General features: G+C 40.8%; 1 protein-coding gene across 1 annotated transcript; it reads left to right on the top strand.

The window, feature by feature from the left end:
* The first annotated feature begins 26,137 nt into the window (after nucleotides 1–26,137).
* Nucleotides 26,138–26,779, top strand: LOC133806890 (uncharacterized). Its single transcript, XM_062244988.1, has one exon. The coding sequence runs from the start codon at nucleotides 26,138–26,140 to the stop codon at nucleotides 26,777–26,779; it is 642 nt and encodes a 213-aa protein (XP_062100972.1).
* Nucleotides 26,780–72,089: the final 45,310 nt, after the last annotated feature.

The following is a 72,089-nucleotide window of genomic DNA, read 5'->3' as shown; positions in this document are numbered from 1 at the left end:
GGAATGGTTTGGGCAAGTTTTCGCTTAGGAAAAAATGGTGGAAAAACCCAATTTTCTAGGTTCGCGTAGGAGCACTGCGGAGCTGTTCTTCCGAGCCATGGCGTTGGGATGATCCAAGGCAGAAGGCCTTGGCTGGGTGTCGCGATGCCTGTATGGCTGTGCCATGGAACTAGGCTATTTTCAGGGCCCTTAAAGTTGTATTTTTAGGCCATAGGCCCAAGGGGCTCGGGGGACGATTTCACCACCCCGTGTGGGGAAATTGGAGGTCCCGAGAGCACGGGATCAATTCCGGGGTTCATTTATAAAATCTAATAGTAATGAGAACGTTATTTATGGGTTGTGACTAGGTTACCGCTAGGGCTCCGGAGAGGATCGTTCTCGAAAGTCGTGGTTGCTTGCCTAACTGCTAGCACTTGGGACACAAGAAACCAAATTGTTGTACCCATAGAGTAGGGAACGACCGTATTGTTTGTATTTTAGGGCACAGCCCTATCTTTTATGCTTAATATGTATTGTGGATATCTGTGATTTACTATGTTGTGTTATGCATGTTTGTGAGTGAACGGCGAAGGCCGAGAACGGCAAGAAGTTAGGTACGGCAAGGGGCTGGGATCGGTGTTAAGCACACTGAATGCAGGCCATTAGGGAAAGACCTTCTGAGGATGTTGTATCCACCTGCTCGGTGAAGACTGCGAACCTAGGACTTGGTAAAGCGCCTGGGATGGCGTGGGCCGCTATGTGTTTAGCCCGTTGGCTGTTTTGTTGTATATTGTGAATTGTTATGTTATACGTATTGTGTTCGGTTTTCTTGTTGGGCTTCGACTCACGGGTGCTCTATGGTGCAGGTAATGGCAAAGGAAAGGTCGACCAACCATGAGTACAGAGATCGTGGAGCGATAGGTACATGTTCGGCCTGCCTGGCTTCCGCGACCATGGTTATTTTTGGGAAAATGTACTGTAATGGTTATTTTGTCACCTATGTCAACCGTGTGTATATTTTGAGTTGTAATACATTTTTCTAAAATATATTTTTGGGATCCCAACTGTATAACTTTCTAGAATTTCAATGAGTGTCCAAACTTTATAATTTTTGTCATTAAACGAGTTTAACTTCAGTTTAGTGAAACTTTTAACCTAAAACCTCAATTAGCAAGCTAATGTCATATTTTTAATTCACATAGAAACGACTCTAAGGAAGTAGGGCATTACAGTGCTAAACCGCAACTGGGTACCCATAGCCTTCTGCAGGCTCTCCCAAAACTTAGAGGTGTAGGTGGGGTCCCTGTCGGATACTATCGACCTTGGAGCCTCATCTCGAGTTAGGACCCTCAAAGGATATTGCACTATGCCTAGTGGCTCATGAATGGATTTAGGTGAAATTTTGTTGTTTAAATCCACTCATAAACCAAGGTTACACAGAAAATGAAAACAAGATTTAGTTACTCTACAGCTCAGCAAAACAGATTTATAACATAATCTACAACGACTCCAACTTCCAACCTTTAACATCTACATTGAATCAACTTATATTTATAAAAGCACTGACAAAAACAGACCCAATGGACTTACAACAAGCTGAGAAGTGAAATCGCTCCAAGAAAAGAAAGTTCTGATCTTCTGAGAGAGTGAACTTGTGCTTGAGAGATTTGTGAGATTCATGTAAAGAAAGAAAAGAGATGAGTGAGAACAGAGAGATCTAGAGTGAGAAAGAAAGAAACAGATAGTGATTTCAGGAGATTACCAGTCGTTCCTGTGGCTTGGGATCTTGGCATCCGTGATAAAATCAATTGATTTAGTGCAAGAGCAAGTCTTCCTCTGGGGCGAGCTCAACGAGGACGTAGCCCAATTTATTGGGTGATCCTTGATATAATCATTTGTATATTTTGTGGATCTAATTGCTATTCGTGTATGTGGGTGTGTATTTTGGTGTTGTTTGAATGCTCTAGGCTGTTCTAGAAACAAAGCTAAAGTCTTGGTTTTTATCTACAAAAAGTAAAGGAATCTGGTTAAGTATATTTGCATATATATATATAATAAAATAATACATGCATATTTTTGTCAGCTTGTGTGTGTATGTAAGGTCAGTTTTGACCTTGGTGACTAATCTTTGTGAGATGAGTGTGTCGGCAGGTGTTATACAGTAAATATAACACATGTGGCTAGGGTTATGCTAGAAATGCTTATTGTTGTTAAGTTGTGTAAAAATGCATGATACCAAAATTTCGTGGTCTGGCTTCCAACGGGTTAGATTGCACTTTATTGCCTCTGTTTGTAAAAAAATATTTTTGTAGTTGCATAGTTCTTTGTGAGCACTTTATGATAACCTTTGGAAAATCATAAAAATTTATTTTTAAACCCAAGTTATGGACGTTTTAGCATTTTTGATGTAAGTCTGGAAAAATTTTGGGTAGCATGCACTGCCCAGATTGTTTTGATTTTTGAATGGATTTTCCTAATCTAAAAGCTAAAAAATTTGGTAGGGTATTAGTTTAAACATTTATAAGGTTCACTGTAAAATTGTAGAAGAAAATGTGTTATGGTATAAGAGATATGATTTTTCTAAGTTTTCCCTAAAACTGAAAAGTAGCAATTTCGAACCTTAACGAAAATTGATTTTTGGGAGGTTAGTTCTCTTAACCTAAAACAAGTTTTGATGCAAGGCTTTTGCCGAGTTCCTGTCCTTACAACACAGAATACATGAACGATAGTTTAAGGGTTTTGGTTAAAAAACTCAATTTAGGGCAAAAGCTTAAAAACGAGACTTTATCAGTTTAAAACATATAATGACATTAAAGTTTTGGAAATGAAAAGAAATAATTATTTGCAAAGATAACTAAGGATTTGGAGATTTAACCAATCCCAAATCAGCTTAAGTTAATTTAGAATTTTATTTTTACCATTTTATAAGTTAAGGGTCCAATTACCCTTCTTTTCAAAAATAACATAAAAAGAGATCCAAGGTTATGGATAAAAATGGTAAAAATGGGAGTTTGAATTTTGTAGAACCTTTAAGAGAACGGGGTATCATTGTTAGATATTATTTGTAAAGAGTAAAAAAGGTGGTGTTATCCCCAAAATTTCAGCTCGATGACGTGGAAATCAGAAGTGACAAGTGGCAGTGCATGATCGTCAAGCGGATCATTAAGCGGCACATTAATGGTCAATAAATGTGTTAACCAAGGGAAGGGCAAGGGTTGGAAGTTGACCTACGGAATTGTGATATTACTGGTTAGGAAATAAATTTACCTGGTCAGGAAGTGATTTGGCCGACCAGGTAAGGCTTTTGACCGACCAATGAGGAATTCTACCTAACCAGGAAGTTGTTTTGTCCAACTAGTCACTTCAATAAGATGTTGTGCTTGACCAGTCACATCAGAGAATAGTGCTATCTGTGCCGACCAATTACTTCAGGAGGTGTTTTGTCCGACCAGTTACGTGGTATAGCCGACTACCTACATCAGAGAATATTTTAGTCTTGACAGGGAGAAGTCTCACCCGACCAGACGCACGGATTGGCTGACCGGTAATCTCGGAGAGGGACTCACCCAGACACGTAGTTCAGCCGAACAGTCATCTCATAGATTTGTTTCAGCCGACCAATTATCTCACAAATGGGTTTCATCCGACCAGTCATCTCAAAAATGGGTTTCATCCGACCAACTATGTCAGATTGAGGAGTGTAGCCGACCAGATGTGTCAGAATCTCAAGAGTTAACTGCCTAGTGATTTCTTTATAGAATCTCAGTAACAACTTCAATCCGAATCGCTCATAACTACTGCGCGAATCTCTCAAATATCTCGAAGTAATAGCTATATTGTTGTAATTTAAATTTGCTTATCACTTTATTAATTAAAGTTGGTTGAAAAAACCAAAGACCCCGTCAAAATGGGATATTTTTCATGTACGATCCATAAGCCTATAAATAAAGGGCTCATGGCATCATTTTAGGGGATTTGATCTTTCGGAGACTTTTAGTCTTTCTAATTTTGAGACTTTGGGACTGTTACAAAGTTACTTGGGGCATTTTCTGAGAGAGCTTAGAGAGAGAAAGCTTGTATTCTCTAGAGAGAGAAACTTTCTTTTTTTCTACTTACACTTGAGAAACTCAGTTGGCTCAGGTCCATCTGATCTTAAGTGTAGGCTTCATATATCACAACTACAATTGGATTAGGATATTACCAACAAATTAAGGGTGAACCACTATAAAATTATTTGTGTCGTTATTTTCTATTCAAGGCTTACTGTCATTTTGACGTTTACTCGTCGTTGGCAAAAATCATTTTCACCATTTTTGGTGCTTTCATTGAGAGTCTAAATAGAAGAAACACACTCATATCCTACCAATATGGCGCCCAGGAAGCTTGGTACATCAACTGCAAAAGAAATTGTTAGACCAGAAGGTCCTGCACCTGAGAATTCTTGAGGAGACAACTCCATAGGTCGAACAACTCCAGGAGACCATGGGGGCTTTCTAGGAAGAGATGATGCAATTCAATGCTAGGCATGAGTCTTTTGCTGAGGAAATGGCTAGGCAGAACGCTGCATTTGAGCAGCAAAGACAAGAAATGGATGCTAGAAGCGAAGAGATCAGGCGACGGCAGAAGGAGGCCGACCGGCGACATCATGAGGCAGCACTTGCTCTAGAAGCAGCTACTCAATTGGCCCAGGCCAATGCCCAAACCACGACATAAGCAGCCGCCTAGGGAGCAAGAAATAATAACGTTGGTCAGAAGTCTCCTACTGGGAGAGCCGATTCTCGGGGGCCAGACAGAAGTAGAAGCAATCACACTTGTCGGGCAGATGATGGGGTCTACTCTGGGACTGCATCGACTCAAAGGGAGAATTCTAGAGCCCCTTCCAAAAGCCACCAGTCAGAAACTTCTAGATCAGGAAGTCACCAGTCGGGTAGTAAGAAGATTCCACCCGGGCATAACTAGACCAAAACTCCTCGAGACAAGAAAAATTCATAGTATATATGTGGGTATGGTTGGGATGAGGCTGATAGCCATCAAACCGACACGTAAAAAGAAAAAGAAGGCAACGACCAACAAGAAGGAGGAAAGGACTGCCCGGACCGTGCCGAGAAGCCGCCACTGCATCCTGGCCAGCAGCGTAGTGGGAGAGAGCAGGTCCTGCGTAGTAAGCCCTCTGAAAAATCGAAGAGTACGGTGTTCGATTGGCTATGAGAACATGCTTCCCGAAAGGATCTAAGGGATGTTATCACCAACAAGAGGAAGACTGTCTTGGTCGAAGAGCAAGATCTGACCTGCCCCATCGATGAAGTAGAAATACTTGATGACATTGCACCAGATGGAAATGCCTGACTGGGAGGTCAACCTTTTGGAACCTCGTCAGTTGCACCAGCCATCCAAGCCCAACTTATTGTGCTAGCAGTTGTAGTGCAGGGTTTATCTAAACGGCCTTCCGGGATAGATGCAGTAGACCACATGAGTGGCACTCCATTTTGTGCCTGAATCAGAGCAGCCCATCCACCGTCAAAATATAAAGTACCGGTGCTACCGGTGTATACAGAAAAAAGCAGATCCCATTAGACATGTTGGAAATTTGAGGACCAGATGGAACTACTCGAGGTAAGTGATGATTATCGGTGTAGAATCTTTCTAACTACATTGTCAGATACTGCCCAGGAATGGTATTGGATGTTTAATCCGAATTCCATTACCTCATGGGAAGCATTCAGGAAGGAGTTTTGTAGATAATTCAATGCTGCCCGAACGCCACAAGTTTATGCCAACCACTTGGCAGATATCAAACAAGGAAAGGGTGAATCTCTAAAGAATTATATATACATAGATGAATGAGAGAGGCCAACAGAGCAACTGTTGTAGGAGATGAGGGGAAGATGGTTGTCATATCCTCTAGAATCACTTACCAGAGCCCTTTGTGGGATAGTATACATAGAAATCTGATTTCAACACTTCAATAATTTCTTGACCGAGCGGACAAGTATATGAAATTGGATGATGCAATCGAGAAAGAGGAGAAGGGCATAAACAATCCAGGCGGATCGGCTGACCCTCCTAAAAATGGTGGAAACTTTCAGAATGGTGGAAAGAAATGTGGGAATAACGTGTCTGACTGCCATGAAGAAAAGAAGGCCAAATCGGGTCCAAGTGACAAGACAACCAAGTATGAGCCTCGGTTCACTAATTACACCACTCTCTTGGCCAGCCGGGCAGAAATATATCTTGCTAGTCATGAAGAGGTTCCCTACAAAAAACCTCCACCCATCAGGAAAGAGATGAGTAAGAGAGACATGAATAAGTTTTGTCGTTTCCATGGAGATTATGGTCACGACATGAATGAATGCAATCACCTCAAGGACGTGATAGAATTTCTTCTCCGGTCGAGCAAGTTGAAAAAGTACCGGACAGAGAAACCCCAAGGAGAAGGAGGCAACAACAATCTTGGGTTCAAACGACAGCGATCTCCACCCTTGCAACCCGGGCTTGTGGACTTTACCTTCGAAACTATATGTGGAGGTCCACACTTGGCTGGGGATAGTAAAAAAGCAAGGGAGAGGTATACCCAGACAATTCGACATGAGCTGAAGTGCTAGGATAAGATTGGGCGAACGGAGCTTGATTAGGAACCACTGGAATGGCGAGCATCTATGGATATATTATCACTAAATATCGCTTTCAGAGTGGTAGCTTAATTTCAAGTTGTTTAACTTGTTATTTAAGTTTGGTTTATGTGCTAGTTATTTGTTGACCAGTCATTTATTTTTGAACAATTTTTCTTATTTAAGACTCGTTATTATACACATTTTGTCCTTTTATAATTTATGAATAATACAAGAGACTATGCGCAGCATGGTCGATTCTTGCTACAAATATGCATGTGTGTTAATTATTCAAACAGTGTTCAACTGGTCGGTAAAATCAGACAGTGTTCAACTGGTCGATATGTTCAAGCAGTGTTCAACTACTCGAATATTTCCCATATATCCTATGTGTTTCACGAGTAATTAACTGCTCGAACAGATTCGATCAAGTAGCAAGTAACCAAGGATATTTCAACCCTCGATCACTTGAGAGGCACATGGGATGTACTGGTATATAATTTAACACAAGCAATAAGAGCAAGAGTTAAGATATTTGTTTTTAGGCTGACTTGTAAATTTTCGAAGTCAAAAAAGGCCATTAAGCTAGCTTGTTTGACAAAGCTTAAGTAACTTGGAATTTTTCAAAATTTCATGTTAGAAGCAATTTTTGTGTGAAAATAAACATTATGCTCATAAAATGTTAGAGCAATAAGAGTATGAGAAAGTATACTTAGTAGGGACTTATGAAATGTCTAGAATTTCTAAGTTAGAAAACTAAGTACTCATGCAAAAATATAAGGCATACATCAGAGTGACTTTAATATTCATAAAAAACTTATAATGTTTTAAGTCTAAAAAGACTTAGAATGTTTCAAGTTAGCAAAGAAAAGTAAAGTATAAATGCCAATAGCTCGGTCGTATGAGAAAAATATCAAGGCTTCTAAGCAGCAATTGTCTTCACAAAAGTATAAGAAAAAAAGAGTAAACTACTAGCCAAGTACAACATTTTGCTGGTCAGGTGCAAAGTTTCCCTGGTCGAGAGAACATATACAACTTTCCTGGTCGGTTGAGCATGAATCACTGGTCGAGTAGGAAACTCTGTGGTTGGATAGGATGCTCTCTGGTCGGCTAAGAGTGTCTACTGGTGGGTACACTAGTCTTTGGCTGGTCAACACCGTCGTCAACATCCAGAACCTCCTCTAGTCGGAATGATAGAGCAGGAGAGGCAGGCACAGTGCCAATTGGAAGAGCTGCCTCCTCAGCAGCCTTGGCTTTGCATTCGGCAAGCTCTTCGGCCTTTTCTTCTTCAGAGAAAATTTTTAGGTTGAGAGGTTTGTTTAACCTCCAAATCTGATAGAAGCAGTTCAAGCAGATTTCTTCATAATGAGCTAGATCAACTTCCTTTTCCTGTTTCAGCTCTTCATTCTCTTGACTCTTCTTCTTCAGCTGGTCGGTCAATGTCTTATTGGCCTGGACTTGCTTGCTGTTCTCATCAACCAACTCCTTCAACAATCTATTTTGGTCAGCAATTATTTTCTCTGCCTGCTCAGTCTTTTCTTGGAGATCTTTCTCAGACTTTCATTCTTTGCCTGGGCTTCCACCAATTGATCATTCAAGACTTTAATCAGCTCCTTATAGTCTACTGCTTGGTGTTGAGCATGACTGATAGTGATAAGTCCTTGAAATAGATAACAGAAAACTATTTAGAATAAGAACAATTAATAAGAAAGTGTGAGCTCTTGATGATAAGATGCTTACACTCATTATTTGAGCGAAGCCTCTTTGCAGGACAACTTCAACACTGCGCCGGTGTAAAATATCAAAGGTTTGAGTTGTTGTTGCATGATGAAGAGTGTGGTCTAATAACGCCTTTCCATATTCATCAGCAATGCGAAGGGGCTCACTTAAGTCAGCTGATCGAGTAGTTGTTAAGCTAACAAAAGGAGGAATAGGTGGAGGAGTCAATCATGGGATAGCAATAGGCTGGTCAGATGATCTCTTCTGGTTGGTCGGTACAGTCTTCGCAACCTTGCTCAGGGGGTTTGAGCTACTACCTTCACCAGGTTTCCTCTTTTGGGCAGAGGAAGTGTTGAATTGCTTAAACATGTCTGGATCTGCAAAAAAGTGAAGCGCAAAACTAGTCAGTGGAAATGAGAGTTAAATATAAGTAAATGAACATTTTACTATGACCACATGACTTCATAGATTTCACACAATCATTCTCAAAAAAGTTATCTATAACCAGAAAAAATATGGTTACTATTAGTACAAAAACCTGAGTTCAGAATTTCATCGAGAATGTCATCTTCATCTTCAGATGATGAGTTGTCTTCTCTAAGGAGTTCAATGTTTTTTCCTTTCCCAGGCCTGGTAGGAAAGGCATGTCTACGAGGATATAGAGGAACTCGTTCCCTAATAATAAGATCACCTGGTCAGCGTGACTGGGGAGATGGTTCAGGAGAGAACTGGTAAGTCACTACTTCAGTATCAGCATTTGATTGGTCGATTGTGTTTGCTTCTTCAGTAGTACTGCCTTCTATGATGTTTTGATTGTTTGGTAACAACCCCACCAATTGAAGATTCTCCAAGGTGACCAACTGCTTAAGATCCTTCTCTTCAACGGGCATGTTAGCGAGATCCTCTGCCAAGAATGCATTTCTCTGGTTGGGAGAGGTTGATCAAAAGGGCCTGCATGCGTAAAATCCAGGTAATTGGCTTTGATGTCTAGAGTAAGAAAGTATTCCGTATAATACTTTCCAAGATTCGATTTATGGGCAATGCCATGAAGGTACGTAACCCATTTTTTCCTATGAAAGAGGTGGAAAAAACTTGTATTCTTTTGGCTGGGGTTAGTCCTAAGATCGAACAAATAGTGTACCTCATGAAGGGTAGGTGTATTCCAACCCTAGAAGTGGTAGAGAATGTATAAGCCGGATAGGACTTGTATCCCATTTGGAGCAATCTAGAAGGGGAAAACATTAAAGTAATCCGCTATCGACCCAAAGAAAGGATGCAAAGGGATGGTAGCTCCTGCATAAACATGGTATCTAGAGCAGGCGCAATAGGCACCACCAGGATTATTGGCTCTCTGGTATGGGTGCGGACATATCACATTCACTCCTTCAAGACCCAAAGTTTGAATATGCTTATCAAACATTTTGGATTTTAGCTTAGAAGGCTTAGCTGCAAACCAGGAAGGCACGCGATCTTCTTCTTTCCTTGGTTTAAGTGTAGTAGTTTGTTGGACTTCTATGGCAAAAGTCTCGGTAACCTTTCTCTTGGGTTTACTAGTTTTTCAAGTTTGGCGAGGAGTCTTTGAAGAGGCTTCAGTCTCAACTTCTTCTAATAAATTTTCTCCCACAAAGGGCATTCGTTCTACCACCTTTTGCATTGCTCTACGAGCTACTTGGGGATCTTGTTCCTGAGGGAGTCGATTGGACTTTTTCACCCTCATTGGTAGATGCTGACGTTGCTGCTTAAGGAACTCATCTTCGTGAAGGAAGTATAAAGCTGATCGCGGAAGGATTTTCTTGAGATGACGAAGACGGTCTTCCAGAGTTGGTTTACGTGGAGATTTGGAAGAGGAATTGCTGCTCGGAAGAGTGTCACTTGAAGCGGGAGCTGAGGAATCAGAGTCTGTTTGGTTGTCACCTCCCCTTATTTTTTTTAGATGAATCGCTTCGACTATAGGGGAGGTGACAGCCAAATAGACTCTGATTCCTCAGCTCCCGCTTCAAGTGACACTCTTCCGAGTAGCAATTCCTCTTCATGGACTGAAAGGTTTAGTTGTGGGTTTACTTGAAAAGGTGGGAGAATATAGAAAGTCATTTTTTGGAATTTTGGGACACATAAAATATTAAAATTACTAGTGAGTCGCCACGAGGAGGCAACTGCTAGGATATTCTCTTAATTTCTGATTGGCTATTCAATTTTTGGAGGTTTACTGGTCAGACTTTTAGTTACTGACCAGGTGGAAGCTTTTGGATGACCTCAATAACATTTAGCTAGAGAAAAAGTTTATCATACGAGTAAATCATATGATAAACTTGGGGGGCAAATGTTATCCCCGAAATTCCAGTTTGATGATGTGGCAATCAGAAGTGACAAGTGGCAGTGCATGATCGTCAAGCAGATCATCAAGCGACACATTAATGGTCAATAAATGTGTTGATCAAGGGAAGGGCAAAGGTTGGAAGTTGACCTATGGAGTTGTGATATTACTGGTCAGGAAATAAATTTACCTAGTCAGGAAGTGATTTGCCCGACCAGGTAAGGCTTTTGACCGACCAGTGAGGAATTCTACCCGACCAGGAAGTTGTTTTGTCCAACCAGTCACTTCAATAAGATGTTGTGTCCGACCAGTCACATAAGAGAATAGTGCTATCCGACCAGTAATGTGTTTTGGCCGACCATATACTTTAGGAGGTGTTTTGTCCGACTAGTTACGTGGTATAGCCGACCAGCTACATGGGAGAATATTTTAGTCTGGTCAGGGAGAAGTCTCACCCGACCAGATGCACGGATTGGCCGATCGGTCATCTTGGAGAGCAACTCACTTGACCGGACACATAGTTCAGCTGACCAGTCATCTCATAGATTGGTTTCAACCGACCAGTCATCTCACAGATGGGTTTCATCCGACTAGTCGTCTCAAAATTGGGTTTCATCCGATCAACTATGTCAGATTGAGGAGTGTAGCTGAACGAATGTGTCAGAATCTCAGGAGTTAACTACCTAGTGACTTCTTTACAGAATCTCAGTAACAACTTCAACCTGAATCGCTTGTAACTACCGCACGAATCTCTCAAATATCCCAAAGTAACAGTTATATTGTTGTAATTTGAATTTGTTTATTACTTTATTAATTGAAGTTGATTGAAACAACCAAGGACCCCGTCAAAACGGGATATTTTTCATGTATGATCCATGAGCCTATAAATAAAGGGCTCATGGCATCATTTTAGGGGATTTGATCTTTTGGAGACTTTTAGACATTTAGTCTTTCTAATTTTGAGACTATAGGACTGTTACAAAGTTACTTAGGGCATTCTTGGGGCATTTTCTAGAGAGCTTAGAGAGAGAAAGCTTGTATTCTCTAGAGAGAGAAAGTTTGTATTTTTCTACTTACACTTGAGAAACTCAGTTTGCTCATGCCCATCTGATCTTAAGTGTAGGCTTCATATATCACAACTCCAAGTGGATTAGACTATTACCAACAAATTGGGGCTGAACCACTATAAAATTATTTGTGTCGTTACTTTCTATGTTGACGCGGTTTTTCGCCAACTGTGTATTAAGAAATAATAGGGCAGATTAGTGCTTAATAGTAAACCCAAAATAAAATGAATTCACTCAAGAATACATAATTTTTACGTGGTTCAGTGGTTAAAATACACCTAGTCCACGAGTTAATATTATTGTTGCTTCTCTCTTTATTTTGGCAGAGTTTTGGTATTAAAAAATAATCGTCCCCTTTCTTGTCCAATATTCCCAGTATTTATAAGGGAATTCCATGGACAGATTTGACGTGATTCAATCACGCATTTACATAATGATTACATTTAATACAAATAATTCTCATTTATATTGGGATATGATTTGATAATAGAATAAACAGGTTCCCGCTATCTTGGATAATAAATATGACAACCCGGTCATAAATAAACGTATAAAGGGATCCCGAGCAATATACTAGAATTACCACGAGCTAGATATCTCCTCCAAGCTCATGCTTCGACAACTATTTAAAATTATGAGCTCGTGCTTCACAACCATTGCATCCTTAGTTTGGGATAAACTCAGGACACCTTACCCCATGTATGACCACTATGAATCTCGAGTTGTCCACGTGGATAATAAGCATATATAATTCTCCTTGGCTATTTCTCAGTATATTTATCTGCCAGGTGTACCCAAGCTGAGTGCATGGACTTGTGCTAAAATCAGGGTACAATATTTGCCCCCCAAGCTCCTGCTCGTGTATGACGTCGTCACTTTTTAGACTTTTGTTACATAAAACCACACCTGCCTACTACTCGAGTACTGGACACGTGGTGTACCGTAATTGGCGTCTGTTCAGGTTTCGAGTACTGCAATAATTGTCTTGTCAACTTTTTTCCATCGTTTGGTCTATTTAATCCTGGCCCTTGGATCTTGAACTAACCCAATTGGATGGCCCAGATTAATTTCCACAATTTACGTATAAATAGGATGGCCAAATTTCAAACTTCACCACCTTTGTTTAAAAATTTCCCTTTTCTGAACTTCCAAACTTCCATTCTTTCCCAGAATCTCCAAAACCGTTCATCATGCCCAAACATTCAGAAGCTTTCCCGGAGCTTCCCATTGGGGAGTCTGCTCCCTCTAATCTGCGAATGTACTTTCCTGAAAGTATCTCATTCTTTGGTTTGAAGAGTTTTTTTCCTTTTTTTTTTAAATGGTATTTCTGTTCTTAACCATGTTCATCTGCAACACTTATTGTAGTTACTGGTAGGCTATTTCTAAATCTTCTTAGGGAATAGGTAGTTACTGGTAATTTTCTAGGTCAATCTAGGGTAGTTCTAATATCAAATAGGTTTAGGAAATACTTGTTTGGGGCATTTAAAAAAACATAAGGTTTCTAGGTTTAAAACCAGGTAGTTTAAGGGATATGATTCCTTAAGCGATTTTGCACAAAACTGCTTTTCGAAGGAAAGTAGTGGCCTTCCGTTTCTGACACACGGATCCCTAAATATCAGGGGACTGTTAAGAAACCGAGGCGCGTAGCCTAGGACATCACATGGTATCACGCGATGGGGCTGAGGCTAACTTTAGCCCGTATAACCAAAATAACTGTTTCGTTCTTCGTAATCTCGCGTCATAGTTTTAGATCATCTTAGGTCGCCTACTAACTAGGTCGTTTTGTCGTTAGGTGATCTGATGGCTCCTCAAAAGAAGAATGTTCCAAAAAAGAATGCCTCGAGCTCGTCCTCTCAATAGAAGAACAAGGGGAAGCAGGTCGCCCCTGAATCTCCCATCCCCCACTTTAATCCGATGGTGGCAACGGAGCTCGTGGTCGATCCCAACGCGTATTTCGAGGCTGAGTGTATCATCTCCAAGATCACAACTTAGGGGAGAGTGAATAAGATTATGTTGAGCCACAACATAGAGGTTGGAGCTGGAACTCTCCTCATCTGGTTAGCATTCGAAGGGGAAAGTAGATATTCCCCTCTCCAAGATGACTACGTGGCTTGGACTGATGAGCACCTGAAGGTTGGGGCCTTCCTTCCCCTGGACTAGTACTTCGCAAATTTCTTGAATTACGTGAAACTGGCTCCATTCCAGTTCCCCCCAAATTCGTATATACTTTTGGCGGGGCTGAAGTACTTGTTCCTGAAACACGAGTGAGAGATCCCCACCCCGGCAGACATATTGTACTTCTTCTGCCTCAAGGCAAGCCCCAACCAGAGGGGACGCGGTGATGAATTCTACTACCTCATGCGATTTCCTAACTCTGCATTCGTCATTGAGCTCCCCAGCCATCCAAACGATTATAAATATTTATTCTTTATGTCGAATGGCTTCAGAAACTGCGAACACCATTACTTCAACCGACCTCGTAAGTCTTCCATCCTTGTAAATTCAGCTCGTGAACTTTTGTTCCTTTAAGATATTTTTTTTTGTGCATGTCTTGATTGAATTTGTTTCTTGTACAGCCATATTTTTTAGGACAGAAAACTCTGTGACCCTCGGGGGTTAGTATGAAAAATTATCTAGACTTCCCCCTATCGAAAATGACTATCACCAGGTCGTGAACGATGCCACCATGTTGGCATGCAAGCTAATTGGAGAGGGGAAGATATTAGCTCTGAGGACCCGGGCTCCACTCCCAACCATCCCTGAGCTTCCCGCTCCTCAAGAGGCCTTACCGGTCTATGAGACAGCGAGGAGGAAGAGGCCGAGGTGCCTCTTGTACGAAAAAGATGGGCTCCAGAGGCTGTTCGGGAACCCGATCCAGATCAAGTTGCGTCAGGGGCAACAGTTGGCCCCTCCGGCCAAGGTAACCCATACCCCTTTAGGGAATTAGATAGGGTTGTTGCCGATTTTAGGTTAGTTTGGTATAATCTGAATCATCTCGTCCACCGTCATCCTTCCAACCCGAATCTAAATGTAACCTTGCTCTAATGCGTAGACCACTTAGTGGTAAGCCATGATAATAGTTATCCTAGGGGCATAATCGTAGTTAACAACACCCTAAATTTTAGATCCGCCATTTTTTAAGAATACGGGACAAATCGTAGATCTTGGCCTTCTCTACTCCAGGGTGCATTTGCCCCTAGATTCAGACAATATGTAGATTACTCCAGCCCCAAGGAAGAACCTGAACCCCTTAGGATCCAAGAAGTATTAACTGTAGACTCCCTTTCTCCTCCATTAGTTCCAAGGCCGGAGGTCTTGCCTATCCCGGTCAAAACACCCGAGCTGGTGATAATAGACTCCTCCCCCAGTCAGGAGGGTAGGATCTTTGTTTTCTTTCTTTCTTTATAAATGCTTTTTGAAACATTATTTTTGTGAAATAACTCCTTTTATTCTTTTTAGGTGAAGAGATGGAACAACCTGGAGCTCCCGACCTCCGAACTACTTTCCAGGCTAAGAAAGACAGCGCGGGCCCCATCGTGAAGAGGCTCAGGGTGGCGAAGAAGACCAGCCCTACAACGGGGAACACTTCAAAGTCCCCTACCAAAAATAAGGAGACGAGCTCGACTTGGGAGACAACTTTGGTGGAAAATTTCTTTGTTGGGCAGCTTCCTCCTCCCCCACCTTAATTCATGCCTCCTCCTCCCCAAATCATTCAAGCTGAGGCCTCCACCGTCCGAATACTAGTAGATCCTCAGGACTTGGAGAAGATCCCTGAAGCCTTTCGGGGTATCATCTATGAGACTGCGAGCCATATGGTGGGACATGCCTACAAAGCTAGCGTGAGGGACCTGAGGACCATCGAGGAATGCAGCCCGGAGAATGTTATGGAATCCACCATGGGGATGAACCGCACTGTGAGTTCTCTTTCCTTACTTGGTGATTTTTTTACTGTGACTAGGTGTATATCTCTGACTTGTTTTGTTATTTTGTAGTCTGCCCTAGTTCAGTATCACAACTTAGCTCATGCTAGGGCCAGAAATGAGGAGCTCCAGGCCAAGCTGAACGCTGCCAAAATCGTCCTGACTGCTGTTCAAGAAGGAAAGCAAACCGCCAAAGCTGCCTTGACAGCTACTTAGAAGAATGAGCACAATGCCAAAGCTGCTCTCGCCTCGTCCCAAGAAAAAGAGCAGGCTGCAAAGACTGCATTGTCTGCCTCCCAGGCTCAAACTGCACAACTTCAGGCCAAGATTGATGAGGTCAAAGAAAAACTGCTCGAGGCTGAAGTCACAGCCAAAGAAGAAAAGGCGGCGCCATCATCGGCCATGGAGGAGATGTTGTACCACTGCTAGGCCTTCAACCCGGATGGGAACTTCTCTTTGATGGAACCCGGGCTGTGGGATCTGTACCTTGCAAAATTCAAGGCTCGGCTCTTGCAAGAACTGTCAGAGACTGGTGATGCATCCGGAATGGCAGAGGGAGATGGCGAGGAGGTAACATCTTCGGGGCGTGCTGATGGAGCCCAATGATATCTCCTTTATATTTGTTTTTCTTTGTAATTGTTTATCAATTTCTTGGATATTAAACAATTGGCTTCGGGCTCAATTTGAGATTCGTCCTATTTTAATATATATATATATCTAACTTTTGATCCATTTATCTTTCCTTTATTATCTCTCATGCTTATGAATCCTTAGACTTGTACATTCGAGATTTTAGGAATCAATTTTTAGATCGAGATAGATTTTATTGAGCTTGGTTATATCCAAGTTTTTATTTGATTATTTGCATCATACCTGTTAAGAATCAGGCCTCGAACCTGGTTATATCCAGGGTTTTTTGATGATTTAAACTTAGTTCGGTTTAGGTTCATTGAAAACTCGAGCTTTAAAAAACCCTTGAATAATCAATTTTCCCAAATTTCCAAGTTTTTTTACCTAGTTATGTCCAGGGTTTTAAATGATTTAAACTTAGTTCACGCTAGGTTTATTGAACACTCGAGCTTTAAAAAGCCATTGAATACTAAATTTTTCCAAGCTTCTAAGTTTCAGACCTGGTTACGTCCAGGGTTTTAAATGACTTAAACTTAGTTCGTGCTAGGTTTATTGAAAACTCGAGCTTTAAAAAGCCTTTGAATAATCAATTTTTCCAAGCTTCTAAGTTTCTTAATCTTATCAAGCAGGCTTAAGTTTTCCAACCTCGGGTTACGTGCCCCCCCAGCCCCCCCCCCCCCCCCCCCAAGTAACTAGAAAGTGGAAACTTTCTTGGTTGCTTTTACAAATATTAGAACACGAACCAATACAACCTTAAAAAATATATTTAATAATCCATCTATTATTTAATCAAATGGCTTTTATAAATAAGCCTTACATTGATGGTGGTACTACTGATAATACTTTTTCAAATATAGGGCATTCCAGGTCTGTGGGACTACTTCCCCATTCAGCCGAGCTATCTTGAAAGTTCCTTCACATAACACTTCAACGACCTGATATGGTCCCTCCAGTTTGGGCCTAATACACCATCCTTGGGATCTTTATTTGCCAAAAAGACCCTTCAGAGAACTAGGTTGCCTAACCCCAGTCTACGACTTTTGAATTTTGAATTGAAATAGCGAGTGATCTTTTGTTGATAATGGCCGAGCTGTAGTTGCGATTCCTCTCATTTTTCTTTGATCAGATTGAGGGATGTGTTGAATAATCCATTATTCTGTTCTTGATCAAACGTTCTTTGCCGATGAGTAGTTACCATTGCTTCTATTGGAAGCATGGCCTCGCTTCCGAAAGTCGGGGAAAAAGGAGTATGCGCCGTGGAGGTCCTGTGAGAAGTTTGGTAGGCCCAAAGTACTTGTGGGAGCTGCTCGGGCCATAATCCTTTGGCTTCATCTAACCTTTTCTTCAGGCTTGCCTTAAGGGTTTTGTTTATAGCCTTGACCTGCCCGTTGGCCTACGGATATGCTACTGAGGAGAAGCTTTTAGTGATACCATATACTTCATAGAAGTCAGTGAAGAGATCAATTTCGAACTATGTCCCGTTGTCTAACACGATCTTTTTAGGAAGCCCAAACCGACATATAATACTCTTTACCATGAAGTCTGGGACTCTTTTTGAAGTGATGGTTGCCAGAGGCTCGGCTTCTACCCACTTTGTGAAATAGTCAATCGCCACCACCGCGTAACGAACTCCCCTCTTTCCCATAAGTAGGGAGCCTATTAGGTCGATTCCTCATACCGCAAATGGCCATGGGGATGAAATCATCGTTAGATTGATCGGAGCAGCTCGAGAAACTATGGCGAAACGCTGGCATTTGTCGCACTTTTGAACATACGAGATTGAGTCTTTCATTAAAGTGGGCCAAAAATAGCCCTGCCTTAGTATTTTCAGTGCTAGGTTTTTCCTCCCAGCATGATCTCCACAAAAGCCTTCGTGTATTTCTCGTAAAATGGTTTTGGCTTCCTCGGGTAGAACACATCGTACGTAGGAGAGGCAATGAATAACCACGTCGGTATAAGGTCCCATCCACTATTACGTACCGCAGAGCTTGATAAAGTATTTTTCTTGCGTCCTTTCTGTCGTCGGGTATCCTTCATGTTGTGAGGTATTCCATTATGGGAGTCATCTAGGTCGGTCTTGTGTCAATCATTTCAACCTCTATCATTTCTTCTGTTACACTCGGACTCTCCAAGAACTCTACTGGCACTACATTCAATGTCTCAGCTTCTTTTCTGGTGGCAAGTCATGCCAAGGCGTCAGCATTAGGATTTTGCTCACGGGGTATCTGTTCAACAGAACTGTACATGAATTCAGATAGTTCTCCCTTCGCCTTAGCTAGGTAGGCCGTCATCTTGGTACCTCGAGCTTGATATTCTCCCAATACCTGATTGACCACGAGCTGAGAATCACTATAGCATTGGACGACTTTCGCCTTGACCTCCCTTCCCACTCTCAGCCCAGCTAGGAAGGCCTCATATTCAGCTTCGTTGTTGGATGCTTCGAATCTGAATCTCAGAGTTGTATGAAATTGATGCCCTTCTGGTGAGATTAAGATGATCCCAGCTCCTGATCCGTTCTAGTTTGATGATCCATCCACGAAGATTTTCCATAACTCCTGCACCAGCTCCTTCAAGAGCTCTTGAAATATGGTGCATTCAGCCATAAAATCAGCAAGGGCCTGACTTTTGATTAAGGTCCGTGGCACGTACAATATCTCAAACTGGCTAAGCTCGATAACCCATTTTAAAAGACGCCCCAACGTTTTAGGTTTTTGCAAAACCTGCCTTAAAGGTTGGTCGGTCATGACATTGATTGAATGGGACTAGAAATATGGCTGGAGCTTCCTGGAAGTCAATATCAGACAAAATGCCAGTTTCTCTATTAGTGTGTATTGTGACTCAACTCCGAGAAGTCTCTTGCTTATATAATATACTGGTTTTTGAGCACGGTCTTCTTCTCGAACTAACACGACACTGACTGCATTTCTGTCACAGCCAGATAAAGGAATAAAGGTTCTCCAGATATAGACTTAGATAACACTAGGGGCTCGGCCAGGTGCGTTTTTAGGTCGAGGAATGCCTGTTCACACTCCTCAGTCCACTCAAATTTTTTGTTTCCTCTGAGCAAGTTGTAGAATGGCAGGCACTTGTCAGTAGATTTCGAAATGAAACGATTCAAAGCTGCTACCCTTCCAGTCAGGCTTTGAAATTCTTTACGCGACCTGGGCGAGGGCATTTCTAACAATGATCTGAATTTCTAAGGATTTGCCTCTATCCCCCTCATGTTGACTATGAACCCCATAAGTTTTCTAGATGCCACCCCGAAAGTGCACTTCTGAGGATTCAGCTTCATGTCATACCTCCTCAATATTCCAAAACATTCTTTGAGATTGGATACATGGTTATCGTCAGTCTTTGATTTGGCAAGAATGTCATCGACATACACTTCCATACTTCTCCCGATCTGATTAGCGAACATCTTATTGACCAAGCGCTGATATGTTGCTCCAACATTCTTCAGCCCGAAGGGCATAACTTTATAACAATATATGTTATTTGGGGTCATGAAGCTAGTATGTTCCTGGTCTGTAAGATTCATCGCGATCTGGTTATATCCAGAATATGCTTCCATGAAGGACATAAACTCATGACCTGCCGTGGCATCTACCAACTGATCAATCCTTGGTAGTGGGAAACAATCCTTGGGACAAGCTTTATTCAAATCGGAGAAGTCGATACAGGTCCTCCATTTCCCATTTGGCTTTGGGACCAGCACGGGATTGGCGACCCAGATTGGGTATTTTGCCTCGCGGCTAAACCCGCACTTTAATAGGCGAGCTACCTCTTCCTCAAGAGCTTCAACTCGGACCGTTCCTAAGCGTCTCCATTTTTGGGATTTTGCAGGCACGTTCTTGTCCAAATTTAAGGTGTGCATGATTACACTCAGACTTATTCCCACCATATCTTCATGTGACCAGGCGAAAACATCCAGATTCTCCTGTTAGAAATTGATCAGCTCCTTCTTCCTTTTATCGTCAAGATTCTTCCCAACCTTTATGACTCTTGAAGTTTCTTTAGGGTCAATGTTTACTTCCTTGAGCTCCTCTATGGCTTGGAGTTCTGACCTGTCTTCACCCATTCGTGCGTCAATGTCATCGCGTTGGGCAACATCACTATCCTCTTTTTGTTGAGGTTCTTTCGTCTCACAAGTAACTTCTACTTCCTGGGACTCCTCACCTCCATCATTTATGACCATAGCTTGCTGCCCATTGTGACTTTCCCTTCATAGAAATGTTATAGTATTCTCTGGCAGCGAACTGATCACCTCTAACGGTGCATATTCCCGCAGCTGAGGGGAACTTTATTGCTAGGTAGTGGATAGAGGTTATGGCTTCAAACGCCATCAGCGCAGGTCGGCCCAAAATTGCATTGTACGCAGCTGGACAGTCGATTACCAGGAACTCAAGTAACTTAGAAACAGTTCGTGAGTCTTCTCCCAATGTCACTACCAATCCAATCGTCCCGATGGCTACCAACCCTTCACTAGAACACCCATACAGAGTCATTGAGGTCGCCTTCAAATCTGTTACAGACAACACCATTTTTTTCAAGGTGGACCTGAAAAGTAGATTCACAGAACTTTCGTTATCTACCAGTGTCCTCTGGACCCTCCGATTGGCGAGTTGAACAATTATGACCAAGGGATCATTATGTGGAATTGGACGTGGCTAGCATCCTCTTCTGTGAAAATGATTGGTTGCTTTTCCAATCACTGTTGTTTCAATAACCGCTGTTCCGAGACGAACTCCACTCTGTTATGGGACTTCAATTCGTTAATGTACCTCTTCTGGGCCCTGCTGCTTGTGCCTGCCAAATGTGGTCCTCTCGAAATGGTAGTTATATCTCCCCCTATTATCGAAGGAGGGTCGACCTGATTTTCTTGAGTTCTAGTTTGACTTACTAGAGCTTCGAGGACTGATGGAGGTTTTGGTCCAGCGAGATGATTAGGGACCACCCGATTTCGGGCGTACTGGGCCAAAGGTCCTGCTCTAATGAGAGTTTCAATCTCATCCTTCAGCTGTCGACAATCATTAGTGTTATGCCTGATGTCATTATGGAATCGACAGAACTTTGAAGAATCTCTCTTTGCCCTTTGGTTCTTCAATGACTCTGGCTTCTTCCATGGAAGGCAAGTAGAATTTGCCAGGAAGATGCGCTCCCTAGTGTCCGTTAGGTCGGTATAAGCAGTGTAAACATGTTTGAATTTCTCCCCAAACTTAATTTTCTTTGTCTCGCTCTGGTCTCCCTCGCCATTTACCTTCCTCTTGTTATTTCCCCCTTGGTTATTTAGGGTAACGGTTGGAGCCATAGCTGCAACATCCGATACTGCTCCAACGGGCTGGACAGGGGTCTAGCTGGTTCCCGCGACGGAAGCTCACGCCTCCTCTAGGTTAATCCACTCTTGAGCTCAGGCTAAGAATTCGTCCACACTCTTAAGTCCTTTTCTCTGTAATTCTTGCCACAAGTCGCCCCCAACAAGGATTCCCGTCCTCATTGCCATGAGCATGGAGCTGTCATCAATATCCCTAGATCGTGCGGCGACATTGGCAAACCTACATAGATATGCCTTCAACGTCTCACCAGGTTGCTACTTTACGTTGGCCAGTAAATCGGTATCAATCCGAGCTACATGTGAAGCTCGGAATGCTTTTTTGAACTCAGAAGAAAACTTCTTCCACGAGCTTATGGAATGCCTCTTATATTGCTTAAACCACTGTCTGGTTGGCCCGACCAGAGTTGCAAGGAATAAAATACACCTTAGATCGAGTCTGACATTGTGGGCCATCAACATGGTGTTAAACATTCCGAGGTGGTTTGACGGATCTCCATTTCCATCAAATTTTGACAAGTGTGGCATTCTAAAGCCTACCAGATATGTGGACACCACAATATTTGGAGCGAAAGGCTCAAGCTCGTCTTCTGAGTTGCAGTCGTCTTTTTCTTTTCCAGATAAAAGCCTCTTCATCTGCTCTTCCATCAAAGCTAGTCTTTCAAGAGTTTGGTCCCTAGTCCCTAGGTTACCTGGGGGCTGTTCAACAGCTCCCATCCTATCGTATGCGTTTGATGGGTTATTGTCCCTCCAAGCTCGAGCTTGGTTTTGTAGGGCATTATTCCCATTCACGCGTACTATGGACGAACCTCCCTCTTGTCGAGTATAACTAACATCTTCATTTTGAGCTGGATTCCTCCTCTGCGAATTCACTCCTCTGCGAATTCAGGTAATGCGCAAATCGAACTGTGGATCGTACCGAGGGCTCTGTGCTGAACTCAACTGATTTCTTAGGTCACCCTCAGACCTACCACTACGATGATTTTCGGTCCATTAACTCCCATTTGCGAAGCTTATAGCTCGTGGTTGGGGCTGAGGATTTGGATTTTCAACACGTGTCCGTGGGATGTAAGTATTGGCAGATGGGGGAGGATTTCTCCTACTGTCTCCATAGGCTGGAATGTCCCGTGTAGGACGAGGTGGCGTCGGATGTCTTATAGGTGACGGGGGATGCATTATTGGTGAGGCAATCCTTGTTCCATTATGGCAGACTAAATTAGCCCACCTATGTTCTACTCCATTATCTCTAGCTCTCTATGCTTGGCGATCCGATTGTGACGTAGGAGGGTTTGTTGGAAAATTTTGTCTTTGTGAGCCTTTCCCAGCCCCTCCTCGTGGATTGCCATGGGAATTTCTAGGGACTTGTGAAGGAGGCACCAAACATGGGGTTGCGGTTCTAACCAATCGACTGACATGCTGATGACCCCTATGAGGGCCACTGGGTTGAACATTCTTTTTATGTTTCTGACAAGTTACTTCGAGCTTAAGTAACCTCAAGCAAATCCTAATGCTCGAGGTCCCAAAAACGCCCATCGGGGTAAAATAGTCAAAATTCCCAGAATTACCTCCTGATCTCACTAACTCCCAATATATCATCAAATAATCATTCCCATTACCCAATATTCTCGTAATGTGCTAAATACCCAATATAGCCCTTGGCTCACTCCGAGTAAAGTATGGGTCCCATTGTGACTTTCCCATTAACTTACTCCCTTGGATCGTCCCATGCCAAGTAACCCAAACATATCCACATAGTAATGTAGTACCACGCACATACCACATATATGCCAAATATACCCATAACGGGCCAAATTACAAAAAATGCCCTTTTAAACATAAATGGGTCAACATGCATATTTAATACACCTAAACATACATATCAAGTCATATTATAATATAACTCACATAATCACATAATGATGCACATAAATATCATATAATCACATAATTTTCATAATTTGTCATCCTGGCCCCTAACTAAGGCCCTAAGCCTTATTAGGAAATTTGGGACGTTACAAGGCTCGTATCCCTTGCTGTTAATCTATTGATTAGTTATGATGTGTGTGTATATATCTTGAATGTTCCGAGAATTTTTTGAGTGCAAGTTATTGTGATATGTGTGAACTTGGTTGTTAGAAACAACTAGAGTATTTATTTCAGATATGGTTATATATCTTGAATGTTCTGGGAATTTTCTGAGTGCAAGTTATTGTGATATGTGTGAACTTGGTTGTTAGAAACAACTGGAGTATTTATTTTGGATTATATATCTTGAATGCTTGGAATTTCCTGAATGCAGGTGGTTTTGATATGTATGAACATTGGTTGTTGGGCGCAACCAATGCACTTGATTTTTTGTTAGGGCTATTATTGAGAATTGTATGATAGATTTGGAACTTATCCAATACCCTAATGACCGGTAGCGATATCTACCTTAGGTCGACCCGTTACTGAGTTTTAGTATACTTGTGTGTAAGGCTATTCTTACGAAGTGTTTTCGCTTACCTAGTTGTTTCATGTTGTAGGTAAGTGCAAAAGCAAAATGGAGCAGTGAGTACCAGAGTCTGCTTGCGAATATGTACATGTGGCCTGACCTGTGGAGGATTTTAATAGAGCACCATTTTGAAATGAAAAAGTTAGGAGCTTGTTATTTCTCTTATGATATTTGTTTTACTATAACTCCGTGGAAGAGTAGTTGTAATTCCATTTGCTAGACTAAAAGTGTGTGCACACGATTTTTTTAAAAAGTTTTTTTTATATGGATTTTCGGTACAATGATTTAAAGTAAAAATTTAGATTTCTGCATATTTTTGGCCTTGTATGTTTTGAAGGTCGTTATACTACCCAAAACAAAGCATTGTCCACTAAAATCTCTACCCTCAAGATCCGGTTGCTATATGCACCACCCATCGCATTGGATGGCTTGTTAAAGTTTGCAAGTTTCATGACTTTCTAATAATTTTTTTTTGATAGTTTCAATTTTTTCTTTGCACTCAAAGATGGTATAAACACAACATACTTGTTAAGATGGTTCTTTTGATTTACAAACCGTCCTCAAGTTTTGTCGTCACCGCTGAAACACCACTAGAGCTGCCAAGTGCCACAAATTAACGGCATGGAAAACGTTTATAACATTTTTTAATTTGTGGAACAAAAAGGAAAGGTTAAGCTACATGATTACCCTAATGGGCGTTTGGTATGAGGAGTTCACTAATTTCATATTACTGGGAAAGTTGAAGAGGGTAATCTGATAGTTTGGAAACTTACATCATTGCGTTTGGTTGTGTACTGTAATCTTATTTATGATTCCTGGGAATATCACTTTCTGTGTTTGTTTGTGCATAGGAATCTGTTAAGTTTTCATATTTTCATAAAATTAATATAATAATATATTTCATCAAAATAATTTATCAACAATTTTGCTCATGAAATGTATTTTAACAAAATTTAAAAAATACATCTATTGAATAATAGAATCAAATATAATTTTTAAAATTACAAAAATACCCTTATTTTATTTTTAATAATATTTCATTTGTTATTTTAAACTAAAGTAATGATATAAAGGCTTTACAAATCAATTTCTTTAAATAAACAAATATTATTTATCATTTTATAGTTTGATATATGTATATTTGTTTTTATATTATAAGCTTCAAAAATAAAATAAGTCATTAACTAAATAATTATTGGTTTAATATATTTTTTAAAATAATAATAATAATTTTGAAGTGTTTCACATTTTTGGGTATCTGAAAACCACTTGTCAGATGAGTTTCACTTGAACATAGAATTAGGAAAAGTTAAAATCTCTAGAGTATATATTTCCAGGTTAGAAAAACTCAAACCTAATAACAAATATCGAAAAATATTCAGATTCTCATTTCCGTATCCAGATTCCTGCATACCAAACGACCTTAATAGAATCTTTATGTTACTTAAGAAAAAGATCACATAAGAAGGAGAAAGAAGAATAAAATAATATATAATAGTGTGTTAAAACTAAAATAATTGTCACAATAATTAAAACTAAAATAATTGTCACAATACATGTAATAATGTGAAATTAGTGGGAATGATTTATTTTATTTAAAATAATTTGATATTCTATTTTAGTTTTAATAATATTTTATAAAACGGTATTTTTAAAAATTGGATTATGCGACATTATTTGTTATAGTGCAAAATTACTTAAAAAAAAAAAAAACCACAGGCCACTTTGTTATTCTCCTAAATGACGTTCATGCCAATCTCTTCTCTTTTTCCGAAAAAGTTATGGATCGAGTCAAAGCCGTCAGACGAGAAGAAGGCCGACACTACCTTCCCTTGCAGTCCTATATACCAAACCTAGAAGACCTCCTACTTTCTTAGGTATGGCGTCTTCGTGTTCGCTGCTTTTAGAATACCCTCCTCCCTCTCATCTCTGAAACTTTCCTTCATAAAAAACCTTCCTAAATCCATAACCCACTTCAACTTTTCTGATTCCTCCCACCCCACCATCTCACTTCTCAAGATCACACCTCCCATTTCACTGCTTTTGAATTCAATTCATAGAATCGAAGAACAGAACCATGTCGATGGTGACTGATCTTCTCCTCCAAGCGGGGCTTATCCTGGTATCCCTATTCATGTTCCTCGCTCTGCATAACATTCCCCAAAAGTTGTACGCCAAATTCCGGTACCGGGACCGAGCCCAAGTCCAATCCAAGCGCCACTTTGTTCTAGGCGCACAACTTCTCGCCCGAGCCCGATCTGCCAAATCTCGCTCCGACTCTTCATCATTGGCCAAGGATGCGTTAGCCGAAGCTGAAAAGGCTATCGCGCTCGACCCCAAGGACGCCGCAGCTCACATCCTCAAGGCCCTAGTTTTCGATCTTCAGGGTTTCAAGACCTCTGCCCTTGATTCTCTCGACGCCGCGCTCTCTCCGCTGGCCGTTAGGTCACTAAGTCAGAAGGAGCGAGGGGACGCCTTGTTCAAGAGGGCTGAGTTGAAGATGGCCGTGGCTCGGCGTGGAAAGGTTGACTCGGTTACGACCGACTTAGTTGAGGCTGTGGGGCTCAGCCCTGATAACGCGAAGGCTTTTTGTCTGCTTGGAGAGTGCTATGAGGTGAAGAAAATGGAGGACGAGGCAAGGAAAGCTTACGAGGACGCCCTTAAGGTCGAACCCGAATTGGCCGTGGCTCTGGAGGCTTTGGATCGTTTGACTTCTTGAACCATCTGGCTTGGATTTCGACATAATACAAGTACGATTTTCGCTTTTATTTGACTTCTGTATGTATGATCACCTTCTTGTTTGTGCTGATTCTACTTTTGTAATATTGAATGGGATGGAATTCATTACTGATAATCTAATCAAATGAGATTCTTCTGTTCATGTCAATACACTATGAGATAAAATATAAATGGGTTATCTTGGTTGTACAGTAGGTGATCTTAGATTGGGAAAACGCACAAAGTTGCATCTATTAATACTAATAATGTCAACATTGAAGATGAATGAACTTGGGTTGTAAGTTTCGTAATGCAAGTGGGTGCTCTCCTAAGATGTTGTATCATTATGGATCAATATGTTTTACAGTACCGCAGCATCCCAATTCAGAAACTTTCATATTGTACGCTTTGTTGGGCAGCCCTGATTTATATATGGCTTGGTCAACTTCACTATCTCAATGCTAAGAGCTTGCAGTTGCTTGGTAACACATTCTTCTTAGAAGGCTAAATATTTAAGAAAAGTTTTATGCTTTTTTTTTCTTCCATTTTTTAAGGAATATTGATGAAGATCGGGTAATCACCCTTCCAAGAATGTTGCCCATTTTTTGATTCTATAATGCTTCTAAGTGAGACTGTGCAGCCGAACCATTTGCAATCAGCCTTTACAAGGCTGATTTCACGTGCCTTTGTTACGATCATCCCTATTTCACATGCCTTTGTTTGGTTGCTATCTTTAGGGCGTCTCAATGTTCTGAAATTTTACAAAGAAGAATACCTTTTCAAGCCATTTCTCTTTATGCAAGTAAGATGTGTCTTACCATCATTTAGTTCGGCATTGCAAGTTCTCTTTTTGAATATATGGTTCAATTTATTAAGAGAACTCAGATCGCAATGGTGTGTGCCACTGCTGTATATATTTTTTTTACTTTTAGGAGTTGATTAGTTGACCATTAAAAAACTTTAATTCTAAAAAAGGTAGGTGGATATGAAATAAGACTCTGAATTCAGCTACCGAAATCAAGAGATATAACTATGATTAAGTTTAAAGATCGACGTGAATAGTTGACATTTGAAAATATAAGCAAATAAAAAAAGTCGCTTGAGGGTTGCGACGTGCTCCGTAGTTAGAGGCTCCCAGCCCTAAATCCCTAGCGACACGCACCGCGACTTGACCCTTAGGGCTGCAGAGCGCCTACAAACAGAGAGCTCCCCAGGGCTTCTAGGTTCACACGGGCTGCGACGCCCAAGAACAGGGTCGTGGCGCGACCCAACAAACCCAAAATTCCCAGTTCCTTCCTGCGTTTTCCACCAAACCAAAGCCACTAGACTTCAACCTAAACATATACTAAAGCCAGAATTGAGTCTAGAACTCTTAATAATACATTACAAACAACCCATATGACCTATGATAATTGCTCAATCCACCCTAAATTCCAAAATCAGAAACTAAAGCATCCCTAAGCATGCTAAAACTGCACCATGAATTCAACAGATCATGGTTTATAATCTTACCTCAGCTATGAATCACGACCTTGAGCTGTTCCCTGCTCCAATTCCATCTTGAATTCACAACTTCCAATCTCAATTTTCTTTGTTTTCTCTTCAAAACCCCCAAAGTCCCCCAAAACCTTAGAGAGAGATGAACATGAGAGTGACACGACTGAGGGATTTTGGTTGTTTCTAGCTAACTCTTGAGGTTTCCTAAGTATATCCCATAATACAAAGATCAAAATACCCCTAGTGCTATCTCAGCCGTTTATTGCCCTTAAGGGCAAACTCGTCATTTTACCACATTTCCCGCTAATCCTCAAGCGGTCCTATAAGTTCCCAATTAATCTTGATGTGCCCAACCAATCACCAAATAATTGTCTGTTAACAAATAAATCCCAAATACTCACTAAGTCCCCAAAATACCTTAGACTTACCCCGAGCCGGGTATTAGACCCCGTTGTGACTATTCCGCTAATCCGCTCACCAGAATTGCCTCGAGCCAAATATTGCAAATATATCCATATAATAATGTGATCTCAATCATTTAATACATAATCATATTTATGCCATCAACGGGCCAAAATTACACCGAGGGACTAGCCTCAGCCTCTGCTTGAGTCAAGGCGAACACTCAAGCTGGAGTCAAGCTATTTGCCTTCCCTAGTTCTTTTTTCTTCAAAGTCGTGCAATCCTTCTTAAGGTGCCCTATCACCCCACACAAGTAACAAGCTTTTCCCCAGCATTCGCCCAGATGACGCTTCTTGCATCTAGCACATTCTGGGTAGCTTCTCCATGTCTCACCGCCACCCTGGACACCCCGGCCCCTCCTATCAGGACCAGCAGTGGTCGAGGTGTCAGGGGTCTTCCTCTTCTGATTGCTGGGCCTCCGCCCCTATCATCTCCTATAAGTGGAGGCACTGCCCTCTGAACATCCTGTTTTGCAACGCTCTCCCTCCAAATCTTGTTCTATGCCTCCTCAGCTATTAAGGCCTTCTCAACCACCTGGGCATAAGTCGTCTCCCCAGGTACTGATGTGATCCGTACATCTTGGGCTATCATAACATTCAGCCCTCGAACAAACTTGTCTTGTCTGGCTGCATTTGTAGGCACTAGATCAGGTGCAAGCTTCGCTAATCTGTCGAATTTCAGGCCATACTCAGTAATTGTCATGCTGCCCTGTACCAAACCGATGAACTCATTCACCTTTGCGGCCCTGAAGGCAATGTTGTAGTATTTCTGGTTAAACAGATCTCTAAACTCGTCCCAACTCATGGTAGAAACATCTCGAGTTTGTGTTGCCACCGCCCACCAAATATGGGCATCATCTCGAAACATGTAAGTGGCACAGACCACCCTATAATTACCTACCACCCACATGAAGTCCAAGATGGAGGTGATCAGACTCATCCACTGTTCAACCTTAAGTGGATTTGGTCCTCCCTTGAAGATTGGAGGATGCTGCTTCCTAAACCTTTCATGCAACAACTCCCACCTGTTCCCAATCTCAGGTGGCTGTACCACTGGTGCCACAACAAGTGGCAAGTCAGGTGCAACGTTCCTTGGCAGAGCCTGCTTGTAACACCCCAAGTTGCTAATAAGGTTTAAGACCTTGTTTAGCGTGCCTGGAGGGCAATAAATGAATTTACATAATAATATATGAATTTGAATGAATATGTGATTAGTAATGCATGTTTAGGTGGTATATAGATGCATGTGGGCCCCGTTTGTATGTTGGGGGTAAACTGGTAATTATAGCCCGTTGAGGGCATAAATGTGATAATTGTATTATGTGATTTATACCACGTGAGTGTGGAGCTTTTATTGTGATGCACGCGTCGAGACGGTCCTAGTGAGCTAGTTAGTCTAAAAGTCACAACGGGATTTTGTACCCGGCTCGGAAGGAGCCTAGGGGTACTTTAGGAATTTCGTAAGTTGAATTGAGAACTAATGGTTATAGTTATTGGCGATTGAGTAACCTGTGTAACTGTTTGTAACTGCTTTGAGTAACAAGTTTTAGATGGAAAATGGTAGAATTTTATAGAAGTGAAAGGACTTGAGTGCCCTTGAAGGTTTAGTTAGGAAGGATTATTAGGAAGGGGTAAAGTGGTCATTTGGCAAGGGATTTAGACAATTTTCAGCTGGGATATTGGGGTACACGGTTTGGGCATTGGGTCATTTGATGGTTTTGATAAAAATTGAAGAGAAGAAAAACTAGAAGAAAGAAAAAGCTAAGGCAAGAAGAAGAAAAAGAAGAAGAAGAGTAGAAGGGGCTGAAGTGGGAGTTTAAGAGGAGATCAATGAAGCTTTTGGGTGAATTCTCCACTTGAGGTAAGGATTTTATGCACATTTAAGATTTGTTTATGTTTTGATTTGAGAAATCTAAAGCATGAGTTAAGTTTTTAAAGTTTTGGGTTGAGTTGCTGAAATTAGACATCAAAGGGTGGATCTTTGGGTGGGATGGTGTTTTGATCTTGATACTAGTGTTTATGGGTTGTTAGATGGTTCATATGAAGTTTTAAATTGATCTTGGGGTTTAGGTATTTGTTTGGGATGATTTAGGGAGGTTGTAGCTCGGGAAAAACGCAAGAGAAAACCCAGAAATCTAGGTTCACGAAGGAGCGCCGCGGCCCTGTTCTTGGGCGCCGCAGCGCGAGGATGCTTCAGGAAATGGCCTAGCCGCTGGGCGCCGCGGCCCTTGAGGGGAGTGCCGCGGCCCTAGGCCATTTTGGCAGCCAAAAATTTGGGTTTTTAGGGCTTTTGCCTGGGGACGCGGGGGATGGTTCCAATGTATTGTTTTAAGGAATTAGAGGTCCCGAGGGTATGGGATTGGTCCCGGGAAGTGGTTTTGGGTTTGGTTAGTATTAAAAGTGTTTTATGTGTGTTGTGACTAGGATTTCGGAAAGGCTCGTGCTAGAGGACCGTGCTTGTGACCTTGGTGCATCGGAAAGCTCGGGATACAGGTAAGAAAACTGTAGCACCCGAGAACAGGGCATGGGCCCATAGTGATATTACAGGGCATGGCCCTAGATTGTATTACGTGCTAATGTATAACCTTAAATGAATTATTATATGATTGAATGATTATTTCGAGATGTACTATATGTGTGATTATAATGAGATGAACGGCTAAGGCCGAGAGCGGCGAAGGCTGAGAACGGCCGTGGGGCCGGAAGTAACATTTAGCACATGGAGTGCCTATAGTCAGGGTGGGACCCAATGGATACATGAGTTATCCTTACGGTAAGGACCGAGACCCCAGGCTTTGGTTAGGCCTCTGGGGCGGCATGGCCGTGTTTGTTCAGTCTGATGGTTTTCCTGTTTATCAGTGGATTATATGTTATTTACTGCATGAGTTTTCTTCCTGGGCTTCGGCTCACGGGTGCTCTGTGTTGCAGGTAAGAGCAAGGGGTCAGTCAACCAGCCATGAGTATGGAGAGCATGGGGGCGGCGCGTACATGTTCGGCCTGCCCGACTGCTTTGGTTGGGGGCATTTTGAATATGGCTGTATTAACTTATTCTTTTGATAGTCAATCAAGTGTAAATCTATTTTTGAGTTGTAGTATTTTGTAAACCTTATTTTTGGGATCCCAGATGTTGATACTTAAAGTTTTTAATGAAACTAAATATTTTTAAAGATTACAGCCTTAACTTCCGGTTAGTCACACTTTGGTCTTTGAAAACCTCGTAGAGTCAGTTAGTTGCACAGTTGTGTTTTAAACTCACTTAGTAACGGCTCTAAGGTAGTAGGGCGTTACACTGCTGCCTCAAAAGAGGAATATTTTCCTTTTAACTTTGAAGTCTAGCTTGCATGTCAGCAAGCAACTACTGCCAGTTCTCAGGGACTGGCGGATGGTTCTGGCCCTGGTCATCATCTCTAGCCTCGATCCCGATGTCGGCTAGTCGAATTGATCGCCTTGGAAGCTCTCTAAGTTTATCTTCAATCAACGACTCGACTGATCAAGCAATGATAACAGGTTTAAAATATCCACGCGGTCTAATGCCGAAACTCAAGCAATAATATACAATTACAATGCAAACATGCATTTGAACAATTATTCACATACAGTAGCAATGCTAATAAGCATGCCTTATCATATACACATAGCAGCCAAGGGTCAGACCCTATCAGCATATCTCATGCTTCCTAATAAACATGCAGATAGGACATTTATATTTCATTTAAACAATCAAACATGTAATCACATATATGATTACCAAACGCTGAGTCGAGCTTGTCTTTAGCGGCGAATGTACATGCCCAGCCAGTTTTCAGGAGCCCTTAAACTTAGACCCGCTCTTATACCAAGTTGTAATGCCCTGGATAGCCAAGACCATTACACTGTGTTTTTTAAATAGTGCAAGACTTGCGACTCAAGTCGTTTGGACATAAACGTGTCACTAAGGTCAATTAACGGATTAGGGTTAAAAAGTTTTGATCATAAAACAGTTGACTTTCATTAAAAATAAGAGAGAGTTGTTACATGGGATCCCAAAAATGGTGTTCACAAGGCAATTACAACCCTCAAAATGTTTACAACAGAAGCCAACTTAAGTTGCAAAATACAATTTGGTACTAGTACATGTGTAACCCTCGGCCGTGGTGGTCAGCTGATGCTGATGTACACACCACCCCTAAAGCTCTCCAACTCACGGCTGGTCCAGCTTTCCCTTTCCCTTACCTGCACCACATAGTACCCGTGAGCTAAGACTCAACAAGAAAACTTAATTCAACAAGCACAAATAAGCAACAATAAATGCATAGTAAAACTTAGGTCAATAAGCTCAATCAACAGCAAGATATGAGTAATAAGCTTAACAAACACATAAACCAATCACTTCATTCAATACAATTAGCTACGTGCAAACAACACTTCTGTTTATTGTATAACAAATCTTTAGTATTCTCTTATTTATTACCTGTATCTACTATTTAGGCAGAATACCGTCAAGCCCAACGCCCTTAGATCAAGTCCTCTAGTCTTATAGCCGACCCCGACACCCTTAGGTCGGGCTGTGTTCTGCACGCTTGCTATCGGCCCCTGGTACCCTGAGGTCGGCCTTTAAACATATATAATCACAAATAAAAATTGCACAACAAGCAATCGAATGCAGCATATACAAGCATGCCTATCGAAATATTCTCAGATATAGTAAGTTCGTTAACAGGGGTTTAAGCCCCATCCATAACCCGGGTGCAGTTTTCTTACCTAGAGTCTAGAGCTGAGAGTGTAGAGCGGTTCCGAGCACGATCATAAATCTCGAGCCTTAGCGGTAACCCTAGTCACAATGCAACAATGGATAACCATGAAAATCTAAATCAGTTAAAAGCTTCAGAATAATATACTAGCTTTCGGGACCTTGAATTCTACTAAACTGGGTAATAGAATTCATCCCGAGCACTTAGGTTTAAGTTCCTGAAAAAAACTATTTTGGCTAAGTCTGCCTATGCGGACCGCGACCTGGCCCTGAGGATCGCGACGCGCCCCCTAGTCAGAGACTCCCAGCCCTAAATCCCTAGCGACATGCGCCGTGACTTGGCCCTTAGGCCGCAACGTGCCTACAAAACAGAGAGATCCCCAGGGCTTCCGGGTTCATGCGGACTGCGACGCCTAAGAACAGGGTCGCGGTGCGACTCTGCGAACCTAGAATTCCTAGCTCCTTCCTACGTTTTCCCCTAAACCAAAGCCGCCAAATTCAACCTAAACATGTACTAAAGCAAGAATTGAGTTTAGAACTCTCAATAATACATCACAAAATGACACATATGACCTATGATAATTGCTCAATCCACCCTAAATCCCAAAATCAGAAACTAACTTAAGCGTCCCTAAGCATTTCCAAAACTACACCATGAATTCAACAGATCAAGGTTTATAATCTTACCTCAGCTGTAATGCCCTGAATTCTCCGATATGGTTTAATGGCGGGATTAGTAGGCCGGGAAGACCATACTTGTTTAATGATGCCATTAAATGATATTATGCATGTATATGAGAATTATATTATAATATGATGTTAAATGCATGCATGTGGGTCCACATCTGTTTACAGGGGTACTTTGGTAATTTGGCCCGTTGAGGGCATAATTATATATTTGTTTGCATGTCAATGATATATTGTGAGGCCACATTATAATGTGGATTGGTTCGAGTTATTGGCATGAGACGATCTTTAAATATAAATTATCGGTTTGGTCATAACAGGCTTAAGCTTGGGGCTCGGAGTGAGTCCCGGGGTGATTTTAATGATTAGAGCGTTACCGGGAATTATAGGGTAACGAGATGTGAATTATTAGTGTTTGAGATTGTCGAGATTAGCGGGGGTTGGAGAGCGTTAATTATAATTAACGGTATAGGTTGGAAATGACAATTTTGCCTTTGGGAAGGCTTTAGAAACCTTAAGTGACCTAGGGGCATTTAGGTCATTTGGTTTGGATGTATACGAAACTTTAGTGGCTGTAGAAAAACAAAACAAAAACAGAGCAAAGAATTTTCCTTCCCGTACATCCTTTTCTCTCATTTCTCCTTTGAAGTTTTTGAGCCCAAATTGAGGAATCAAGCTAGGAAATCAAGGGGTTGAGTTCATAGAGTTGGTTCAGCCATTGAAGGGGATTTAATCTCAAGTTTAAGGTGAGTTTCAGCCATAAGTTTTCTGGTTTTACTCTGTTTTCTTTTAGTTTTCAGCCTATGATTTTGTTGGGGATAGTTTGGATTAATGAAAGTTTTGATTGATGTTTGACTTGGGTTTTGATGAGGGTTTGATATAGATGATGTGTAGGGGTTGGATTGAGTGTTGGGATGAGGTTTGGAACTGGTTTGAAGGTTTGGTTTTAAGGAAAAACGCAGGGGAAGAAAGTTGGTGTTTGCTGGTTTGCGTAAAGGGCCGCGGCATGGCTATGGTGAGCCGCGGTGTAACGCCTTACTTCCTTAGAGCCGTTACTAGGTGGGTTTTAAAACGAAAAATGTGCAATGAACTCGCTAACCGAGGTTTTTAAAACAAAAGTGTGACTAAGCAAAAGTTAAGGCTGTAATCTTTAAAAATGCGTTGTTTCATTGAAAGCTTCTAGTATTTAACATCTGGGATCCCAAATATAAGGTTTGAAAACTATTTACAACTTAAAATAAGTTTACAGTCGATTAATTATTAAAATCACAGATTATTACAGCCATTTCTCAAATAAACCCCCAACCAAAGCAGTTGGGCAGGCCAAACATGTACGCGTCGCTTCACGCTCTCCGTACTCATGGCTGGTTGACTCAATCTTTGCCCTTACCTGCAACACAGAGCACCCGCGAGCCGAAGCCCAGCAAGAAAACTCATACAGTACATAACATATGCGATTTATATAGTTAACATATCAAATAATCCACAGATAAACAAGTATTCCATCAGACTAAACAAACACGGCCATGCCGTCCCAGAGGCATTACCAAAGCCTGGGGTCTCGGTCCTCACCGTAAGGATATCCACTGTATCCATTGGGGTCCCACCCTGTCTACAAGCACTTCGCGTGCTAAGTGTTACTTCCGGCCCAGCTGCCGTTCTCGACCCTTCACCGTTCTCAGCTCCTTGCCGTTTCGGCTCTTTTGCCGTCCCCGGCTCCGTTGCCGTTCCCGGCTCTGTTGCCATACATTCTTACTATAATCACAAATAGTATAACTCAAATAACATTCAAACATATATCATGTCTGCACCCTAACATGTAATGTGATATAGGGCCGTGCCCTGATATCAATTCAATCAAGTCTGCACCCTAACATGTAATGTGATATAGGGCCGTGCCCTGATATCAATTCAATCAAGTCTGCACCCTAACATATAATACAATATAGGGCCGTGCCCTGATATCAATTCAATCAAGTCTGCACCCTAACATGTAATGCAATATAGGGCCGTGCCCTGCAATCACACTATGGGCCCATGCCCTGTCCTACGGGTGCTATAGTTTTCTTACCTGTCAATTTGATAGCTTTCATCACTTGACTCCTTGAGCACGATCCCACTCGAGCCCTAGCGCACACCTAAACACAGCCATAGGTCAGAGTCATCACTGAACCTCAAGTCCGAAAACCTAGCCTCGGGACCAATCCCTAGCCCCTCGGGAAGTCCTAGATCCACAAAACAAGATGGTGGAATCGAACCCCGAACCCTAGGTCAAAATCCCTTAAAAATAACCCAAAAACCCCTTTCTGGGAATAGGGTAGCGCTACAGCGCTCTCAGGAGGGCGCTATAGCGCTACAAGAAGAACCAGAATCCCCCCAGAAACAGGGCCTAGCGCTACAGCGCCCAAAGACTAGCGCTGTAGCACTAGTTGCAGGCAGGCAACACCAGTTTTCTTTTTCTGCGATTTCTTTGAGCCAATCTCAACCCAAACTTCCCCAAATCTTTACCAAACTCAAAATCAAGCTTATAAACACTCTCCACTCATCCCAAGCATCCCAAAACCTCAAAACCCAAGTACATTCATCCCAAATCTCAAAATTTACCATGATTAACCCTAAACCCAGAAATTCAGTCAAACATCAAAGTTAAAGGCTTAGAATTCATACCGTTGATGCAATTTCGACCTTGATTCAATTCCTAGACCTCCTTAGCTTGCTCTTCCTCAAAGCTTGCCCAGAAATTCCCCTAAAGTTCCCATCATTCAGCTTAATTACACAACTTAAACTAGCCAAACCCAAAAACTGAAAACCCTAAAAACTTACCTCAAAAGTTGATGTGTTCTTGCTAATCCCTTGCCAAATCTTCAAGTCCAACTTAGGATCCTTGATGCTCAGCCTATCTTAGCTCTCCACTGAGCTTTGCTCCAAGAAATTTGAAGAGAAATGGTGGGAGAACCACAAACCGCCCCTTTTGGAAAAACCCCTCTGTTTTTCTCTCTTTTCTTTTTCTTCCTTTTTCTTTCTTTTCCACAACCTTCTCACTCTCTCTAACAATCCCACTAAGTATATAAAGCCTCATTAAACTTATCTCTAAGAAGCCAATTGACCAAAATGCTCTCCCTATTAATTCTAAACCCTTTTGTCCATGTAGGGCCATTTTAGTCATTTTACCCAATTCCTGCTAATTCCTCAAGTGTCTCTAATATTTTCCCGTTGCTTCCCAATACCTGATAAATCACCAAATATGTATTCCTCATCATCAAAATTAATCTCAATATATTCTCTAAATTCCTGTTTATACCCCCAAGCCCGCTCCGAGCTGGGTATAAATTCCCGCCTGGACTTTTCCGCTAATCTGCTCTCTCTGGGATCGTCTCGAGTCACAAATCATAGATACATCCACATCACAATGTGGTCTCGACAATCAACACATATCAGTTATGCCCAAAATGGCCAAAATTACAATTATGCCCTTCTAACACAATCAGGGCCTACATGCATACTAATATACATAGTCATGCATCTCAAATAGTCAAATAACATGCTTTAAATCATAACCATGCATTTTACTCATTAAAGTCACACATAAATCCCAATATGCCCTCCAGGCACACTAATCAAGGCCCTTAAGCCTTATTAGTGAATTTGGGTCGTTACACGCGGCCTACGTTGGCATTTTTGGGGCAGAAATGCCTTTGTCAGAGAGGTGAGCTGCGGCATGGCTGTGGTGAGCCGTGGCCCATAGGGGCATTTTTGGCCAGAAATGTGTTTTTAGCTTGGGGATTTAAGCCTTAGGCCTCGAGATCGATCCTACTACCCGGTTTAGTAGGATTCGATGTCTCAGAGGCTAGGTTTTGGTTTGGGAACCCTTTGTTATCATTTTCATTGATGAATCCTATATTTTGGTTATGACCAGGTAACCGTGAGGGAGTTAAAAGATTGATCGTTCTCAGGGGTCATTCTTATATTAATTTTCACTCGAACCAGAGGTAAGAAAACTTCACCCTGTGTATATATGACATGCGTGATTATTATTAAGGCATGTTGATTGATAAATGTGGACATGGATTGCCTATTGAATGCTAGCGAATGTTAAATACTTGTATATGTACTGATTAGTCAGGGACCCTGACCTAAAGAGTCAGAAATGGTATAGTGTCATAAACGTCGAGCCAAATGAAGATTAGATCTAATCGATATCAGCAAGGAATGACTCATATGGGGTATTAACGCTGGACCGACCCTAAGGTCGATGAACTTATAAGCGCTTGTCTGGTCTAAGACCAGTTATTCAGAGCCAGGGTATATGGCCCCAGTGACTGTTTGTCACATGGCTAGGGAACACTGTTCCAAGGTTATGACTCTATGGTCATGAGGAAGGTTATGTTGGTGACTATTCACCATACACCTATCCTGTTCAAACTTATAAAAGGTTCTCTTATCAGTTAAGCCCGAGTGACCCTAACGTCACATGGCTAGAGGGGGCTGTACCCACTTTTGTGACCGTTGCGACGATCACCTATATGTTTGGACTGATGGTCCTGGATGATTATTACGATCATTGTTGATATTATATAATGCTTTATTGTGTTTTCTTGCTGGGCCTTGGCTCATGGGTGCTATGTGGTGCAGGTAAAGGGAAAAAAAAGCTCACCCAGCCTTGAGTGGAGAGCTTAGGTGGTGATGTGTACATATGCGGCCGCTTGACCACCACGACCAAGGCGTTCTCAGAGGAACTAGGGGGTTTACCCTATTTTTGCTGCTTAGGTTGGCGGGATTGTAAATTTAAAACTGTAATGACCATTTTGTACTGAAAACAACTTGTAAATGTTTTGATTAGCTCTGCAGAGCAGTTTGTAATGAAAATATTCATTTCCTTTTTATTAGTTTTTCACCTTAACCTGTTAATTACATTTAGAGCACGTTTTTGACCAAAGGACTCGGGTAGCGGGTCAAATTTCCGGTCCACCGTTCACTGTAACTGTTCTGGGGTAACCAGGGTGTTACAACTTGGTATCAGAGCAATGCCAAGGTTAGGGTTCCAATAGACTGGTTGGGCATGTACACACATCACTGAAGTCAAGCTCGACTCATGGTTTGGTAATTATTTATGTAGTTATACGCGTGACTGCTTAAATACAACATATATGCTTTATCTGTATGCATGAAGCACTATGTTAAACCCGTGCCCTGAAATATTATATCCTCAGCAACTGTGTGCTTATTAGTACTGGGAATTGCTGGAACATACTTATAAGTATGATTGGTTATGAACCATTATGTGATACATGCTGAGTGCTAAATGCTATAAACATGTATCTGCTTGTATATCTATGTGACTATGGAATGTGATAATTGTCTGCTTGTTCTTGGACCGTAAGGCGGCAAGAGGTTTAGTTATTACTACCTGATTGGCCGTATTGATCATTATTTCAGCAAGGTATCAGTGACAGAATTATGAATCCGGGACAGACAGACACATCAGCTGGCCAGAGTGATCAGGGCCAGAATAATAATAATAGCCAGGGTCAGGAAAATGACCAGTCTCAGATTCCACAGCCAGCTCTTGTTAACTAGCAGCAGATAGTCAGTGATCTGCAGGCTACTATATTAAAACAGAGGGAAGAGCTTCGTCTCTTGAAGCAACAACAAGGGCCTTCAGTGGCCAGTGTATCAGATGCACCTCCTGTGTCGGTGCCAGCAGCTGGGCAGCTGCTTGAGGTTGGAAATAAATGGGAGCCTCTTTATGAAAGGTTCAGGAAGCAACAACCTCTAGTATTTGAGGGCAGTGCAGATCCTGCCAAGGTTGAACAATGGATGAGCATGATTACCACTATCCTTGACTTTATGAGGGTATCTGGTAATGAGAGAGTGGCCTGTGCTACCTATATGTTTCGGGAGGATACCCGGATTTGGTGGGAAGTGATTACCCAGACCAAGAATGTAAATGCCCTGAGTTGGGAGGAGTTTCAGACTCTGTTCAATGAGAAATACTATAATGATGCAATTAGGGCGGCGAAAGCCGAGGAGTTTATTAGGCTGCTATAGGGGAACTTATCAATCACTGAGTACGCCTTGAAGTTCGATTGTTTGGCAAAGTTTGCCATGGAGCTGGTGCCCACTGATGGGACCAGGAGAGAGAGATTCTTACAGGGGCTACAGCCCAGGTTAGCCTGTAACGACCCAAATTCAGTGTTAAGGCTTAAGGGCCTGGAGTAGTGTGCCTGGAGGGCATGATGGGATTTTGTGTGTGACTTTATTAAGTTTAATGCATCATTATGATTTATTGCACGTTATACGACTATTTGATTATTTGAGATGCATGACTATGTGGATCAGTATGCATGTAGAACTGATTGTCTTAAAATGAGCATGATTATAACTTGGCCACGTTAGGGCATAACTGTGATAATTGTATTATGTGAATTGTGCCATGTGAATGTGATGTTTTATCAGGATGCACGCATCGAGACGGTCCTAGAGAGCCAGTTAGTCTTAAAGTCACAACGGGATGTTGTACCCGGCTCGGGAGGAGCCCAGGGGTACTTCGGGAATCTTATAAGTTGAGTTTAGAAAGAGTGATTAGTTATTGGTGTTTTGGTAACCACTTGTAACTGCTGTGAGTAACAAGTTTTAAGATAGGAAGTGGTAGAATTGAAATGAAAGTGTTAAGACTTAAGTACCCTTGAAGGTTTAGCTTAGAAGGATTAGTAAGGAGGGGTAAATTGGTCTTTTGGCAAGGGTAATAGACAAAAGGCAGCTGGGATATAGGGGGCACGGTTTGGAGTATTGGGCTTTTAGTGTCTTGATAAAATTTGAAGAGAAGGAGAAGAAGAGAAGAGAAAGGCTAGGGCAAGCAAGAAGAAGAAGAAGAAGAGAAGGAAAAGGGGGAGTCTAGGAGGGGATCAAGGACTTGTGTGGATTCTTCATTTGAGGTAAAGGTTTTATACATATCTAAGTATGGATTTTTGTTTTGATTTAAGGAATTAAAATGCCTAAGCTAAACATTGTTGGGTTTTGGGGTTAGTTGCTGAAATTTGAAATCATAGGAGTGGATCTTGGGTGTGTTGATGTTTTGAGTGGATTCTAGTGTTTATAGGATGTTAGATTGTTCATATGAGGTTTGGATTTGGGTTTTGGGGTTTAGGTATTGGTTTGGGGTGATTTGGAGAGGTTAAAGTTCGGGAAAAATGCAGGAAAAACCCAGATTTTCTGGGTTCGCGATGGAGCGCCGCGGCCCTGTTCTTGGGCGCCGCGGCGCGAGGAGGCTTCAGGATGGGGCTTGGGCTCTGGGCGCCGCGGCCCTTGATGGGTGTGCCGCGGCCCTAGGCCATTTTGGCAGCCCAAATGTTGAATTTTTAGGGGTTTTGCCCGGGGACACGGGGGATGATTCCGATACTTTGTTTTGTGGATTTAGAGGTCCCGGGAGTGCGGGATTGGTCCCGGGAAGTGGTTCTAGGCTTGATTAGTATTGAAAGTGTTTTATGTGTGTTTTGACTAGGATTTCGGAGGGGCTCGTGCTTGTGGACCGTGCTCGTGATCGTGGTGCATCGGAAAACACGGAATACAGGTAAGAAAACCGTAACACCCGAGTTTAGGGCATGGCCCCACTGTGTGATTGTAGGGCGTGGCCCCGGATTGTATTACGTGCAAATGCTTAACCTTAAATGAACCATGATGTGTGTGAATGTTTATTTTGAATGTACTATATGTGTTATTATGATGAAACGAGCGGCAGAGGCCGGGGCGGCCGTGGGCCGAAAGTAACACAGCACATGGGATGCTTATATTCAGGGTGGGACCCAAGGGATACATGAGTTATCCTCGCGGTGAGAACCGAAACTCCAGGCTTTGGTAAGGCCTTGGGAGCGGCATGGCCGTACTTGTTTATTATGGTGGTTTTCCTATGTATCAGTGAATTATTGCCAGCTATTTACTTTGCATATGTTATGTGTTATTTGGGTTTTCTTGCTGGGCTTCGGCTCACGGGTGCTCCGTGTGGCAGGTAAAAGCAAGGAGTCAGTCAACCGGCCATGAGTATGGAGAGCGTGGGGGCGGCGCGTACATGTTCGGCCTGCCCGACTGCTTTGGTTGGGGGCATTTTGTATATGGCTGTATTTAACCATTCTTTTGATAACTGATCAAGTGTAGATCTATTTTTGAGTTGTAAATATTTTGTAAACCTTATTTTGGGATCCCAGATGTTTTATATTTAACGTTTTCAATGAAGTTGACCATTTTAAAAGATTACAGCCTTAAACTCTGGTTTAATCACACTTTTGGTTTTAGGAACCACTTTGAGTCAATTAAATGCACAATTTATGTTTTAAACTCACTTAGTAACGGCTCTAAGGTAGTAGGGCGTTACATAGCCCGAGATGTACGTATCACCATTGTGGCAGGAGTTACTACTTGTGCACAGGTGGTGGAGAAGGCACTCACAACTGAGAGTGCAGAGAACAGAATCTGGCGTGACAGTGCAGCCAGGAAGGAATTCAGGAGGCCAGATCCTCCATTTGTGGGTTCTGGTAGGGGTGTTGGTTCCAGTGATCAGAAGAGGAAGGTTCCTGACACCTTCCCAGTTCCAGGTCCTGACAGGAGGCCCCGTGGTATTACAATGGGTCGTCCGGGTGGTGGTGAAGCCTGGAGGTCTTATCCTGAGTGCCCCAGATGCAAGAGGCATCACTTGGGAGAATGTAGGGCAAATGCCTGCTTCTCTTGTGGAGTAGTGAGTCATCTTAAAAAGGATTGCCCTAAGGCAAGAAAGGAAGAACCCAGAAAGGCGGACAGCTTGGCCCCAGCTCGAGTGTTCGCGTTGACTCAAGCAGAAGCTCTGAGGCTTCCCCCTCAGTTGTTACAGGTCAGCTTCTTAGTGCTGGAGCCCCTTATAGTGTGTTGATTGATTCTGGTGCTACACACTCTTTTGTTGCTAGTAGTGTTATTGATAGAATGTGTAGGTCTTGTGATTTCTATGCTATGGGGTTTGGTACCTTGTTACCCACTGGAGAGTTAGTGGTATCTAGGAGGTGGGTCAGATCTTTGCCAGTGACAGTAGAGGGCAGAGAGTTGTCAGTAGATTTAATAGAGTTGGTTATGACTGACTTTGATATGATACTGGGTATGGATTGGTTGGCAAAGTATGGGGCAACCATTGATTGCAGAAGGAAGATGGTCACCTTTGAGCCTGAAGGTGAGGATCCTTTTGTGTTTGTTGGTGCTGTGCATGGACCTCGTATTCTTATGATTTCTGCATTGAGGGCTAGGGATTTGTTGTAGGGAGGTTGCATTGGATTCTTAGCCAGTGTGGTTGATACCACTCAGGTCGTGCCAGTGAGACCAGAGGATACCAGGTTAGTTTGTGAGTTTCTGGATGTGTTTCTAGAAGATTTGCCAGGGTTGCCACCGCATAGAGAAATTGAGTTCGTTATAGAACTGGCACCAGGAACGGAGTCAGTGTCTAGAGCGCCTTACAGAATGGCCCCAGCTGAGTTGAAAGAATTAAAAGTGCAGTTGCAAGAACTGTTGGATTTTGGTTTCATCAGACCTAGCTTCTCACCTTGGGGTCCGCCAGTTCTGTTTGTAAAGAAAAAGGATGGTTCTTTGAGAATGTGTATTGCTTATAGGGAACTGAATAAGCTGACAATTAAGAATAAGTATCCTTTGCCAATGATAGATGATCTGTTTGATCAGTTGCAAGGCAAGAAGGTATTTTCAAAGATCGACCTTCGTTCTGGTTATCATCAGTTGAGGGTCAAGGAGGGAGATATACCCAAGACTGCTTTTCGTATGAGGTATGGGCATTATGAGTTTCTAGTTATGTCATTTGGATTGACTAATGCCCCTGCTGCTTTTATGGATCTGATGAACAAAGTGTTCAAGGACTATCTAGACCAGTTTGTGATTGTCTTTATTGATGACATTTTGGTATATTCTCAGTCAGAGTCAGAACATGAGTATCACTTGAGATTGGTTCTACAGAGACTAAGGGAACACAGACTTTTTGCTAAGTTCAAGAAATGTGAGTTTTGGTTGTCTCAGGTGTCTTTTCTTGGACACATTGTCAGTAAGGAGGGGATTAAAGTGGATCCAGCAAAGATCGAAGCGGTCAGAGATTGGCCAAGGCCAAAGAATGCTTCTGAGGTTAGAAGTTTCATTGGATTGGCAGGGTATTACAAGCGTTTCGTGGAAGGGTTATCAAAGATTGCTAGTGCTTTGACTGAACTGACACGCAAGAATCAGAAATTTGTGTGGTCAGATAAGTGTGAGAACAGCTTCCAGGAACTGAAGCAGAGATTGATTACAGCTCCAATCCTGAGTCTTCCGACACGTCAGGAGAAGTTTGTGATTTATTGTGATGCTTCTCATCAGGGTTTGGGATGTGTTTTGATGCAATCAGAGAGGGTTATTGCCTATGCTTCTCATTAGTTGAAGGAGTATGAAAAGAGGTATTCTACTCATGATTTAGAGTTAGCAGCTGTGGTTTTTGCTTTGAAGATATGGAGGCACTATCTCTATGGAGAGAAGTGTGAGATCTATACAGACCACAAGAGCCTGAAGTACTTCTTCACCCAGAAAGACTTGAGCATGAGGCAAAGGCGTTGGCTGGAATTAGTAAAAGATTATGATTGTGAGATCCTGTATCATCCAGGAAAGGCCAACGTGGTAGCTGATGCTTTAAGCCGGAAGGGTTCGGGACAGATTCATGGTATGAGGCTGATAGCTAGGGAATTAGCTGATGATATGACCAGAGCTGGTATAGAGTTGCTGGTGGGCCAGTTGGCTAACATTACGCTACAGTCTACACTGTTAGAGAGGATTAAGGAGGGTCAACTGAGTGATCCACAGCTGATCAAGATCAGAGAGGATGTTCTGGCTGGAGCATCCGGAGATTATACAGTGTCTGAGTTAGGCTTGTTGAGATACAAGGGGCGGATATGTGTTCCGTTAGACACTGCAATGAGGCGAGAGATTCTGGATGAATCTCATACTACACCTTACTCTTTGCATCCAGGCACCATGAAGATGTATCAGGATGCGAGATCGTTATATTGGTGGCCAGGGATGAAGAGAGATGTAGTAGAGTATGTGGCTAAGTGCTTGACATGTCAACAAGTCAAGGCTAAGCATCAGAGGCCGGCAGGGCTACTGCAGCCTCTGGATATCCTAGAGTGGAAGTGGGAAGACATCACAATGGATTTTGTGGTGAGCTTACCCAGGACTGTTGGTCAGCATGATTCTATTTGGGTGATAGTGGATCGCTACACCAAGTCATCTCACTTTCTGCCAGTGAGGACTACCTATACAGTTGACCAGTATGCAGATCTCTATGTGAGAGAGATCGTGCGACTCCATGGTGCGCCTAGGTCGATCGTGTCAGATCGGGACCCTACTTTTACTTCCAAGTTTTGGGGGAGTTTGTAGAAGGCCATGGGGACGCAGTTGAAGTTCAGTATTGCTTATCATCGTCAGACAGATAGGCAATCTGAGAGGACGATCCAGATTTTGGAGGACATGCTGAGGACATGTGTGCTGGACTTTGGTGGATCTTGGAGTAAGTATCTACCTTTGATAGAATTCTCCTACAACAACAGTTATCAGTCTACCATTGGGGTTGTACCTTATGAGATGTTGTATGGTAGGAAATGTAAGTCTCCCATTCATTGGGATGAGACAGGTGAAAGGAGATACTTAGGTCCTGAGGCAGTTCAGAGGACCAATGAGGCCATAGAGAGGATTAGAGCTAGAATGCTTAATTCTCAGAGTAGACAGAAGAGCTATGCGGATCCCAAACGCAGGAACGTGGAGTTCCAGGTAGGAGACTATGTCTTCCTTAGAGTCTCGCCATGGAAGGGGGTGAGAAGGTTGGGAAGAAAGGCAAGCTGAGCCCCAGATATGTAGGTCCATTTGAGATCCTGGAGAGGGTTGGTCAGGTGGCTTACAGGTTAGCTTTGCCTCCGGCGTTGTCTGCCGTGCATAATGTATTTCATGTTTCAGCTCTTCGAAGGTATGTGCTTGATGCTAATCATATTTTGAAATATGAAGATCTGGAGCTTGAGGCAGATCTCTCCTATGAGGAACAGCCTGTCCAGATACTTGACAGAAAAGATAAGGTCCTCAGAAACAAGACGATACCTTTGGTTAAGGTATTGTGGAGGAACAACAAGGTCAAGGAAGCGACCTGGGAGCTGGAGTCAGACATGCAGAATCAATATCCTGAGCTATTCAGGTAAATTTCGAGGACGAAATTTCTGTAAGGAGGGGATAGTTGTAATGCCCTGAATTCTCCGATATGGTTTAATGGCGGGATTAGTAGGCTGGGAGGGCCATACTTATTTGTTGATGCCATTAAATGATATTATGCATGTATATGAGAATTATATTATAATATGATGTTAAATGCATGCATGTGGGTCCACATCTGTTTACATGGGTACTTTGGTAATTTGGCCCATTGAGGGCATAATTGTATATTTGTTTGCATGTCAATGATATATTGTGAGGCCACATTATAATGTGGATTGGTTCGAGTTATTCGGCATGAGACGATCTTTAAATATAAATTATCGGTTTGGTCATAACATGCTTAAGCTTGGGGGCTTGGAGTGAGTCCCGGGGTGATTTTAATGATTAGAGCGTTACTGGGAATTATAGGGTAACGGGATGTGAATTATTGGTGTTTGAGATTGTCGAGATTAGCGGGGGTTGGAGAGCGTTCATTATAATTAACGGTATAGGTTGGAAAGGACTATTTTGCCCTTGGGAAGGCTTTAGAAACCTTAAGTGACCTAGGGGCATTTACGTCATTTGGTTTGGATGTATATGAAACTTTAGTGGCTGTAGAAAAACAGAGCAAAGAATTTTCCTTCTCGTACATCCTTTTCTCTCATTTCTCCTTTGAAGTTTTTGAGCCCAAATTGAGGAATCAAGCTAGGAAATCAAGGAGTTGAGTTCATAGAGTTGGTTCAGCCATTGAAGGGGATTTAATCTCAAGTTTAAGGTGAGTTTCAACCATAAGTTTTTTGGTTTTACTCTGTTTTCTTTTAGTTTTCAGCCTATGATTTTGTTGGGGATAGTTTGGATTAATGGAGGTTTTGATTGATGTTTGACTTGGGTTTTAATGAGGGTTTGATATAGATGATGTTTATGGGTTGGATTGAGTGTTGGGATGAGGTTTGGAACTGGTTTGAAGGTTTGGTTTCAAGGAAAAACGCAGGGGAAGAAAGTTGGTGTTTGCTGGTTTGCGTAAAGGGCCGCAGCATGGCTATGGTGAGCCGCGGCCTATGTTTGCATTTTTGGGGCAGAAATGCCTCTGTCAGAGAGGTGAGCCGCGGCCCATAGGGGCATTTTTGGCCAGAAATGTGTTTTTAGCTTGGAGATTTAAGCCTTAGGCCTCGGGATCGATCCTACTATCCGGTTTAGTAGGATTCGATGTCTCAGAGGCTAGGTTTTGGTTTGGGAACCTTTTGTTATCATTTTCATTGATGAATCCTATATTTTGGTTAAGACCAGGTAACCGTGAGGGAGTTAAAAGATTGATCGTTCTCAGGGATCGTTCTTATATTAATTTTCACTCGAACCAGAGGTAAGAAAACTGCACCCTGTGTATATATGACATGCGTGATTATTATTAAGGCATGTTGATTGATAAATGTGGACATGGATTGCCTATTGAATGCTAGCGAATGTTAAATACTTGTATATGTACTGATTAGTCAGGGACACTGACCTAAAGAGTCAGAAATGGCATAGCGTCATAAACGTCGAGCCAAATGAAGATTAGATCTAATCGATATCAGCAAATAATGACTCATATGGGGTATTAACGCTGGACCGACCCTAAGGTCGATGAACTTATAAGCGCTTGTCTGGTCTAAGACCAGTTATTCAGAGCCAGGGTATATGGCCCCAGTGACTGTTTGTCACATGGCTAGCGAACACTGTTCCAAGGTTATGACTCTATGGTCATGAGGAAGGTTATGTTGGTGACTATTCACCATACACCTATCCTGTTCAAACTTATAAAAGGTTCTCTTATCAGTTAAGCCCGAGTGACCCTAACGTCACATGGCTAGAGGGGGCTGTACCCACTTTTGTGACCGTTGCGACGATCACCTATTTGTTTGGACTGATGGTCCTGGAAGATTATTACGATCATTGTTGATATTATATAATGCTTTATTGTGTTTTCTTGTTGGGCCTTGGCTCATGGGTGTTATGTGGTGCAGGTTAAGGGAAAGAAAAGCTCACCCAGCCTTGAGTGGAGAGCTTAGGTGGTGATGTGTACATATGCGGCCGCTTGACCACCACGACCAAGGCGTTCTCAGAGGAACTAGGGGGTTTACCCTATTTTTGCTGCTTAGGTCGGCAGGATTGTAAATTTAAAACTGTAATGACCATTTTGTACTGAGAACAACTTGTAAATGTTTCGATTAGCTCTGCAGAGCAGTTTGTAATGAAAATATCAATTTCCTTTTTATTAGTTTTTCACCTTAACCTGTTAATTACATTTAGAGCATGTTTTTGACCAAAGGACTCGGGTAGCGGGTCAAATTTTCGGTTCACCGTTCACCATAACTGTTCTGGGGTAACCAGGGCGTTACATCTACTATGAATCACGACCTTGAACTGTTCGATGCTCCAATTCCTGCTTGAATTCTCAACTTTCAGCCTCAATTTTCTAAGTTTTCTCTTCAAAACCCCCAAAGTTCCCCAAAACCCTAGGTCAGGCCACATGACATGTTTGCATGTATGCTCCAACATCTCACTAGTTCAATTTTTCCTTGCCCTTTCCTACAACATGAGCAACTAGGTAAGCTAAAACACTTAGTAAGTCAATATAACAACATATAGAAAGAAGTTATAATGCCCCTAACTGTCTATCTTCATTAAAAATACTAATTTTAATAATAGCTCAAAAGGTTTCATAACTTTGTCTAAAAACACAGTGGGACCTTATTGGAAATACATGCAGAGTTTGGATCCAATGTTCTAAACAAAAGAGAATTTGATGCAGTCTTAAAGATAAATAAGTACATCCCACTGATAAATTAACATAATGAAAGACTCCAAGATACTATGTCGTTCCAGATCGTTTTCTCGTTCAATGGCTCCCCGCAACATACATACATACTTATGGAAAACTGGCTTAGCTCACGAGGCGTGCTAAACAAGTCTATCTAGTTTCTACCTGCAAAGTGGGAAGTAAAAAGGGGGGTGGGGGGGGGGGGGGGGGGTGGGCTAAAAGCCCAGTAAAGAAGTATAAACAAGACATACAAGTATAAGCGACATATTTCATACATTCTTAACATACTTTTCTTATAGCTGTCGCTATCAATACAAGTCATAATCACAAACATGATACACACGCATAATCGTACATCATAAGATCGTAAACATAACCATGAGATCCTTTGCAACATAAGCATAAACATTCAACGTAAGATCATAAGCATACAACATAAGATCATGGTTCCCTTATTGTCCAATGTTCACTTTTGACTCCCTTTTGGTCACTTCCATGTCACCCTTTTGGCCATAATTCACCTGACACCCTTTTGACCATGAATTTCTCTAGCACCCTTTTGGCCAGAATCTTTGGCACGTCTGCTTTTAATAATGTTGCAGCACTCGGTTAAACAAACACAAACAAATCCATACATATCGCATAACTAGAGCCCATTCAAAACAAAGTAGAAATATAGCTATCTTCCTTATCTTAGGTCCAAGAAAAATAAGACCGAGAATACTTCACAACGAGCCTAGAATAATAGTCAAAACACTTGCCTTAATATCATGTAAAACACACATGAACGCGTCTAAACATATCCCACGTGTGCATGAGCCATGCACAAGTGACATCTATCTCATAACAAGTTGCACCACTTTCTAGATTCTAGCATAAGTCATACACAAAATCATATTTATCACACATAAAATCATGAAAAACAATGTCGATACACATATCGACTTTAAAGGTCTTCAACCAAGGACCTTAGACTTACTTAATTAACGTATAATTACGCGTAAAAATGCATTTGCATGTAACATGCATATGTGAGACCATTCTTGAAAACTATGCCAAAGTTTATGATGTCATACACTTATTTCTTACCAATTTTACAAAAATTCAGTATGCCTTATTAACACTTAACTAATTACCCATTAATATTCATAATTAATTTTAGAAATAATATTATCAAAATAATTAATCAATTTTTAACATGCTTTCAAATCCAACCACAAAATAAGAAATAACACTTTTCGAAAAATAAAAAATGTAATTATTTTTAATTCTTCTTATAGAACACCTAATCACATAAAATCACAATTATTCAAAATTTGTTTAAAATTCATAGTTATAAATACAATATCATCATGGCACAAAAACCACCCTTAGATATAAATGCTTGCTAATCTCATAAACATAAAAGTAAAATTCAGCATGTCATTCATTTATTTGCTTTTATCTTTTAAGCATATAAATTCACATAAAATCATACGTTTTCTTATAGAAAGGAAAGAACAAAATATGTGAAACTAATCATTTTCATCTTTAGCATATATCATGAAATCATGGCATCAAACTTACTCTAAGTTTACTCATGCTTGCTAAATAAATATATTAACAATAGAAATTAGCAAGTAACATAGATTTATAAAATGACCAATAAAACTTTAATAATATACCATAAATACATGGATATGTATAACATGCTTTCTCTCATCTTATGCAAGTCCCTAGTAATTCTTAATCTCATTTACACATTTAAAACAATATCACACCATGCAATATAACTTAGGCTGAAATACATATAGGACTTAACAACGAAGTTTACCAGAAAATCACATCATGCTTCTTTATCCAAGTATCAAGAGAGAATCAATAAAAATAAAATATACAATTAGAACCCATTTCATACACCTTGGCCGAACACCATATGAATCCAAAAGAAAAATATTTCATTAATCCACATAAAATTGTAACGTCCCAAATTTTTAATACTCGATTATGCAGAAATATAAACGTTTTCATTTAACGAAATGTCTCAAAACCCGTATATAATAAAAACATTTTTTAAAATCGTATGACCATACTTAATATTTAATACATAGTCTATAAAAAGTAATTTGAGCCTTGTATATGAAAATAAAACAACATTTCCAAAAACAAAACAACTTCCCAAAAGTTCGGTCCACATGTACATCCACAAAGTAGACTCCAACGCTCACTGCTCTGTTTTGCCCTTGTTCTTACCTACAACAGGGAACAACTAGGTAAGAGAAAACACTTAGTAAGTTCAACTTCAAAACAAAAGTATGTAGAGAAGACAGGTGGTCATTGACTAGTGATAACAATAGCTCAACAAAATTAGGGTTCTGGATCCATCCAGACCCTAAGCAATCAATTTCAAGAACGCAAAAGCGTCCTGACAAACTTATGGTTATGCTTGATAATCAATGACAAACCTTTTCAGATAAACAGATAAATCCATGCACTCAAAAAATCCCTGACCAAACAGATATAATATATCACAATATAATTCGAGACCAACGCTCGACAATTTTTGACAATTCGGGTGTACCATGTCCTCCAACATGTTTGTTAATCAATAGGGGAGAACTGAGTTTCAACACTAAGATCTAGCCAATAAATATCCCTGTCAATGGTAACTATCGAGTTACCTAGGGCATCGCTACTTATCCAAATATAAATCCCTCACAAGAGTAACCATCAAGTTATCTAGGACATTGCTACTATTCAAGAGTAATCGAAGTTACACAGGTTTTACAGAGACTTTTATGTTAATCAGTGGTGCTGGCGAGCAGTTGCCCCTAGGGTGTTCAACCTCATTCAAACTTGGCAACCCTTAGTATTTCTAGGCACTCTCACTGAATGACCAATATTCATGGCTACTATTCGGGAATAACTTATCAGAGCACTTGCTCAGGTTCTAACCGTTCAATGATTAAGCAAGCATGATGGCCCCTAGGTCCCATTCATTTTGGCGCCCCTAGGTTTAAACCAGCAATCCTCACCTCTTGGCCACTCGTCGCGGGAATGAACCGGACATAATAAAATCAAACAAGCAGTGTGACAGGGATCAGTCGTCTAGGATATGACAGATATCCGGTCATATTTTCTTAATAAGCACTTACTAGACTAACGTCTCTAGGCAACCTTTCTACGACAATGTATATATGTGAATGTGTCTCTATACTAACATACATTACACAAGTCGTTTCATGTTGTAGCCACACAATAGAAGTTGACTTTGAGTCCTTAGCTCTCAGCAGGATTTCACCCTTCAACATACAGTCTAGTTATGCTTAGCCAATACTGTAATTATCCATACAGTATACTCAGATTAATTATGACACTCATAATTCATTATTATTATTTTGGGCAGTTTGGTCATTTTCAAAATCATTTGTAAGGATTAAAGATCCTTATTTAGTTTTAAACCCATTCAAGAAATTCATATGCAAAAAATTTGAGACTAAACCCTAAGTCTCGGGGAGACCTATCCTATGGTCTCGATAGCTAGGCATATCGCAATAGTATTTCCCATAATCCGCTAAAAATCTTATTCTTTAAAAGTTTCGCTATTAACCCATACTTTCAACAAGTGAGTTAAATATATAAATTTTTTTATCTAGTATTATATTAAGAAAATACTAATTAAATTCCTCAATTATTTTTCAAAAAAAATAATCTCTTAATTTTCCTTTTATTTATCTTAAGGTTTTATACTCTAAAAAACCATTTTAAGAAAATAACCTAATTTTAACTTAATTAGGAAAACCATTAATAATTGCTTCTCTTGACTAGTTAATCCTTCGAAGTCAATTAATCAAGTGTAATTACTAAAATAATTTACTTAATTATTTTATCAAAATATATGGTTTTAAACCGTCTTTTAATTTATTAATAAATTAAATCTTTTATTTTTAGTAAGAATAAAAAAAATTCTCAATAAGTGTGACAACCTCGTTTTTCATATTTTTTAACTACAAACTTTTCTTGGTCATAACTTGAAATTTACTTACCTAATTGTTACCAAAATTTCCCAATTCAATCTTTAGTATGCCATTCAGGTCTGTAAAATCTTAGGCCAGAAGGAGTATTTTTAATTGGTGAAAACATTTCTCAAACATTGAAGTAAAAATGACCTTATTTTCAAGTCATTATTTTTTTCCAAACTTTGGCACTTAATAACTCTTAGGTTGCGTTTGGTAAAATTTTTATTTTTTATTTTCTTTCATTTATATTTTTTGATTTTTTAAAAATAAAAATATGTTAGGTAACTACTTTTTTTTTAATTTTTAAAAAAAGTAAAAGTAAAAAATGTGTTTGATAACTTAGATATATGGTAAATATTTTTGGAAGCCATTGATGTGAGAAGAGAAAATAGTCCCAAAGTTACCTGCGTGAAGAGGAAAAAAAAAAAGAGAAATTGTTTAATAAAAAATTAAAAGTGAGAAAAATGTGTTTTCAAAATTTGATAAAATTTAATAAAAATTTTAAAAAGTAAAAAATAAAAATAGACTTACCAAACAAACTTTCCTATTTTATTGTCAAATTTTTAATGAAAGAAATGAAAAACCATTTAATTAATGGTTACCAAACAAGCACATAAATTGTTCAGTATTTTATTACCAAATTTTACAGAGACATACTAGGATATGCCAATAACATCTCCACCAAATTTTACCAAAAACTGGATTCATTTGCCCTATACAGTGGCTCTCCAAACATGGTCCCGAAATTAAGAATACGAAAAAACAGTTTTTTACCTAAACTTTGAAATAGTATAACTCACTCATTTCTAAACATACAAGCATCATAAAGAATATCAAGCAACTACCATAGCTTTATTACATCACCAATAAGAAAATTTAAGCACTAAATACACAAAATAATGCATAAAAATAAAACCATACAAAAACAACCGTAAAAAGTAAACTTTTTACCTCTTGTTGTTCTTGCTTTAGGTTTTGATGTTTCTACTTGCTTTAGAACCTTCAAAACACTTTCAAAACCTTAAACCAACTCCCCCAACAAAATATATAGTTAGTTATTGAAATATCTATGGTTAAAATCTTTATACAAGTTAAGCTTTTGAAACTTTTTCCTTAGGGAAACTCTTCCAAGATCAAGGCTTAAGCTTCCAAGGTTTCTTAATGTTTTTGGTAGTTGAAAAGGGTGAGAAAACTTGAGAGATTTTTTTTTTTTTTTTGAACAAGATGAGAGTGAGGGAAGAGAAGGAGTTCAGTTTTGGAGAGGGTGGAAGAGCCTAGACAACAAGAAAAATATCTAAAACACTTAAGTGTTTTTACTTTATGTCACTTTGTGTCATTAACATTAATTTGATGTGATTAAAGCTTAAATCAATTTTCTATAACCTTTTTTACTCTTATAAAGTTTTTTTTTTAAAAACACATAATAATTAAATTAAATGCCTGTCACATTTAATTTAATAAATCACACAATACAATTTAACCTAATGTCCATTTATGGAATAAAATTCGACAATTAGGAAAAAATTTAAGAATTTAATACAAAATGCCCTAAAATTTCCATTTCCTCTTAGGTTTATTATTTTTGACCAAAATTTAATTTTTATCAATGTATGTTATGTCCAAAATATATTTGCCATAGTTATCATTTTATTTTTCGAGATTTTTCCCGATTAGGGTTTTTGTGTCCGTCTAAGACCGAAAGTATTATCTTGAATTTTAATCACACAATTCGTAATTTGGCTAGACATAACTCATGAAAATAAATTCCAAAAAAATATAATATTATTTAAAATAATATTTTTAACTTGGGGAAAAAAATCCCAACCCGAGTCGTTTAAAGGTACACGAAACGCAAGGCGTTACAATACCTACAATTTATAGAGGTTTCGTCCTTGAAACTTAAAACAAATGAGGATACAACTCCCTCATCTTTTCTTCTATTTCCCAGGTCGCCTCTTCTATGTCGTGGTTACACCACTGCACCTTTACCAACGACATAGTCTTGTTCCTCAACACTTTTTCCTTCCGGTCTAGAATCATCACCAGCTTGTCCTCATAAACGAGTTAAGGATCAACGCTCAACTGCTCATAGCTGAGTGTATGCGAGGGATCATGCACGTATTTTCTCAACATGGATGCATGAAACACGTCATGCACCTTAGACAAGGCGGCCGGAAGAGCTAAACGATAAGCTACTTCCCCGATCCTCTCTATGATTTTGAAAGGTCAAATGAACCTTGGGCTAAGCTTTCCTTTCTTCCCGAACCGCATAGCCCCTCGTAGCGGAGCTACCTTTAGTAGCACATTATCTCCAACTTCAAACGCCAAGGGTCGCCTGCGTCGGTCGGCATATTTTCACTGTCGATCTACCGAAGTTTGCAAGCGTTGCCTTATCTGCCGGATGTCCTCGGTAACCTAATCAACCTTATCCGATCTGAGAAACTTTCTTTCACCGGCCCCGTTCTAATGAATTGGTGATCGACATTTCCTTCCATACAAAACCTCAGACAGAGCCATCTTGATGGAATCATGATAGATGTTGTTGTAAGAAAACTCTATCAGTGGAAGCTTCTCGTTCCATAACCCTTGAAAGTCGAGCATGCAGCCTCTTAGCATATCTTCCAGGGTCTGAATTGTTCGTTAACTTTGACCGTTGTTTGCGAGTGGAAAGTGGTGCTGAACTTCAGTTTAGTACCTAACCTCATATGGATTCTATCCTAGAATGTCGAGATGAAACGTCTGTCACGATCAGATTCAATGGAGTTGCGTACACCATGAAATCTCACTATATCTACACTGTAAATATCTGCCAACTTATTTGCCCCATAAGTTACCTTGATCAGCAAGAAATTGGCAGACTTAGTTAGCTTATCTACAATAACCCAAATGGCATCGTGCCCCTTGGGAGTGGTTGGTAGACCTGTGACAAAGTCTGTAGTGACCATTTCCCACTTCCATTCCAAAATTTCTAAGGACTACAACAATCCGGCTGATCGTTGATGCTTGGCCTTTGTCTGTTGACAAGTCAACCAGTGTGCCACATATTGTGGTGTCTCCTTTTCATCTCAGACCACCAAAAGCACTTCATTAACTCTTGGTTCATTTTTGTGGTGCCCGGATGCATGGCATAAGGAGCATTATGTCCCTAAAAAAAGATTTGTGTCTTGATTTCATCATCGTCTGGAACACATTTTGCCCTTGAACCCCAGTACTCCGTCATCAGAGATATGGAATCCTGGTCGCACCTCCTTCCTCACTTCCTACATCAGTCTTTGTACCCAAGGATCGACTAACTACCCCCTTTTATAGCTTCCATAATGGTAGGCTCGATAGAGAGATTAGCCAATTCGCCGACTACTATCTCAAAATCCAAGGTAGCAAGGTCAGCACGTAACTGTTGCAGAATCTCTTTCACTGTCATCACGTAAGACCTTGGCTGTCGACTATGCATTCACAACCTTGTTTGCTTTTCCTGGGTGGTACAGAATGTCGCAGTCGTAGTCGTTGAACAGCTCCAGCCATCGACGATGTCTCATATTCAATTCCTTTTGAGTGAAGAAATTCTTCAGGCTTTTGTGATCAGTGTAGATGTCCCAGTGTATCCCGTACAGGTAGTGCCTCTAGATTTTCAGTGCGGAAACCACTGTTGCCAGCTCCAGGTCATGAGTGGGATAATTCTTCTCGTAATTATTTAGCTGTCGAGAAGCATAAGCAATTAATTTTCCGTGCTGCATCAGCATTGCTCCCTACCCTTGAACTGAGGCATCGCTATAAATCGTATATCCCTCTATGCCATTAGGGATTGTCAGCACTGGGGCAATCGTCAATCTCGTTTTCAGCTCTTGAAAACTCTTTTTGCACTTGTCAGTCCATTCATACTTTATGTTTTTGCGGGTAAGGGTGGTCATCGGTGCGACTATTTTGGAAAATCTTTCCACAAATCGGCGGTAATATCCCACTTACCCAAGAAAACTTCTAACCTCATGAGCATTTTTCAGATGTTTCCACTGCTTAACAACTTCTATCTTGGCAGGATCTACCAAAATTCCGTCTCTCGACACCATGTGCCCGAGAAAACTAACTTTCTCTAGCCAGAATTCGCACTTCGAAAACTTTGCGTAATGCTTTTCATCTTGCAGATGCTGGAGGACTAGTTCCAGATGCGTTGCATGCTCTTCTTGGCTTTTCGAGTATATTAGAATATCGTCAATGAACTTATCCAAATACTCATGAAATACGCAATTAATGAGATCCATGAATGTTGTAGGCGCATTGGTTAGTCCAAAGGACATCTCTAAGAACTCGTAGTGATCGTAGCGCATTCTGAAGGTCGTCTTTGGTATATCCGTCTCCTTAACCTTGACTGATGGTAGCCCGCTCGCAGGTCTATTTTGGAGAATATCGATGCTCCTTGCAGTTGATCGAAAAGATCATCAATTCTGGGCAATGTATATCGGTTCTTGATCGTCACTTTATTCAGCTCTTGATAGTCAATGCACATTCTCATTGAGTCATCTTTCTTCTTCACGAATAAGATCCGGGCTCCCCACAGAGAATGGCTTGGCGTTATGAACTTCTTGTCTAGTAACTCTTGTAGTTGCGATTGCAACTCCTTGAGTTTAGCTGGCGCCATCATGTAAGGAGCCTTTGAGATCGGGGCAGTTCCCAGAATTAGCTCTTTCTTAAACACGATCTATCGGTCTGGTGGAATCCCTGTGAGATCTTCGAGAAATACGTCGGGAAACTTGCACACAACTGGTACATCAGAAGGTTGTTGACCCATCTCTTTATCCTTATCCACTATGCTTGCTAGAAAGTCGATGCATCCGCCACGCATCATTTTTCTCACCTTCATCGCAAAAATCATGGGGCACTTCTTTTCTCTTGATGTACCCTTGAACTCGAATGTTTCTTTTCCTGCTAGGGTGAAGACCACTTTTCTGCGCTTGCAATTGAAAACGACTCCATATTTTGTTAACCAATCCATCCCAAATATGACGTCGTATTCATGTAGTTCCAAGACTAACAGATCCACTATCAGCTCACGACCTTCTACCCAAACTAGTACGACTCTAACCTATGTTTGCAACAGCATATCCTCTCCGGAAGGCAAGGATACCCCACAAATAGCAAGCATAGGCTCAGTCATTCTATTTAATTTTTCCACAATGGATGCAGATACAAAAGAATGCGATGCACCAATATCCATTAATTCATATGCCGAGGTTTGGGTGATAGAAATCTAACCTAACACCATATCAGATGGTCCAACTCCTTTGTCGCTTTGTGTAAGCACATAAACTCGAGGTGGAGCTCCAATTTGTTTTTGTGCTGCCCTTTGGCTGGCATTCGACACACTTTAGTAAAGTGCCCTGGCTTTCCACAGTTATAACATACCCCACACTCGCCTCGTTGGCATCGGTTACACTTGTTGCATAGTGGCCATTGTTCAAACTCACGTCTCAGCTGTTTGTTGGGACTAGCGATTGCTTGATTGGGAGGTCCCCTTTTTCTTTTGTTATTTACCCTAGCATTTGGCATTAAGCTGCTTGGATTGTTTGTCCTCCCCGAGTTCTGGCCGAACCTCAGGTTGAACTATCCTCTTAGCCCATTTGACTGGCCTAAAACTGTTCGGGGTTGTTGGGAGTGTATCTCCTGTCTTCGTTCTTTTGTGGTTCTGGCTTGTCCTGCACGGCCTAAGACTCTTGGTGAAGAGCCTGTTCCACATCTTCAACATACGTTTCCAGGCCAGTCCTACCAGTGTCTACACACTTGGCAATGTCTTTGCGCAGACCCTTCATGAAACTCCAGATCTTATTCTCTTCAGTGTTCACCTGGTTCTTTGCGAACCTAGACAGGTGGTCGAATTATCGAACGTAGTCCTGCACGCTTGATGTTCCCTGCTTCAGATTTGTGAACTCATTCACTTTGTGCTTGATCACTGCCTTATTGAAGTACTTGGCATTGAACAAGGTCAGGAACTCTGGCCATTCCATCTCGACAACATTATGCCCTTTCTTGGCTATGTACCACTATATGCAGGCATCTTTTCTCAGCATATAGGTCGCGCAAACTACCTTCTCTCTCTTAGTAGTTCCAATGAAGTCGAAGATCCTTTCCAAGATACTGATCCATTCCTTTGCCACTGATGGGTCAGTGGTCCCCTCGAACATAGGTGTATTCTGCTTGCTGAACCTTTCTGAGATAGGTTTCGCTCGGGCAGCTCTTGGTGCTTCTATTGGCGGTTTAGGTTACTCAATGAGAACATGCGGGCTAGGGTGCTGTTCTTCATTGTTTATAGGTGGTATTTCGTTGTTTGCGGGTGGTACTTCGTTGTTTTGAGCGTTATTGGGTGGCATGGGGAGTTGTCCCAAAAGGGTATTAAACCTTTTGGCTTGGAGGGCACCAGAGTCCTCCGGTCTCTTTTGCCCTTTTTCAATTTGGGTTCCCTGCGTCTCCACTAACCTTTGCAGATTATTCATCTGCTCGGTTATCTCGCGAACTCTAGCAGCTTGGGTTGGAGCTCTAGTAGTAGACGCGTTTTGAGCTCTAGTAGTAGGCGCGGCTTGGCCCCGGCCAGCAGCACCTCTTCCTCTCTGAGCTCTTGTCCTTGCCATTTGTTTGATTTAAAATCAAAAAGCTCCTCAACGAATAGAGACGAGAGGTTAATACCAACACAGATAGTTACTTAATATCATATTTAAGCACGCCAAACATATCAAGCACAACAAGCAATCAACACTTTTTAACAAAAGTTAGCAATTTTACTTCATATCTTATACCATATACACCAAAGTTAAGTTCGGGTTGGCCATTCTAAGGGATTCATAAAATTAGCCCTAAAAGACGGACTTATATCCCTACTAGACCAGTTACTTATTTTCTTAAATATATACAAGGTAGGTACATAATTCAAAAGTAGGTGGGTTCCTAACACCTAGTCGGTGCCGCTGTCGACAACCATATTCGAGCTGTCCTCGAGATCCTCCTCAGGGCTTAGCTCGGGCCCCTAAGGCTCTTTTCTGGGGTCCTGTCCGAAACTTTACTCGGAGTCCTTGTCAAATTGATCCATGGGATCTTCCTTGGTTTGGGCCATCGACTCCTCATAGGAAAGTTCCTCGAAGCCGAATTCCTCATCAGCCACTTCCTCCACTAACAGGTTCTTAGCTATAATTGGGGCTTCTGCTGCCACCAGGTTCACTGGCTTGAGGTATGCTTTAAAAGATGGAGATAGGCCAATCCATGGCCCAAACTCTAGCTCGATCTGCATACGAAAGTCATCCCACTTGTCACAAACCAATCGCCAACGTCTGTGACGAAACCATTCCTGGGTCGCACCTCTAAGACAAGTGTTGGCATACCGCACCCTCCGTCATTCAGATGTGTTGGCTCTATTGAAGACTTCCGTCATGGAATGCGTCCATTGCCAAATGGCACGCTGATGATGTTGATCGTACTCGAAGTGGTGAGGAACCTCGTTGTGAAATAATCTATAATAGTTAATCCCAGGCGTAGGGATCATGGGTAGGTTTTCTATCACAAGGCCATCTATCTCTGGTATAGCGGCCATAACATACAATTTAAAGAATTGAGGTAAATAAAAGAAAGCAAAGGAAACATATATCAAAAGACAGTACTTATAGTGAGTGCCAGTCTATCATTGCAAACTGTACATGTGGGTTGTCTACAGAACCGGCCCAACTCGAGCTCCGATACCAACTGTAATGTCTTGGATTTTTAAGACTCGATAATGCGGAAATATAAATGTTTTCATTTAACGAAATGTCTCAAAATCTCGTATATAAAAGAACTTTTTAAAGTCGTATGTCCATACTTAATATTTAACACAAACATAGTTTATGAAAAGTAAAATGAGCCTTGTTTATGAAAATAAAACAACATTTCCAAATACAAAAAAACTTCCCAAAAGGTCGGTCCACATGTACATCCACAAAGTAGACTCCAGCACTCACTTCTCTGCTTTGCCCTTGTTCTTACCTACAACAGGGAACAACTAGGTAAGCGAAAACACTTAGTAAATTCAACTTTAAAACAAAAGTATGTAGAGAAGACAGGTGGTCACGGACCACTGATAACAATATCTCAACAAAATTAGTGTTCCGGATCCATTCGTACCCTAAGCAATCAATTTCAAGAATGCAAAAGCGTCCTGAAAACTTATGGTTGTGCCTGATAACCAATGGCAAACTATTTCAGATAAACAGATAAATTCTCTGCACTCAGAAAATCCCAGAGAAAACAGATATAATAAATCACAATATAATAATTCAAGACCAACGCTCAACAATTTCTGACAATTCGGGCGTACCACACTCTCCAACATATTTGCTAATCAATAGAGGAGAATCGAGTCTTAACACTAGGATCTAGCCAATAAATATCCCCGTCAAGGGTAACTATCGAGTTACCTAGGGAATTGCTACTTATCCAAAAGTAAATCCCTCATAAGGGTAATCATCAAGTTACCTAGGGCATTACTACTATTCAAGAGTATAATCGAAGTTACACGAGTTTTACAGAGACTTCTATGTTAATCAGTGGTGCTGGTGAGCAGTTGCCCTAAGGTGTTCAACCTCACTCAAACTTGGAAACCCCTAATATCTCTAGGCACTCTCACTGAATGACCAATATACACGGCTACTATCCGAGAATAACTTATCAGAGCACTTGCTCGGGTTCTAATCGTTCAATGATTAAGTAATCATGAGGGCCCCTAGGTCCCATTCATTTTGGCGCCCCTAGGTTTGAACCAGCAATCCTCATCTCTAGGCCACTCGTCTCAGTAATGAACCAGACATAATAAAATCAAACAAGCAGTGTGACAGGGATCAGCCGTCTAGGATATGACAGATATCTACCGGTCATATTTTCTGAATCAACACCTACTAGACTAACGTATCTATGTAAACTTTCTATGGTAGTGTATACATGTGCATGTGTCTCTATACTAACATACATTACACTAGTCGTTTAATGTTGTAGCTACACAATAGAAGTTGACTTACTTGGAGTCCTTAGCTCTCAGCAGGATTTCACCCTTCAACGTACAATCTAGTTAGGCTTAGCCAATACTGTAATTATCCATACAATATACTTGGATTAATTATGATACTCATAATTCATTATTATTATTTTGGGCAGTTTGGTCATTTTCAAAATCATTTGTAAGGATTAAATATCCTTATTTGATTTTAAACCCATTCAAGAAATTCATACGCAAATATTTGAAACTAAACCCCAAATCTCGGGTAGACCTATCCTATGGTCTCGATACCTAGGCTTGGGTATCGCAATAGTATTTCTTATAATCCGCTAAAAATCTTATTTTTTAAAAGTTCCGCTATTAATCAGTACTTTCAAGAAGCGGGTTAAATATATAAAAGAACTTAGCCGATATTATATTCAGAAAATACTAATTAAATTCTTCAATTATTTTTCAAGAAAATAATCTCTTAAATTCATTTATTTTTTCTTTTTTTTAAGGTTTTAATCTCTAAAACCGTTTTAAGAAAATAACCTAATTTTAACTTAATTAGGAAAACCATTAATAATTCCTTATCTTGACTAGTTAATTCTCCGAAGTCAATTAATCAAGTTTTCTTACTAAAAATAATTCACTTAATTATTTTTTTCAAAATATAGGGTTATAAAGCCTCTTTTAATTTATTAATAAATTAAATCTTTTATTTTTAGTATGAATAAAAATAATTCTCAATAAGTGTGAAAACCTCATTTTTCACATTTTTAACTATATACTTTCTTAGGTCATAACTTGAAATTTACTTACCCAATTGTTACCAAAATTTACCAATTCAATCTTTGGTATTCGATTTAGGTCTCTGTAAAATCTTAGGTGAGAATGAGCATTTTTTATTGGTGAAAACATTTTTCAAACATTGAGGTAAAAAATGACCTTATTTTCAAGTCATTTTTTTTTCCAAACTTTAACACTTAATAACTTTCGAACAGTTCATCATTTTTTTGCCAAATTTTACAGAGACATACTGGGTTATGCCAAGAACATTTCCACCAAATGTTAGCAAAATTTGGGTTCATTTGCTTTATATAGTGGCTGTCCAAATTTGGTCCCGAAATTAAGAATATGAAAACACAATTTTTTCCCTAAACTTTGAAATAACATAACTCACTCATTTCTAAATGTTTTTGAGTGTTTCAAAAGCTCAAATTAATGTAATCCATCTCAACAACATCACAGTGCATTTTATTTTTACAATATCAGTTATATAGTGGATGCTTAACCTCTTTGAAGTCAAGGCTCAAAACTTTTTTTTTTTTTTTTTTAGTTTTAGGGTTTTCAAGAAAAACTTTAGGGATTTTGGGTCCCTATTTTCACAATCAAAATACAAGCATCATAAAAATTATCAAGCAACTACCATAGCCTTATTACATCACCAATAATAAAATTTAAGCATTAAATACACAAAATAATGCTTAAAAATAAAAACCATATAAAAACAACCATAAAAAGTGAACTTTTTACCTCTTGTTGTTCTTGCTTTAGATTTTGATATTTATACTAGCTTCAGAACCTTCAAAACAATTTTCAAAACCTTAAAGCAACTCCCCCAACAACATATATAGTTAGTTATTGAAAAATCTATGGTTAAAAACTTTATAAAAGTCAAGTTTTTGAAACTTTTTCCTTAGGGAAACTCTTCCAAGATCAAGGCTTAAGCTTCCAAGGTTTCTTAGTTTTTTGGTAGTTGAAAAGGGTGAGAAAACTTGGGAGAATTTTTTTTGAACAAGATGAGAGTGAGGGAAGAGAAAGGGGTTTGGTTTAGGGGAGGGTGGAAGAGCCTAGACAACAAAAAATATCTAAAACACTTAAGTGTTTTTACTTTATGTCACTTTGTGTCATTAACATTAATTTGATGTGATTAAAACTTAAATCAATTTTCTATAACATTTTTTACTCTTATAAAGTTTTTTTTTTAAAAACAAAACAAATAATATTTATATTAAATGTTTCTCACATTTAATTTAATTATTCACACAATACAATTTAACCTAAGGTCCATTTATGGAATAAAGTTCGACAATTAGGCAAAAATTTAAGCATTTAACACAAAATGCTCTAAAATTTCCATTTCCTCTTAGGTTTACTATTTTTAAACAAACTTTGATTTTTATGAATGTATTTAATGCCCAAAATATATTTGCCACAGTTTATCATTTTATTTTCCTAGATTTTACCCGATTAGGGGTTTTGTGTTGGTCCAAGACCGAAAGTCTTATCTTGACTTTTAATCACACAATTCATAATTTGGCAAGCAATAACTCATGGAAATAAATTCAAAACAAATATAATATTATTTAAAATAATATTCTTAACTTGGGGAAAACAATCCCGACCCGAGTCGTTTGAAGGTACCTGAAACGCAGGGCGTTGTAAAAATAATCGCACAAAAACAAGAAATGAAACAAAATAAAACCATTACATACTCCCTATAGATCACATGCCCATATTTCATTTCAAAACCACCAATACTTAAAAATATCATTATCAACATATATTTTATCAAAACTCACATTTTCTTTTCCAAAACAAATAATGGATTCAATTATTTTAAGAACCAAGAGTACCAAAAAAAAAAATATACCTTTCATGCAAAACAAATCAAACCACAATTCTAACATGCTTTTCTATGAAAATCAACCCATCAAGAAAAGAAAAATAACAACTGTTGACTGCGTTTTTGGCCAACGACGCGTAGATGTCAAAAACGACAAAAACCTTCAAGAGAAATAAACAACACAGACGATTTTTATAGTGGTTCAGCCCCAATGTGTTGGTAATAGCCTAATCCACTTAGAGTTGTGATTATAGATCTGGACTCAAGATCAGATGAACCTAAGTCAACTGAGTTTCTTCAGTGCAGATTACAAGAATACAAGAATTCTCTCAAATACAAGTACTCTCTCTCTCTAGAAAATAAGAATCCAATCAAAAGTCCAAACGTCCTTTCTATGATGCCATGAGCCTTGTATTTATAGGCTCAGGATCGTACAGATGATATCCCCATAATCGAGATATTTTGTTATTCTCATTATATTTAATTTACAATAATATTCAAAATATAACAATACACTATATTCACGGGATAAACTGAGAGATTCCCGCGCAAGCCAAGACCAATTCTTGTTAAGCCGTTTCTGAGATCTTTGCGTAGCCCTGCTCTGTCTAGTCGATCCATATCACATTCAAGCTGGTCGGCCAAACCTTCTGTAACGCCCTACTTCCTTAGAGCCGTTACTAAGTGAGTTTTTAAGACAAAACAGTGTGCAATGAACTCGCTAACCGAGGTTTTTGAAACAAAAGTGTGACTAATTAAAAGTTAAGGCTGTAATCTTTGAAAATGCATCGTTTCATCAAAACTTCTATTATTAAACAGTTGGGATCCCAAAATAAGGTTTGAAAACTAATTACATCTTGAAATAAGGTTACAGTTGAGAAATTATAAAATTATAGATTATTACAGCCATTTTCGAATAAACCCCCAACCAAAGCAGTCGGGCAGGCCAAACATGTACACGTCGCTTCACGCTCTCCGTACTCATGGTTGGTTGACTCAGTCATTGCCCTTACCTGCAACACAGAGCACCCGTGAGCCGAAGCCCAGCAAGAAAACTCATGCAGGACATAACATATGCATTTATACAATTTATCATAACAGATAATCCACATATAAACAAGTCAACCATTAGACTAAGCAAACACGGCCATGCCGCCCCAGAGGCTTTACCAAAGCCCTGGGGTATCAGTTCTCACCGCGAGGATAACTCATGTATCCCTTGGGTCCCACCCTGAATATAGAATAATACATGTATCCACCGGGCCCTGCCCTGATTATAGCATCCCATGTGCTAGGTGTTACTTTCGGCCCATGGCCGCCCCGGCCTACGCCGTACTCGGCCCTTGCCGTTCATTTCATCATAATCACACATATAGTACGTTCGAAATAATCATTCACACACATCACGGTTCATTTAAGGGTAAACATTTACACATAATACAATCCGGGGCCATGCCCTAAAATCACACAGTGGGGCCATGCCCTATTCTTGGGTGTTATAGTTTTTTTACCTGTACTCCGAGCCTCCTGATGCACTAAAGCCGCGAGCACGGTCCTCAAGCATGAGCCTCTCCAATAGCCTAGTCACAACACACATAAAACACTTTTTAATACTAACCAACCCAAAACCATTTCCCGGGACCAATCCCGCACTCTCGGCACCTCTAATTCCCTAAAACAATACACCGGAACCATCCCCCGAGTCCCCGGGCAAAAGCCCTAAAAACCAGAATTTTGGGTGTCAAAATTGGCCTAGGGCCGCGGAACTCCCTTCAAGGGCCGCGGCGCCCAGCGACTTGGCCTCCTCCTGATGCAACCTCGCGCCGCGACGCCCAAGAACAGGGCCGCGGCGCTCATACGCGAACCCAGAAAATCTGGGTTTTCCCTTGCGTTTTTCCCGAACTTAAACCTTCCAAATCACACCAAACCAATGCCCAAACCCCAAAATCAATTTAAAACCTCAAATGAACCACCCAACAACTCATAAACTCTAGATTCAAGCTCAACACACAAACATATCCAACAATCCACCCTTTGATTCCTATTTTCAGCAACTCAAACCAAAAACTCAAACACACTAACTCAAGCTCTAGATTTTACAAATCAAAACAGAAATCAAAACTTAGACGTGCACAAGATCCTTACCTCTAATGGAGAATCCACTTAAAAGCTCCCTTGATCCTCCTCCCAAGCTCCCACTTCAGCCCTTCACCTTCTTCTTCTTCTCTTTTCACTTGCCCTAGCTCTTCTTTCTCCCCCTCTTTCTTCTCTTCAATTTCTATCAATGCCACAAGTGACCCCAAATGCCCAAACCGTACCCCCTTAGACCACAGCTGAAATTTTCATAATCCCCTTGCCGAAAGACCAAATTACCCCTTCCTATTAACCTTTCCAAACTAAACCTTCAAGGGCACTTAAGTCATTACTCTTCTATTTCATTTCTACCATTTTCTTTCTAAAACTTGTTACTCTCAGCAGTAACTAATGGTTACCCAGGTTACTAAATCTCCAATAACCATTACCCGCTAAATCTCAACTTGACCATAAAATTCCCGAGGTACCCCTAGGCTCCTCCCGAGCCGGGTACGGAATCCCGTTGTGACTCTTAAGTTAACTAGCTCTCTAGGACCGTCTCGGCACGTGCATCACAACAATAACACAACACTCACGTGGTACAAATCACGGAATACAATTATCACATATCAATGCAGATATGCCCAACAAGGCCAAAATTACAGTTATGCCCTTCTAACACGATCCGGGCCTACATGCATACTAATATACATGGTCATGCATCTCAGATAAACAAATAGTCATATAACATGCTTTAAATCATAATCATGCATTTAATTCATAAAAATCACACATAATTCCCATCATGCCCTCCTGGCACGCTAATCAAGGCCCTTAAGCCTTATTAGCAAATTTGGGTCGTTACAACTATCCCCTCCTCATAGAAATTTCGTCCTCGAAATTTATCCAACACATCAGTCAGAAAACCCGCAACTCTGACCATGAATCCCAAGGTCCACCGCCTTTACTTTAGTTTCCAACAACACTCTTACTGGCACATCAATCTTGCCCCACAAGATCTTGTCTAACGGCCATACTCTCGATAGCTCCTCGTTTACACCGCAACCCTGCTGAAGCCTCAGGGTCTGCCTAGATTACAATGACCAATTCATTGTCTTATTCCTGATTCCAGAGATACTCAAAAGTCATCACCTCTACCAGGTGGAATCAACTTGTAGGCCCCGCTGGCCTAACCCTTAGTACAACTTCAGAATTTTATGTTGAATCAAGAGTCAGAACTCTCCCTTCTTTCTCTGAACACCTTACAGATCCTCGTCTGTTATTACGCAGAGATGCAACTCTTTCCTTCCGGAGCTTTATTTCCTCATAATTTAACCATTCACAAGCTCTTTATCCTTTCAAATAGGCAGACGCTCTTGCCTTAAGAAGTTCCAACGACCTCTTTGGATTTCTCTCTGAACTAAAGCCAACCGCAGCATTCACTATCCTTCATCTCTTATCATGTCCTATGTCGTGTTACTTTAACAAGACGCCAACATTTGCCACCACGGCTAACTCACCAGGGATAACGCTTCCCTTAAAACCTCAAGTATTCGCCTACCGGGCGCTCAATTCTTTAAGATATCTGATAAACTTTCAGACTGCCATTTCACTTGCAATCAACTGATAATCCCAGATTCCCACTCTGTTCTTTTTCGTTCTTTAGATCCATTCCAAGATTTAAAATACTGTAGGGTCTTAATTCGATATCATCGACGTTTTACCCTGCTACCAGTTCACCTGAACCAACTACATTAACTCAAACCACCGGGTTAAAACTTTTCATGTCCAATCACTTTACTCAAGGTCCAAAGTGGCCTATTCCCGTGATACACTACCACATCACCTAACCCCTCAGGGTCCAAAGGAAAACACTAGATTCCGCCACCTGCTCGACCCTCCCGGTACAACGTACCCTAGGAGGTGGAATGATATCCATTCAGAATTCTCGTTCATAAACCAAATCTAATTGGATCCTTCATCCATTCCTGGTATCCCAACTTGTACTACCTTAGCAGGGTCCTTCCCTGCTTCAACTCAAGCCAACACTTTAAGTTCCATAGATCATTGACACTCACCAGCTAATCATACCTACTAGCGTTACGCCAAACTCAGTCGTCGCCTTGTCCACTCTATCACAGTCTATGGCGCTATCCCCTGACTGACACACGCCTCACAGCTAGGAGTTCCGTCTCCAATTATAACTCCCCTCGCTCAATCGAGGATTTCAAACACTGATCATCCGTCTGTTACTTTTCACCACATCTGTGTCTCAACGTTAACCTTTCTCACTAATACCCAAGACTTAAGCATCTTATGATATCCATAACTGTCAACTTACTGCTCCAAGTGTATCAACCAGGTTCATACTTTCGTCTCCCGCAAGGTTTGATCCAACCTTGCGCTAGGTGCGCCTGGGCGTGCCTAATCCGTGATGCACCCCTACAAGTCCACGTCCTCATCATAGATCAAGTCCTTTATGCCATCACTCTTCACTTAACCAAAACATACACAAATTCTAGATACTAAACAATCTTACCTTGTCTTCTGAATTTCTTTCTGATTTGACACCATTCAATCCGTCTAACCTCAAGTTTTACTGTTCTCCTCATCTCTGATGTAGTCGTCTCTGGAGGTGCTTGTGCAATAAATGACGCGCTTACCAGTCTTGTTATGCCTTCAATTCTTCAGACGCTCTTCATAAGCTTCTTTGCGACTTCAGATCAATTCTTCTCTTACCTGTCCTTTCTTCTTGCAGCTGTAATCTGAGAACTCCTGACGACACCCAACTAACACTCCGTAGAACCTTACCTGAGACTCTGCCTTCTGGGTACTAACGTCTTCAGCATAATAATCAGTTGCTCACCATTTCCGTCTGGGAGTAATCCACATGCACTGCTCGTGAGTTTGAAGGGGACTTGCCCACACCGTTCATGCATTCTCTGTCTAAAGAACTTACCTGTGCTGCTGTAGCTTGAACCATTCCAGAATCTTTGTTACCAACTCCTCACACTCTAGCCGGCGCAAACTAGACAATCCACGAAATGTCTCTATCCTTGGTTTCCAACTGGCAATAACCATGTCGTAGATCAACTCTTGGGGACATCGTCCCATCTTGTATCCAACATTGTACTTTTCGTCCTAACCCGACGATACTAGCAATCCTCGCAGTATAACACACTAGCTATACCAGGCTCAGATTCCTTCGATTGCTCCAATAGACTTTCTGTCGGCCAAAACCGTCTTCTACAACATCCCTTAAACCAATCCTATCTGTAGTCTGACCTTGAAGTATTCCCTAAGTCTTTCTTTGCATACCCACATAACTTCCCACTGGTCAGCTCTTCCTCCTTTACGTACTCCAGATGATATTCTCAACAACCCATCTGCCAGAGTTTCTAATTCCTTCTCAATAAGTATAACTGTCCTCGGCCTCTCAAATGGCACCTTTGAGGCAACTTCTCTATGTCCATCTCCCCCTCAGAACATTCTCAACACCGAGCCCTTCCAGTTCGTTACATGTCCAAAGCATAAGCTCGCCAGTTAAATACTCATCCTTGAGGACTCAGCCTCGAACCTCGAATGTATCGATGCATTCCAGTTCTCCGTTTCCCGCACCATGGGAAATCCATCCTAACATCTCGAGTCATTCTATGTAGAAGTCATGTCCTCACCTGACCTCCTCTCCGGTGGCATCCTCTTCCTCATGTGCATACCAATTAACCTCCTGGTTCCTGTCGCCATTTCGATAACTACCTTTTCGATCAGGCTTCTTTCCAATCTCAATCTAGGTGCCCAAGCACTGTCTGGAGTCCTTTTACCTCAAAATTGAGAATCCGACCTCGCTGCGTTCTATCAACAAAAGTACCGTCTTATCAGTCAGAGTTTTTCCCCTTTTTTTTCTTGGCAATCCAGAAGCCACAACACTATCCGGGGTTCTTTCAACTTGACTATCACAATTCTCTCTTTACTAACTCCATCAAAGGAAGCACTGCCCTTGCGGCTCTAGCACTCATGCTCTATACATCAACCATCAGTTCCTCAAACAATATGGCCCTCTCCGCCATCCACATGCAGACAAAAACTCTTTCCTCAAAGCAGCCCAAATGCCTTAGACTATTCCAGATCTCATGTCCTTAAATGGGTCGCCACCAATTCCAAATACATCCATCTGTATAAATTTCTGAAATGAACTATCCAATTCACCAACCCATTGATCTACGCTGTCGTTACCCCTAACAGTCCAAACCAGACTTAAACATTTGCCCGTCTCCACGGTTCTAATCATGTCTTTAAAATCTCTTCTAACCATTCATCATCTAGGTTCTTTCCAACCCAATAAGCCAGTACCTCAGCCCGAGTATCACTTCCAAGCAACTCTCTGCCTCAACATTTAACACAACCCTCTAATCAGGATCTCTCATCCTCTTAACCAAGGGTGGAATTAACTCTGCTCACCTATTGATAAATTCCTCGTCAACTCGAACTCTCCTCAAAACCCGAGGTTAACACCCTTTAAGCCTTTCATGTAATACCCTTATCTGTCCATACCTCACAGTAGACCAACACTGGCCACCTTACTGTTAAAACATCGAAATCAGCTATTTCCCCAGAGAAATCTGCTGTTCTTCTATCCCATTTCAACTAACAAACTCCACAGCCTACTCACACACTAGTGACTCACTGCTGCTGCTTCCAGGGATCACTGGAGATCTCAACTCCAACTTATGTCTAGAAACCCCTCTTTATCACAATATCAGGTCCATGAAACCCTTCTAGGGACCAACAACTCGAGTTCATCTGTCAAAACCGTCCAACCGTCCAACCTCCTGAACTCAGAGGTTCATACCCTGAACCAACTCACAACTAATTCCAAATATCCACAGGTATAATGCACACACAAGCATATACCAGGTCAAATCCACAATGATATACATTTAGCTACCAGATTGAATCATCACTAAGTATATCCATACTCATCATGCTTCATACAAGCCAATAAACAGATATAACATATGAATTTAATCCAGAAAATTAACCACATACAATCAATATGCGTACCATTATGCCAATATTCATCCATATGCATAATAGTATTATTCAGCATGCATCAATCTCAACATGCAATAGTCAAGGGCCCGGCCCTATCAGTATCTCATACATATGTTATCTCATTCCTCATGCTCCATATCAACAAGCAGGCAAACAGGGCATTTAAACACATATTCA

This window comes from Humulus lupulus, chromosome X, assembly GCF_963169125.1.
Source record: "Humulus lupulus chromosome X, drHumLupu1.1, whole genome shotgun sequence".
Lineage (NCBI taxonomy): Eukaryota > Viridiplantae > Streptophyta > Magnoliopsida > Rosales > Cannabaceae > Humulus > Humulus lupulus.
The sequence above is the reverse complement of the archived record's forward strand: the minus strand, read 5'-3'. Positions and strand labels throughout refer to the sequence as shown.

Excerpts from the sequence above, each read along its gene's own strand:
- LOC133806890 (XM_062244988.1), top strand. The coding sequence starts at position 26,138 with ATGTCGATGGTGACTGATCTTCTCCTCCAAGCGGGGCTTATCCTGGTA.